Genomic DNA, 72,089 nt, shown 5'->3' with positions numbered 1-72,089 from the left:
CTTCAAGATGCCTGGAACCGTTTCTTCTCACATGGAGGCATTAATCACCTCTGGCAATCACCCAGAAAATCTCATCTATCAAGATTAATATAAAGATGATGGGCATGGGTTGGATGCACACATGTAGTCCACCAACCCTCTCTATTTATATTGCTGGTATTCTCAGCTTATCTAAATTGAAATTCAACCCAAAACTAGACTAGATGGTGCTCTGGATGTCTCCATAGGAAATGCTTCAGCTATTGCATTAAGATCCAATTTGGTATGGCCAACTTCATCCAAGTATCTCAGAAATATTTTGATGCATGTATCTGGGATTAATAACAATGTCAAGCTGTATCTTCTTCCATGGAAAATATCTGCTGGGTTACCAGTAAGAATGCAACATGCACATCAAAGATGTAAGTAAGCGCTAAGCAGCACTTAATTGCATTTTGCCCTATTCACTTGTTAAATCCTGCTCATCTGCCAGACTCTTTCATTAGCCTTAACTCTCTAGTAAGGGAATAATCAGGCTGCACATTGTGATAGATGACACTTGGGAGGAATAGTGACAACAGCCTGTTCCATAAAGCATTCTACAGTGAGACCAAGCCTTCAGAAAGAGTGACAGCTGTGTCAGCAAGTCAATATTTTCTTTCATACCAGACAGTGTAGAGGAATTACTGTCTTGAACTTAACATAGGGCACGGCATGGCAAAACTAAGGAAGGCTCTGGGTAAATAACTTATTCCGATAAAGTCTGAGGGTGGTTTTTAATGAGAAGAACTATCTCTTTCTGGCTCTGCTTGTTTCCAGGAGAAAAGAAAGCAATTATTTAAAAAGTCAGTACAGTATTCTATTTTGGAACCTAGTACTTATCTCTCCCCCCCCCCGCCAACTATTTTGTCTCAGTATGTTCTCACTACTCATGAATCTATATGGGGAGATTAGTTCCCAGCATAGGTGGAATTGGTTCCCCTGAAGGAATGGTTTCAAGGCTATGGACTCCCGAGTTTTGATTCAGAAGCCCCTCTGGGAATGTTCCTGGTACTCTAGATCAGTGGTTCTTAACCTTTTTGAAAGAAACACCCCCTTGAGCCATTGAGGAAGTTATCATCGCCCCCCTCCCTGAGGTGATACCTACCTACCTACCTACCTACCTACCTACCTACCTACCTACCTACCTACCTACCTACCTACCTACCTACCTACCTACCTACCTACCTACCTACCTACCTACCTACCTACCTACCTACCTACCTACCTACCTAGTCTCCCCACCCAGGTGTGAGGCAGCGCTTCACGGGGTGAGGATGAGGACCCAAGAGACCCTTTCCTTCCACCCAATCCACACTCAGTGCTCCCCTAAAGGAGAAAGGCGAGACGTGGCAGGTAGAAAAAGCTGGATCATCTGGCGGCAGCAGCAGCACCAGATTTACTGCCAGCACTGCGGCTGCAGTCGCCTTCACAGGTTTGGTCGCTCCAGCGCCCCCCTACCGCCCCCTTCTGTTCTTTCACCCCCACACCGCCCCTTTTCGTTCTACCGCCCCCCTGAAAAATGAAATTGCCCCCTGGGGGGCATTATTGCCCACGTTAAGAACCACTGCTCTAGATGCTCCCATTCAGTAGACTCAGGCTATGAATTCAATACCTGGCCATGATGTTGGGCTCTTGTTTCGGGAATCTTTGCTGCCGATGGCCTGGCAGATATGGACAGCCTCTCTTTGAGCAAGTCAGAGTAAAAGCACAGACTGCTGTTTTCCTCAGGGATAGTCAAGCACATGTTACAATTCTCCTGGCACTCTTCAATGTAAGAAGAAAAAAAACACACATTGAAGCTCCAGTTACTTAAGGCTTTCTAGAAAAAGGAGCAATGTTTGGTTTTGCTTTTCTCCAAGACAAATATGTTCCCTACCACAGCCAATGAAATGTTGCATTCTAGATCTCATGGCTCCAAGGCCACTGGCAATGAGGATGAAAGAGATCCAAATCTACCAGTAATATACAATGGTATTCTTCTGCCACAGTAGTCATTCTGATTTATGCTGCTGTACTATTATAAGGTGGCTAAAATATGAAGGGTGTGAAATGCTTTTGCATTATGTAATGGTAGCTCTGCAAATTCTCATCCATTATGTTACATTAAAATGATTTTGTATAACATTGCTACAGGTTGTTTCAAGAAACAACAGAAATGCTTTTTTAAAAAAACAAAATCCCATTTGAATCACCACAAAGTCAAATTTTAAAAAGCTTAGGATTCAATATGAGAAAAGAAATGTATTTATTTAAATGTGTGTATGTGTTTATTTCTATGTCTGCACCATTGCACTTTCAAATAAACTGCATTCAATTTGAATGTAAGATCTAAGATTGAAATAAATGCTACATTGAATGTATTTAATGAAAATTCCCTTAGATTTCATGCACAATGTGCAGCATTGCAAATTATGGCACTTACCATTCACAGCAGGCATATTTAAGGCAGAAAAAAATGTGATAATTGCAGTTTTAACAACTGGAATTCTGACAAATATAATACCAATTGCAACAAATATTACTGTTCAGTGATTGTTCTACATATGCTATTGTAAGGTATACAGAACTGTTATAGGGTCTCTTACCATGGAAAGCACAAACCAGTTTCCTATAAATAAGAGCAGCCTTTTTATGTTTATGTAAAACAAGTTTCTATCCCTCATGATTCTGAAGATTTGATTGTGGAATAGAAATGCTTAATAAAGTTTCAAAATCCAAAGGAACATGTAAACAAAATTTCAGCGGACTGACAGATCGTCTCCAGTACTATTTATAGCTCTTGGTCCCCTGAGTAGTGTAAACATTCAAAATACTAAACATTAGCTGATAACTTTCTCAAGAAAAAAGAAACCATTCAAAATGCTGGTTGCTGTCCTCTGAAGATGGCAGCCACAGAGACTGGCGAAACGTCAGGAAGAAGAACCTTCAGAACACGGCCAAAGAGCCCGAAAAACCCACAACAACCATTCAAAATGCTTTTGTTTTAGTCAAAGAATTCAGGGTTGTTGTTTCATAAAAACCAGATTTCCTTGGCACACTATTTTAATTTTTTTTAAAATTGAAAGTTGTACTGTGTATATATTCTTGGGTGTAGGGATCATTAAAAAAATTGTGGTATTGTTACATGCCATCAAGTCACTTCTAACTTATGATGACTCTGAATTAATGACTGTTAAGAGGTCCTGTCATTAACAGGTGTGTTCAGGTCCTATAAACTCAAGGTTGTAGCTTCCTTTATTAAGTCAGTGTAGCTTGTATTGTTTTCTTCATTTTCTGCTGCCTTCACTTTTGCCCAGGATCATAACCTTTTTCAGTGAGACTGGTCTTCTCATGATGTTCTGAAAGTACAACAGCTTCAATGTAATAATTTGTTCCTTCTTCAGAAAGACGTCAAGCTTGATTTGATCTACCATATGCTTGTGACAAACCCAGACCTACTGGGATCTGCCACACAGTTACACTAAGCTGCCACCAACCATTCCCTTTAAGAAGTCACACAGACCAGGGATGGATTTTTAAACAATAAAAGAATCAGGTTTATTTTAAATACACACAGGGAAAAATAAACAATCAGGTGAATAATATAAAGTAATGTGGCTTATTCTCACTCATACAAGCATACAGTTTGGTTCACCCAGAACCTTAACTTAAAGCACAGACCCTGAACCTATCAGTTCTGGCTACCCAACAGACACCTGAACCTATCAGGTTGGTACTCTGACACACAGTAGTACCCTGTCTGACACACTGACTCCCACAACAGCTTCTTCTTCCCAGCTGCTGCTTCGTCACCACCCAGTGTCTCTCAGCGTCTCCCTCAGTGTGTGAGTCTCAGCACACAGGCATCACATATTTATACAGTACAGCCCCTCCTCCTGATGTCCCGCCTTCCACTCCCCATAGGATGGAACTTTCCCTCCAAACCCATGACAGACAGGTAGCATCAGTGCTGTATGTAACACCTCCCCTCTTTATAAGTTGTTTTGTAGGGGGAAAGCTAAGGTGCTTTTCACCAAAAAACAACCTGTATAAAATACACAACAACAGTTATACATACCATATTATACTTACTCATACTTACACTCTAAGTTAACCATAGCAATTATGCATTTAAACATTTACCATATACATTACATCAATTTACCTTTATTCATACAAACCAAATTCAAAACCAGGTACATTTAACTTTTTGTCATCATTATATACACATAGTCCATGTTCTTTCGCCGTCTTCATTCTTCAGGTCTTCTTGATAAGGCGTCAGCAACACAGTTCACTGACCCTCTGACCACCTTCACTTCAAAGTCATAGTCCTGTAGGTTCAAAGCCCACCTCATAAGTTTGCTATTGTGGGTTTTCATTGTCTTTAACCATTGCAATGGTGAATGGTCAGTACACAGAACAAAATGTCCTCCCCAGATGTAAGGCTTGGCCTTCTGGATCGCGTAGACTATGGCCAAACACTCCTTCTCCACGGCTGCCAAATGTCTCTCACCTTTTTGAAGTTTCCTACTCAGGTAGGACACTGGATGCTGGTCACCATTCTCATCCTCCTGGCACAGAACTGCTCCTACCCCGCTGCTAGACGCATCGGTGCAGATGATGAACTCCCGGTCGAAGTCTGGAGCACGCAGGACTGGATAGTTGATTAACGCCTCCTTCAACCTCTGGAACGCCGCCTCACAGTCGCTGGTCCACGGGATGCGGTCATCTGCCTTCTTCCTCGTCAGATCGGTCAGCGGAGCCGCAATCTCGCTAAACCTCGGGATGAACTTTCTGTAGTAGCCCACCAACCCAAGAAATGATTTGACTTTTTTATTGGTGTTGGGTCTAGGCCAATCACGAACAGCTTCTATTTTGGCCTCCAGGGGTTTTATCATTCCTCCCCCTACCATGTGACCCAAGTATTTTATTTCTGGGCTACCCAGCTGACACTTGCTGGCCTTTACTGTGAGCCCTGCTGCACTTAACCTCTGCAGCACTAACTCCAGGTGTATCAGGTGATCTTCCCAGGTATTACTGAAGATCCCTATGTCGTCCATGTAGGCCACTGTAAAGTCACTGAGCCCTGCCAAGGTCTGGTCCATCAGCCTTTGGAATGTGGCTGGTGCATTTCTGAGACCAAAGCTCAGGACTCGAAACTCATAGAGACCAAAAGGGCTGCAAAAGGCAGTCTTTTCTTGATCCCTGGGATCAATTCTTAATTGCCAATATCCCTTTACCAGGTCCAATGATGAGATGAACCGACAACCCCCTATGGTTTCAATCAGGTTGTCTAGCCTGGGCATTGGGTAGGCATCAGGAGTGGTTACACGGTTTAATTTCCTGTAATCGACACAAAACCTAATGCTCCCATCAGGCTTGTCCACAAGGACTATCGGAGAGGACCAAGGACTAGAAGAGGGGACGATTATGTTCTCCCTCAGCATTTCGTCCAGCTCCTTCCGCACCTTGTCCCTATAGGGTCCCGTTACTCGGTATGGGGATACTGCCTGCGGGGGTGCATCCCCTGTATGGATCCGATGCATCACTCCCTTCACTATCCCCGGCTTGTTGGAAAACACCTGTTGATATTTACTAAGCAGCATTTTTAGTTCTTGCTGCTGGTCTTGGGTGAGTGCAGGACTGATCTTTACCTCCTCTGGGTTGTATTTTACTTCCCCTCTACCCTCCCAGAAGGGTAACTCAGCTTCCTCGCTCTCAGCTGCTTTTATCGCGAATAAAACCCTCTGTTCCCCTCTGTAGTAGGGTTTTAGGGCATTCACATGAACCACCCTCCTTGCTTGGTTCTCCTCCTGCTCTATTAGGTAGTTCAGGTCTGACATCTTGGAAATGACCCTATATGGTCCTGCCCATTTGAGCTGCAGTTTATTCTCTCTGCAGGGCCTAAGCCAAAGCACTTCCTCCCCTGGGTCAAAGTGCCTCTCTCTAGCTTTGTGGTCATACCATGTTTTCTGTCTGACCTTCTGAGCTTGCAGGTTTTCTGCTGCCAGCTCTAGATTTCTCCTTAGGTCATTCATCAAGGTGTCTATGTATGTCACAACGTCTTGTGGGTCATCCTGGGTGATCTGCTCCCAATTTTGTTTGATCAAATCAAGGGGCCCTTTCACCCTTCTCCCAAATAGAAGTTCAAATGGACTGAACCCGGTACTGGCTTGTGGCACTGATCGATAAGCAAACAAAAGGGATTGCAGCTTCTGGTCCCAATTGTTTGGATTCTCTGCCAAGTAAGCCCTAATCATGCGCATTAGAGTCCCATTGAACTTCTCAGTTAACCCATTACTTTCAGGATGATAGGCAGTGGTTTCCTTGTGCTTAATTCCACAGATTTGCCATAAGCGTTTCATGAGCTTTGATGTGAACGATGCGCCCAAATCTGTGATTATCTCTGAGGCAAATCCCATCCTGGACATATACCCCACCAAAGCATCGGCCACTGTGTTAGTTTCAATGTTAGACAAGGGTATGGCTTCAGGATACCTTGTGGCATGGTCCACAATTGTTAGGATGAACCTGTTCCCCCTCTTTGTGGCCTTGGGCAAAGGTCCCACAATATCCACCCCTATGCATTTGAACGGAGTGTCAATCACAGGCAAAGGGCACAACTTTGCTTTGGTCCTGTCGCGGTTATTCCCCTGCCTTTGACACACATCACATTGTTTACAGAACTCCCTGATCTGCTTCCCTATGTCAGGCCAGTAGAAATTCTGTGTGATTCTCTGCTGTGTTTTGTTCACTCCTAAGTGTGCAGCAAACATGTCAGAGTGCCCCCTTTGTAAGATCATGGGGCGATACTTTTCAGGTACCACCAGCTGACTTCTGATCCCATCTCCCCCTTTTGAGATATTCCTCAGGGTTTCTCTATATAAAATCCCCTTTTTCTCCAGAAATCTCACTGGGGTTTCAGGTGTTAGCTGGGCGTCAGTCACCTGTTCAAAACACTTTTGGAGAGTGGCGTCTGCCTTTTGCTCCTGTCCAAATCTGCTGTCTGTGGTTAAGGTTTCCACCACGGCTTCTGAACTCCCCTCTGCTTCCGTCTCTGGCTCATCATTACCCCCCTGAACTGTCCCCGTGGTGGCTTGTGAGCGTGTAATCACTAGCACCCGTTTCACATGTTCAGCCAGGTCATTTCCCACGAGCACGGCTGCTGGCAGAGTCGATGAAATTGCTAGCCGCCAATCTCCCCTCCAGCCTTGAAAGTGGACAGGTACCTCTGCTACTGGCAGAGAGATTACCTGCCCCTCAATCCCTGCCACCTTTATGCTCTCATTTGGGATTATAAACTCCCGAGGAATAATATCTGGATGGCACAGGGTTACCTGGGAACAAGTGTCCCGCAGCCCCCTATACTGACGGTCAAGTATTCCTACGTCCACCCCTGCTGTCTCAAACAACTGAGAATCTGTTTTTATCAGCAAGCAGCGCTTTACCTCCACAAGAGGACCATTTTCCTCAGCCTGCTCAGCATAGGTAGCTGTTCCAGACTGAGTAGCCATGGCAACAGGCTCCCTCAGTGACACTGAGCTTTGCTCTTTCTGGACACAGAACACAGCTTTTGGCTTGGTCCCACTAGACTCCTGAGGCACCATTCCTTTTAGCTGCTTTAATTTCTGACACTCTGAGATTAGATGACCCTTTCCCTGACAGAAATAACATTTTCTGGTGTATTTTGATTCTCTCTCATCTTGTTTTGGTTTTCCCTCCAAAATCTGAGGTCTTGGTTTCATGTCTGAGGGCTTCCCTTCACCATGGGCCCCTCCCCCTTGCTGGCTTTTCCCTGGTCCCTGAGAGTACTTGCTGTAGGTTTCTTTGGGTTTACCCACAGATTTCCCCTCACCCAAGGGCTTTCTTATTTGGGAAATAAAATCCGCGATCTCTGCGGCTGCTGCCACAGATTTCGGTTTCCTTTCCCTCACCTGGAATTTCAATTCCCCTTGCAGGACTGAATAGAACTGTTCCAGTGCTATCAAATCTTTAAGCTGCTCATAGGTCTCTGTTCCCTCCTGCGATAGCCATTTCTCAAGCAGCCTCACCAATTGGGCCCCCACTTGGGTAAAAGTCTGTTCTGGTTTCTTGGTGAGGGACCTGAATCTTTGTCTCAGCTGCTCTGCATTTATCCCATGTCTTGCAAACACCAGTTTCTTAAACTCTGCAAAATCTTTCATCAGTTCCTCAGGCATCTCGGCATAAACCTCAGCCAGGCTACCACTGATTAAAGATCGCATGATGGTCATCTTCTCAGTTTCCCTCACTGAGAAGTCCACAAACGCTCTTTCCACTAAGGAAAAGAACACCTCAGGACAATCTCCCTTGTGGTACACAGGGAATTTCTTCAGGTCAGCTTTAGACAGTTGGCCTCCCTCAGTATCCCTATTATTATTATTGTTGTTCTGATTCATCAGTTCCAATTTTTTTAATTCAAACGCCATTTTCTCTCTCTCCATTCTTTCTTCCCTCTCCATTCTCTCTCTCTCTAATCTTTCTTCTTTTTCCAATTTCTCTATTTCAAATTGCCTCTGCCTTTCCCTTTCCCTTTCCTCCACTTCAAATTGCCTCATCCTCAGTTCATGCTGTTGGGCTATGAGCAATTTTCTAAGTTCTGGGTTCTGCTCTCCTGTGCTGTCACCCTGCACTGAGCCAAATTCATCCTCAGAACCTTGGTCAATCTGGGGGTCTTTCACTTCACTCATGTCTGCTATCTGGCTTCGAGTCAAGGGCATAATCCCCCCCCAGAACAGGCTGCTTTAAAAAGTCAAGCCTCAAAATAAAACGACCACTTTTTTCCTTCTTGCCTCAGAACCAGCTCTCCCTAGAGATTGCTGCTGTTCTTCAGCACTAAAGTTGCAACAGTATCGAGTCAGAGCCTACCCCCCTCTGCTGGGCCTCTCAGCTGGCAAGCTAGCTCACTGTTGCTACGCAGTTTTGCCTCAGCTTTTTCCCGCCAAAACTAGGCTGCCTCAGAGCACCTTAATCTAAGTCTCCCCAGTTGGCACGTTCTTCTACTAGCGCACCTCCCCGTGAGGTACACCTAGAAGATTACCTACGCGCCTCAGACTGTCCCTGACTAGACCCCCCTTGCTCTGGGCACACCTGCCAAGGCTTTGCTGGACCACTGGACAACTGGACCAGTCGTATCCCACACGCTGGACACCAATCAATGTGACAAACCCAGACCTACTGGGATCTGCCACACAGTTACACTAAGCTGCCACCAACCATTCCCTTTAAGAAGTCACACAGACCAGGGATGGATTTTTAAACAATAAAAGAATCAGGTTTATTTTAAATACACACAGGGAAAAATAAACAATCAGGTGAATAATATAAAGTAATGTGGCTTATTCTCACTCATACAAGCATACAGTTTGGTTCACCCAGAACCTTAACTTAAAGCACAGACCCTGAACCTATCAGTTCTGGCTACCCAACAGACACCTGAACCTATCAGGTTGGTACTCTGACACACAGTAGTACCCTGTCTGACACACTGACTCCCACAACAGCTTCTTCTTCCCAGCTGCTGCTTCGTCACCACCCAGTGTCTCTCAGCGTCTCCCTCAGTGTGTGAGTCTCAGCACACAGGCATCACATATTTATACAGTACAGCCCCTCCTCCTGATGTCCCGCCTTCCACTCCCCATAGGATGGAACTTTCCCTCCAAACCCATGACAGACAGGTAGCATCAGTGCTGTATGTAACAATGCTTTCTGGTGATCCGAGGTATCTGTAAAGCTCTTCAACAACAGATGTTGAATGAAAATACATTTTCCTGTCCAGCTTTAACATCTGCAAATAGTACATGGAAATAAAATAGTATGGATTCTCTGTGACTGACATCCTCAGAGGACAGGAGTAGCACTTGTGCTCTGGTGCTACTCCTGTCCTCTGAAGATGCCGACCACAGAGACCGGTGAAACATTAGGAAGAACAACCTTCAGAACAGGGCCAAAGAGCCCAAAAAACCCACAACAACCATTAGATCCTGGCCATGAAAGCCTTCGCGAATACAAAAAAAACCCTATTCAATCCATTATAGCAGGTATAGAGGAAAGCAAAGATATAACCTGAAAACCTGTTCTGTCAATGGAAACTCCCCATACAGGGGCAAGCCCATTCCATCTGCTTGAACCCTTTGGGCATTCACAATCACATCCACTATGCAGCACCAACAAGCTATAGCCTACATCAAAACTTACAATGCCCTGGTCCTTATGTAGATTTTAGGGAGCTAGCACCTGTCACTTGACAAAAATCACAACATATTTTTTTCTTAATTGTCAAAATGTTTGATGATTAGTTCTTTAATTGGCACACTGATAAGGAGAGTCTTCACTGATTGATATCACTTGTGTCTTCAAATAATTTAGTTTATGAGTAAATTGATAACACATTGAGTTCCCAGATACAGGTGTCTAGAAACAATTAGCTGACCAGCACAGCTGTATAAGTTAATTCCTTCTCCTTATTATAACTAGATTACTTCATGAAAACCTCTGTCTTCTCAGACATTTAATTGGTAAGCATGCATATTCACCCCAGACATGTATTTGTCAGATCAGGGAGAGAACATGAAAAGGAAATTGCAAAAAAGCACTGTGAATCAGAGTTAGCTTCTGCTCATGCTAAGCAAAACCCACAAAGGCCCACACAAAGATGGGCACCTATGCATATAAACCTATCAATGCAAATATGTTTAAGCATAGAGGAAAATGGCCACATCAGAACAATACTTCACTTTTACAAGTCTTCTGCAATGTAATACTGCATAACACAATGTAACACAAAAATGCATATTCCTGCACAGAAATACAGGACGATGAGCTTCATTGTCCCATTGAGAGCATCTGGATTAATAAAATTGGGGTGAAAAGTAAAAGGAGCATGACAGTAGGAATCTACTACCTACCACCTAATCAAGGAGAAGATGCAGATGAAACATTTGAAAAACAAACTGCAAGAACTTCAAAGAGACATGATATAGTAGTAATGGGATATTTCAATTATCCTGATATCTCGTGAGAAACAAATTCTGCCAAATATGGCCCTTCCAAGAAATTCCTGATTTGTGTGGCTGACAATTTCCTCCTACAGAAGTGGAGGAAGAAACTAGAGGATCCCCTATCCTTGATTTGATTCTAAGCAATAGAGATAACTTGGTGGAAGAAGTGGCAGTAAGGGGAACTCAGGGGGAAGTGATGATGTTCAGCTTGAGTTCTTGATTTCAAAGGACACAAAAACAGAATATAGCCATATGTGTATGCTGGATTTTAGGAAAGCAATTTTAATAAACTCAGAACAATGATAAGTAAGACCCCATGGCTGGAGATCTTAACAGGAAAAATTGTCCAAGAAGGGTGGGATTTTCTTTAAAATATAATTCTAAATCTAAACCTACAAACAATTCCAAGAAAAAAAAGTAGGAAATAGTAAAAGAAGACCCATGTGGCTTCACAAAAAGCCCAGAGAGCACCTGAAAATACAAAAAAGGACACATATAGGAAATGGAAGAAAGGCCAAGCTACAAAGGAATTTTACAGACAAGTAGCAAGGAATTATAGGGATGGCATTAAGAATGAGAGTGAGCTGCAGTTAACAAGAGACACTAAAAGCAACAAAAACATTTTTGAGGGCTGTGGATAGCAAAGGTCAGAGAAAAGAAACAGTGGCTTAACTACTCAATGGAAATGGAAAAAATGATAGGAGACAACAAAGAAAAGGCAAAAATCCTCAATTCCTACTTTAGATCAGTCTTTTCCCCAAAAGACAGTTTATGACTCTCCTGACAAGTGTGTAGTAGAAATGGAGGGGACAGGGTTGCCGCTTGAGATTGCTAAACAAATAATCAAGGGATACTTATTGATAACTCTAAAGAGAAGAAGTGTCTTGAAGTACTGCACATGCACAATATACTCACAGGTATGTATGTATGTAGTGAGCTGATGGCTGGAAACATAAAGAAACCAGAATATGTCAGTCGTGATGCCTAATTTTGTCTTTTATTGCTTACATATCACTTTTCTGTAATATGTATTGCTTACATATCACTTTACTGAAAAGGGATGTGGTGGCACTGTAGGTTAAACCACAGAAGCATCTGTGTTGCCGGGTCAGAAGACCAGCAGTCGTAAGATCGAATCCACGTGACAGAGTGAACTCCTGTCGCTTGTCCCAGCTCCTGCCAACCAAGCAGTTCAAAAGCATGTAAATGCGAGTAGATAAATAGGTACCACCTCGGTGGGAAGGTAACAGCATTCTGTGTCTAGTCTCGTTGGCCACATGACCACGGAAACTGTCTTTGGACAAACGCTGACTCTACGGCTTGGAAACGGGGATGAGTACCGCGCCCTAGAGTTGGACACGACTGGACTAAATGTCAAGGGGAACCTTTACCTATCACTTTACTATTTTTTCTCTTCCCAGATGGTTTTCTTTCTACATCATCAGGTTTAAATGCAACCCTGTTAATGCAGTACTCAAACACTTGATGACAGGATGGAAGGATGGAACTTTTCTGTTTTAACAAAATGCCCAAAATATGAAAAAGTCTTTTTCCCCATTTTTATTTTCTTTCATTGTCAGAAGAGAAACTCTAAAACACAAATGTTTCAAATTAACAAAAACAGATAAACAATTTTCATGCTTTTTAAAAACAATCTCTCTTTTATGTAATCTTTATTTTAAACATTAAAGATCACATTGACTAGAAATTAAATAGACTGGCAAGGGCTGCAGTGAGGAGCTGAACAGAATATCTGAAATGGTGCAGGAATGTTGAATTTGTAAATTTGATTGGTGGAGACCTGGTGATGAGTTACTTTTCTTGATTTGTGGGATTCTCCCCATGTTTATTCAGATTATTTGTGCTGCTGCTGCCAGTCAGCTTGCTTGTGTCAGCTTGTCTCCTTGAGATTTTTTAATTTTTATTTTTCCACCAGATTTAATTGAGTATTTCCCCTGCCCATGGGTTTCGGGGGGATTTTTTGCCCTTTCATTTCTTGGGTTAATTTTACTGTCTGTGCATGACCTTCCTGATTCTGCCTGTTGGACTCAGGAAGAGAAGACATCATGTGGTAGTAGGAGAGGAATCTCTATATATTATAATAATTTAGATTGGGAGCTTTGATTGCATTTTTTTGCCTTTATTTTTTGTGTGCTTTTCTTTGTTTGGGGGAGAGTACGCTATGTGTGTGTATTTTGTTATTCCCTCCCCCCTTTGTGTTGGGGCAGTGCTTCCCTGTTTTGATTTTTTTTCTGATTTTTAAAAATACCAAAGTAGAGGAAGCAGCCCCCCAAACTAAAGAAATGTGACAATATTCACTGTAAAAATCCTTAGACAAGGAGTGCCCTGGTCTCACCCATTCATTGCCACTTTTCTGATGCAGAAAGTGAATGGTCTGTGAAGGCTTTCCATATGAGTAAGATCTGTGGCTTTTCAAGGCTCTTGCTCATATGAATAACCCCCATGTAGACAGGAACTGTAACTCTTTTCTGGCTTCTCACAGACTATGTGAAAAAAAGGGTATGTCTGCAGAGATAGTGTGCTCCTCTTATTGTGTGTTGTCTGAACTGGGTGAGTAATAACTGAATAGGTCTTATATGATTGATGGGTAACTTTGATATATGATGGTGGAGCAACATCACATATAAGGTTTGTTTAGATTCTTTCTCTCTCTCTTCCCCTCTTTGTCTTTTTTTCTTATAGAAGACCTCTGATCAGTATATGTTTATAACATTTAAGTTTATTATTTTAAAATAGCTATAATGGTATATCAGTAGTTACTGGATGGTCATGATGGCATACTTATCCAGAAATATAAGAACCAAACCTGGTACATTTTTAAATCTTGGCTAATCAAAGGGCTGTACATACAGGACTAGGATAAGCCATTTTGATGGATTAAAGCTGATCTATCAAAGCCAATCAGTTTAGACTTTTGAGACAGAAAAAGGCAGAAATGCAAAAATAAAATAATACTAACAAATTAAATAATTTACCCATTTCTTCCTTTTGTGACATCCCAAATCAACTGTCTGAGGCAGGTGTCTCATTCTGCATAATGATAGAGCTGACTGTACATATTTGTACAGCCAGCTGATACTATATTTGGCTCTTCACTGACATTAAGGGGGGTGAGATGGGGGAAAATCTGCAGCAGAATTGTCCCCTAAGGTTGCTCTACTCACAGTGCTACAGTTGTTTGTCAACAGATGTATGATTATTTTTCTCATACACACAGGATATGTTTGTAACAAAGCTTGATTTTATCCTAGGAGTGACATCGGAACTGCAAAATGCAACATTATAGCAGGAGATGGTGAACAAAAGCTATAATTCAAAGATCTAAGGGGGATGAATCTGCCAGTGGAATTCAGTGTTTTGTCAGAACATCTTTAATGCTTTATCCTCTCTTACTTCTTAATCCCATTGTTATCAAAATAAAATCACCTGCACTATTTAGCTAGAGCAGGAAAGTTGTTTTTACCATCATCCAATCCTCCCTTAATTTTGTTACACTCCCCCAAAGCTAATTTTTTGAATATAATGTCATTAAATATTTGGCTGAGCCCAGTCTTGTTTCTCTTGCTAGTAGTTCAGTATTGTCCGCATAATATATAACCTTCTATCTGTTCCACCTCCCTTTCTTCTTATGTATTTCCCTTCATTTTTATATCCAAGTAAGCTTTCCTCAACATTTTGGATGCTGATGATTGTCAGTGTATATAACTTACTCTTTTCTCATGTAAGGCATGTGACATTTGATGGAGACTAATTAGGATCAATGTCAACAGTTTTCCAAAGATTGACATGGAAAATCCACAACAGAATAATAACACACATTAGACAGCAGTCTGAAGAGAAACACATCTGCAGGCTGCCATTTTTTAATACCACAGTGTATTAGTGTGGCAGCAAGTTTCCTCTCAACACACATCAAAGCTTCCAGAAGACACTATCTGAAATTTGTTCACTTGCTACACCTGAACATCTTAAGTTGGTATTTTAAGTAGTGAAATGAATATTGAAAATGACTGGAAAACAAATATAATAGGTTGAGATGTTTACCTCAGCTATTTCTCTGCACTTTCTAAGTGTATGGTAGTGTTATCAGAGCTTATAATAAATTTTCACAGGTATCTTAAACCAATCAGCATGTGACCCTCCATTGTCTAGGCAGCATTTATTTATATGTTTATTTATTTTTATCTCACATTTTTCCTTAAATAGGACCCAAGGCAGCTTACATCATGAAAAAGACAAGCTTTACAAGCTAAAAATATTAAGTATACAAATACGTATTTAAAAAGAATAAGTATTATATTAAAAATGGTAAATAAAATCAATACGAAAACACATTTAAACCAACAGAGAACAACAATCCAGTAAAACAGAAAATTGTCCCAGGCCATCATTCACGAAGGGAAAGCCTACATGAACTTAAAGGTCTTAGTCTGCTTGTGGACAGGCAGCAAAGATGGGGCCAGCCTGGCCTCCAGTGGGAGGGAGTTCCAGAGTCTGGGGCCAGCAACAGAGAAGGTCCTCTCCCATGACCCCTGAAAGCTCACCAATGTGTTCCATTTTTTTCTTATACTAATATCATGGGGGTGGTGGCAAGTTTTTTAAAAAATAAATATTTTAAAGGACTACTTTAGCCATGCCAAAGTTCTTGGGCTAGACTAACTTGGCAAGAACTAAACAGCAGCTTTGTACAGCAGGAATTTGTGTAAATCCAGACATCATGAGTGCTATCACAGACGGGTTTCCAGAGTAGATGGAGCACCAGGAAGAAAAAACAAAAACAAAACATGCTTTTCCAACAACCATAAGCTTGAGGCTTTTTTAGGCATAAAGAACTGGTCTCAGGCTCTTTCAATTTCACCCCATCTGCTTTTATTCTTAAACTGGCTCACAAATGGACTAAATGTCCTGCAATATCAAATTCAATGCAGTTTTATTTAATTCTCTCTGACAAGCATATTTTCAGACAATCTCATCTATCTGATATTTTTATAACATTAATTTGTGTCCTTCTCTCTCTCTCTCTCTCTCTCTCTCTCTCTCTTTTCCCATTAATTTGTTCTGAAATCCATTCTCATCCAACTCTTCGATCCATGACTGTGGCTGCATTAATTTCAAGCTAAACTATTAAGGATGATTCCGTTGACTGCTTATTTGCCCCAAATTAATTCTTTTCGACCTACATAAAGTCTGCAGGTGTCCAACACAAAACACTCATGGATGATGCACATACAAACATCACTTAAATTCGTCAATAGATAATTTCAATCCCAGCCTGCTTAAGCTTTGCCTACTGAACATTGCCAGTTTAAGGTATACTAGTGCATACATTTCCCTGCTGCTTCACAATTATTTTCAATTAACTTAGAATGGACTTTTATCTCTTGGTGTATGCCTGCCTGTTTGCAGCATCTCAACCCCAATTGCCTTCCCTGTGCCAATTATTCTTTCCCATTAGCTATTAGCATTATCATAATTACTGAAAAAACCCACCTGTTCTGTGAAGGTGAATCACTGTAGCTATAAATACATTATCCCACTCTTTAGGTACTTTCTCCTCACAATTCTATTGGTTTTGGCCTTTGGGCTGCAATTTCTTTATTCTGGAAAATTTAAATGTTGTTCAGCACCATGTAGTACTCAGGTTAATGTCATGGTACAGCTGACAACACATGATGATTTTTTTTTAATACAGCGTACTTAATTTTTATAAATTAGCTTCAGGGTGGAAATGAAAGGTGGAAAAAAGTGTGATTTTCTCTTCTACATTTGATTAACAAAACAAAACAAAAAAAGATCATGCCATCCTGAACATGAGGGCCAGAATTCTTCTGGGAAATCTGTGTGTGCACCAATAATCGTCCATGTGGTCTCTCATAACCAGTGGCATCAAAGTTGTTTCATGTGAAGAACTGCTTACCTACATAAGAAACAAGTTGCATATTAACTATGCATGTGGTTTTCCCCAGCAGGATTCTGGCTGAAGAAATGTACAGATTTTGATAACATTTCCCCAAAGTCTCTGAAACAATATGATCTGCTTGCCCTGGGAGCACATAATAAACAGATATTTCTAGCATGGAGAAGATCATATTGTTCCTGCCTTTGTTTCTGAAGAAGAAGAAGAAGAAGAAGAAGAAGAAGAAGAAGAAGAAGAAGAAGAAGAAGAAGAAGAAGAAGAAGAAGAAGAAGAAGAAGAAGAAGAAGAAGAAGAAGAAGAAGAAGATCTGATTCAACATTAGGGCTATGGAAATCTCTTTGTTTCATTTGCATTACATTTTTTCAAACAGCACCTCTTTCTTCTTCCCTTTGTACTTTTGCATTAGTGGCTCCGCTGGAGCTCCGTCTCCAGAGCAGGGTTTCTTTGCCTCCACCATGAGATCAGGTGAGACTAGAATCTCACATCACATTTGGCAACAATTTTTTCTTTGGAATGATTATTAATAAAGTGTGGCCCATGATTTAATCCATGTCTATTTGTCTTGTGTCTTTATTCCGGGGTTGGGGGGGGGCAGTGCTCGTAATATAAGCCCTACTCTCAAAACAAGCACCAGTTAAGTGAAACCCCACCCTCCATTTTGTGTGTGTGTGTGTGTGTGTGTGTGTGTGTGTGTGTGTGTACATATTTATAGTGTTTCCCTGAAAATACAGTGTTTCCCCGAAAATAAGACAGAGTGTTATATTTATTTATATATTTATATATAAACAGAATACACCAGAAAGAAGCAGTACTTCATTTGCAGTAATAAAATACAAGAACATTTAGATATGAAATATAGCTATCTGCATGCAGAAAAGCCAGAAATATTAAATATAGAAAACACAGAACAATTTGCTGGCAATCAGAAATATTAACGAATGTTGAGTAAACATAATGTTATTGAACATTTATGAGTAATTTCTACCATTCCATCAATATCAGTTGAGGAAAGACCAAGGAAAAAATGCAGCTGAATTATATAAAATTGTTGCTAAGAGTAGGCACACACTAAGGTCAACCAACTGGATAAGCAAAAAAAGAAAGATTGCGAACTAGCTTAAGTTGAAAAATTGCAGCACCAAAAATTATAGTGCAAATAATTTTAACAGAAATATAACATGAAATCTGATTTTAGAGGAGATATACAGAATGGAATTAGAAAACTTCCATCAATCAGAAACAGAACGTACTTGTAAACCTCCCAGAAATGTATTTTTCTAACAAAGAAAATGACAATTATACCCAGAAGTCACTAAACAACTTCTAAGAAAGTGCATACTGGTGATAAGGACAGACATTTTGTTGTTCTGAATACCAGCTCTATCAGGTAAGAGAATGAATTGTCATGTAAGATTACATACCCTGTAGAGCAGCTTTAATATGATGTAACATTTCAGTTAAAAGGCAATGCTATGCAGGACCAATGAAACAAATACCTTAGAGATTTGTGTATATAGTTGAGTGGAACAAACAGTAGGCTTTTGTTAGGGAAAAACATGGCAGAGCAGGAAATGGTGTCCAGAGGGATAGTTGGTAGCATCACAACCTGCTGCCTTCCAAACATATGAGTCAAAGTGGTGAAATTATTATTTTGAGGAGTGAATGTGTACTTAAAATTCTACTGCTCCTGAGATTATATGAATAGGCAGGGATTTGTAGGTGGAAAGGTTTACTCTCCTTTGCAAATGTTCCCCAGGCTAATTTTCCTCCAACTAGACTAAACCTGGCTGGGGAAAAAATCAATTTAAAATAAGAAGAATTTGTGGCACAGTAAGGGGCATGAGTGTTAGGAAATCTTGTTCCAGCTTTCTATTAATTGGTACAGAATGTCAAGATACTGCACTGCCTGTGTCACACAGCTTCAGTTATTCCCAAGCCCAATGTAAAAATGAAACCCTAGTCCCTCTCTTTCCCTGGTGTGCAACAATGCTTCCCATCCCAAGAGAGCAGTAAACCAGATTTAGCTGTGACATCAATCCAGTAGCACAGAATGGGAAGCCTATATATCCTATCAGGCCACAATATTCACAGGATGTGAAACTGCAAACAGTCTATGGAAATATACTATATTATGCTAATTTTTCTGGAAATTACATTTCCCAGGGCCTGATAGTACAAGCTTAGAAGATGAAGACACATCCTTTACCTCCATTTCCCCAGTTGCCACCAGCAATAGTAGAACACCAGCTGCCATGATCATCAGGTACTATAATTTTTACCAGATCGTTATGTGCTCTCAAGTCACATATGATTTATGGCAACCCAAATAAGGTCTGTGAGCTACCCTAATAAGATATTTAAGCAGTAGTTTTACCATTGCCATTGCCCAATGACTTTATAAGCTGTGCAAAAATTTGAAGTCCTAGCTCTCATGCACTAACTGAACACTCTATCCACTACAACAGACTGACCCTCTTTAGCAGGTTACTGTGCCCTATATTTATAAAGGCTTTCAGATAGACATTATAGAATCCTTCAGAGCAATAATTAGTAATTTTAATATAATATAATACATAATTTATCTACCAAGCCATTGGTAGACCTGCTGTCTGAGATGTAAAGTCTGGTCTTCCCATAACTGAGGTAGAAAATCTGTCTTGATGCCATTTCCTTCTCCATCATCTAGGCCAGAAGCCTGGTCTACCAGCCTCAGGTAGGTCTGCCCACAGTTTTGTGTGTGTTATCCAGGTAGCCTGGCCACTCCTTTAACTGCTTCCTGCTTTACCATATCCATGCCAGAGTCATGGCCTACCAACTTTGCCTTCCAACAGGAGAGGCCTGGTCTAGCCACAATCTGCATATACCACCCTCCTCTCTGGACAACAATAACAGCAATGCTTCCTGCTGTGATGGGCAAGGCCCCAGATAGATCTTAACACCATAACTTCAGTGAAGCCTGAAATAATTACCCTCTTTCCTCAGCCCTTCCTGCAGCCTGCTGGAAATCAGATCTGCCCTAGATGAGTCATTTATTGCATCTTAGTAGAAAATAGAAAAGATGGTCCTGTCTGAAGTCTAGTTAGGGATGCTTTCACCACAGGTGGCTGGAGAAGGGTATACCCTCTAAATTTGGCATTGTAGGCAAATCATCGTTGTCCTATTCCAGTTACAGCCCTTCCAACAACACCCTAGTAGTATAGGATCTAATATTACTGATGATTGAAATGCCACCTTAACTATAAAGAAGCAGCTCAGAGAAATGTATTTCCTACAGTAAGGCCAGCGTTAAATTCAGATCCTACAGGATTCAGAATAGTAGATCTGAGAGATAAACTTGCAGTTCAGTTTCTTGTATTTGCAATAACGATGAAAACAGAACCTGATTTCTTTGCAGTTCATGGACGCGAGGTGAAGCAGCACCAAGAATTTCTACAGTGTCATTATTTCAAGCAAAATGGCTCAAAGTGACTGGAGTGATTATAGAAATATCTCTTAACTGTCAGCTACAGGCAAAGTATTGGCAGGTACTCTTCACTGGTGAATGCCAAACTTAAAAGATGCTCTGCATCTATTGACATTGGAGCTTTAATTATGACACAGAGCTATTGACATCATCTCAGCTGCTTGACACCTGAGAAAATGTCTCAGTAGAAAAATAGACACAACTTCATAGTCTTCATCAGTCTGACAGAAGCATTTACAATAATAGGCAGAAAAGAGACTGGAAGGTTTATCCAATCCAACTGCCCTGCTTTGAGACAGGTCTTCTTGTATCCAAACAAGAGATGAGCCAAAATGACTAACCCAGCTACTTATTTCTTTTCTTAAGTGTTCACAAAGCAGTTCTCATGCTGTATGCGTTCATTCTGACTCTTGTCACAAACATATGGAAACTGTTCTACTGCTAGCATTGTTTGGTACTCTATTGTTCAGCGGGCATTGTTCCAGATGAATGAGTACCTTTAGATCTATAGGTAGGGACCCCGCCCCTCATGGATAGCACAAGATATTGAGGGAGAGCAACAAGTGCCCTCACCACAACTATAAAAAGTGGGATGGCACCCAATACCAAGTTAAGATATTTTGTCATACAAGACAGAAGAACTCACAGGTGTCTCTCCCCAACACTGACACAATAGATCACTCATTAATAACACAGTCAGTGGCTAAAAAAATTGCAGCCCTTTCAGGATAGCAAAAACTGCTACCAGAACTGTTTGCATCACTTTAACTCAGAGGTTAGAGTGAAAGAGGAGAGCGCAAAAAATGGTTGGAAGCTCAACATCAAAAAAACTAAGACCCTGATGTTGGGAAAGTGTGAAGGCAAGAGGAGATGGGGACGACAGAGGACGAGATGGTTGGATAGTGTCACTGAAGCTACCAACATTAATTTGACCAAACTCTGGGAGACAGTGGAAGACAGGAGGGCCTGGTGTGCTCTGGTCCATGGGGTCACGAAGAATCAGACATGACTTAATGACTAAACAACAACAACTCAGGGGTCGGCAATCTCCAGGGACCATATCTGTCACTGGATATTGGAAGGGTTTTCTCTAAATGGTCTTTATTTATTTTTTTAAGTGAATAAGCTCCTTGGACCATCCAGTGGATCAAAAATACACATTTTCAAATTTGAGGATATAGGGCCCCAGGGAAATTGATGGTCCTCAAAACATGGCAAAATTTCTCCCCATACAACCTAGAGGACATGAGGGCTTTCTGAGCCCATTTCTCCCTTGGGGGTTGCAGATCCAAGGGGTTCTGTGGGCTGCATTTTGACATCAACGGGGAAGGGGGTCTGTCACTTGCAGCTCACAGAGTGTTTCTTGTCTGCCCCTGCTTTCCTGATTGTAAGGCCAGTATTAGAGAAAAATCCAGTTTGGCCTTGAAGTCCCCACCCCAAAATAAACCACAAGTAGTACTCCAACCCCTTTACATGCAAAGCTGCTCGCATCCCATTCCCAGCCAGCCATTCCCAGACATCGAGAAAAGCCTGCATTTTCAGAAAGGTCCCCAATTCATGTTTCCCAATTTTTCAGTTCACACTGTACATCCCAGGATTCATTGGAATGGGGCCATGACCTTTCGTCGTCCTTTAGTCGTTTAGTCATGTCCGACTCCCCATGGCCCCATGGACCAGAGCACGCCAGGCCCTCCTGTCTTCCACTGCCTCCCGGAGTTGGGTCAAATTCATATTGGTTGCTTCTCCTCTTGCCTTCACGCTTTCCCAACATCAAGGTCTTTTCCAAGGAGTCTTCTCTTCTCATGAGATGGCCAAAGTATTGGAGCCTCAGCTTCAGGATCGGTCCTTCCAGTGAGCACTCAGGTTTGATTTCCTTTAGAATTGATAGGTTTGTTCTCCTTGCAGTCCAGGGGACTCTCAAGAGCCTCCTACAGCACCACAGTTCAAAAGCTTCAATTCTTTGATGGTCAGCATTCTTTACAGTCCAGCTCTCATTTCCATACATCACTACAGGAAAAACCATAGCTTTCACTATTCGGACATTTGTTGGCAAGGTGATGTCTCTGCTTTTTAAGATGCTGTCAAGGTTTGTCATCACTTTCCTCCCAAGAAGCAGGTGTCTTTTAATTTCGTGGCTGCTGTCTCCATCTGCAGTGATCATGGAGCCCAAGAAAGTAAAATCTGTCACTGCCTCCATATCTTCCCCTTCTATTTGCCAGGAGGTGATGGGACCAGTGACCATGATCTTAGGTGTTTTTGTTTTTTTTTTTGATATTGAGTTTCAGACCTTTTTTTTTTTTTTTTTTTGCACTCTCCTCTTTCACCCTCATTACCAGGTTCTTTAATTCCTCCTCACTTTCTGCCATCAGAGTGGTATCATCTGCATATCGGAGGTTGTTGATATTTCTTCCGGCAATCTTAATTCCGGTTTGGGATTCCTCCAGTCCAGCCTTCCGCATGATGTATTCTGCATATAAGTTAAATAAGCTGGGGGACAATATACAGCCTTGTTGTACTCCTTTCCCAATTTTGAACCAATCAGTTATTCCGTATCCTGTTCTAACTGTTGCTTCCTGTCCCACATATAGGTTTCTCAGGAGATAGATAAGGTTGTCAGGAACTCCCATTTCTTTAAGGACTTGCCATAGTTTGCTGTGGTCCACACAGTCAAAGGCTTTTGCATAGTCAATGAAGCAGAAGTAGATGTTTTTTCTGGAACTCTCTGGCTTTCTCCATAATCCAGCGCATTGGTGACACCGAACCCAATCTCTGGACAACCTCTCCCATTGGTTTCATGTAGATGTTAAAAAGCATGGGTGACAAAGCAGAACCCTGAGGAATGCCACAGGCCAATGGCCAGGGTGTTGAGCAGGAGTCACCCAGCACCACCTTCTTAGTTCTCCCCTCCAGGAAGGACTGGAGCCACTATAAAATAGTGCCTCCGAGTCCCATCCCAGAGAGATGGCCCAGAAGGATACCATGTTTGATGGTATCAAAAGCTGCTGAGAGGTCCAGCAGAACCAACAGGGACACACTCCCCCTTTCCATTTCCCGGTGTAGGTTATCCACCAAGGTGACCAAAGCTGTCTCTGTCCCATAGCCAGGCCTGAAACCAGATTGAAATTTGTCTAGATAATCTGCTTCAACCAGGAATCCCTGGAGCTGAGAATCCACCCCACACACTAGTAGCTTGCCCAGGAATGGAATGTTTGAGACTGGCCAGTCATTATCCAGTACACTGGGATCCAGGGAGGGCTTCTTCAGTAGTGGTCTTATTACTGCCTCCTTTAAGCAAGCAGAGATCTTACCCTGCCACAAGGAGGCATTTACCATTTCCTGTACCCAATTAGCCATTCCTCCTCTAGCTGCTTTTATGAGTCAGGAAGGGCAAGAGTCCAGCAACATGTGGTGGCATTTACTTCTCCAAGAATCCATATATGTATTCCTCTCTGTTGATAAGGCAAAGTTAAACTAGATGAGCCTGGTAATCCTTCTCACCCTAGGATCCCATAACACCCGGCTCCTGTCAACTTGCAAACAATATGGTTGCAAAAGCATTGTAAATAATACTCCATTAATGTGATTCTCCTTCATGTTTTCCATCAAACACAGGAATTTGAGAACACAAGCCTACTTAGAACATTTTTTTATATATAGGAATTTCTTCTGTGTCATATGGTATGATGTAAAAGGGTTAATTGATCAATTTCCATAATGCCATACCATCCGATATAAAATAATAAGGGTTTAGTCTGAACTAGGTCATAAGTAGCATGAGTCTGATGGTTTTTGGTCTATTATCCACGGGACACAGAAACGAACATATTACAAAAGCACCATATAATTTAGAATAATCAGTAGTGTCTGCCCAGTAGATGTCCTAGAATTTCTGCAATTTTCTCCTGGAGGAAAGCAAATATTATCATCAGGGAGAGGGAGGAGAAGCAGTACAGTATAAGCAGCATAAACTTTGGAAAAGCTGTCGAGGGTGTTGGTATTATTTTACCCACTGGCATTCTGGGAAATTTTATATTAGGCTTTTCATGAGTGCACATAGCTTACCTACAGCTAGAGATGTTGACAGCTCAACATCTCTCTCATGATTTGCTGCTCAGGGAAATGGAGCTGAAATTAAGTTGTATTGGTTACGATGCTGTGAGGGTTGGTGGATCTGGAGCAAATTATATGAGACTGGTACACCAACCACTTTTCTCATACACAGTGAATTGCAATGCAGTGAGTGCCTTATAAGTGATTAGGTGATTTGTGACCAAGCTCTTGACATATTCAAAAATTACTAAGGTGAATTACTTTTTAAATGGGGAGATAATTATAGCAGCAGCCTACTCTTCAGAAACAATGTAGCCCTCAAACAGGCACAATTGCAATGGAGTATTGCATTTTTATATGTGCCCACAATTTAATTAGCACATTTTCATTTAGAGCTTACAGAGAAAGTCACACAATGCTTATAGCTTATAGCATTGCATAGTTAAATTAAACATCTCACAGTGAGATGGAAATTCATGCTTTCACCGGGCCTCAGCTTTTTAAAAAATTTTGTCAGACAATTAAATAATTCAAGTGAAAAGAAATGAGTTGCTTAATTTCTTTAAGAATTCTAAATCATTTAGATTTTAAAAACTACATTTCTGATTGCTTCACTAATTTCTTTCTTCTGCAACACTTTGAATCAAATCAATAATTTATTTATTGAGCCATTTCTATGGCATTTTTCATTCAAAAAAATCTTGGAGCTCCTTAGAGTACTGGACTATTATACCCTGAACCCTAAAAAGCAATTACAATCATGTGATAAAACAATAAAACAGATATAAAGCAATGAAATGATAAAATATTTTATTAAATTCACTAGTCATAATTCAGTAGGTTAGTGATCAAGAAAACATCTGGTTCAATAAACAGCTCTTGGAAGTGCATTGTAGGATTGCTATAACAACTGCCCCCTGAGATTCAGGGCTAAAGCCTAAGCCCTTGTGATATCATGGGCATTTGTGATCTTACAGAGATCCTTGTGATATCACAGAAGTGGTCAGGTAGGAGAGCAAAACTATTGATGAGATGGTCGAGGTTAACTATGGTGATGGTTAGTACAAGAAAGTGCTACAGTAAGCACCCTGTCCAAAAGAAAGAAAGACCAAACTGGTCTATAGAAGGCAGTTTCAGAGATAACCATTTGCTAAAGTGTTTAGAGCTGGCACATAACAACAATATTGACAAATAACTACACATATAGCCTAAACTAATTGGCAGTACAACAGGGTTTACTGTGTAATTTCTAAACATGAGAATATTCTAACCCATACAGACACCTTGAAATTGAATACATGACACTCTCTTTCCAACTTTCCTTCCTGAAATTATATTGTCAGGTACCATTTATAGAGGGTCTGAACGCATGCAGTCCATTGAATATTGTTGAGATCAAGTGTGCATCATGATACAGAAAAAAGTTGGCATTAACATCCTCAAGCATGATCTATATTATAGTTCAATATATTCCTTAGAGTATGAGCTTCTATCAGCTCATCTCAACCCCTTTGCTTGGCCCTCAGGTGGAAGTAGCTCTTCACACTCTCAGTTTTCACTATGTAGAAAAATGCTTAAAGTCATCACAGCTGCCTTTAAAACTTAAACAAACCTTCTGAGACATCAGCATTTCTTTATTGCACTGAAACTCACATGCAACCCCATTTTGGATCTCATGCTAAGCAAGCCTCCCATATAACAGGTATCTCCTATGCTTAGGCCTACATCTCCCACTATTTCTGGTCTTTGGTCATGATAACTGGGGCTGTTGGGATTGTTTTAAAACATCTGGATGGGCCATTTGTGGGTGTGTGTGCTAACCTCACTATCCAGCACTTTACAACCAAGCCTTATTGAGCATCAGGATTAAAGGTTCCCTTCTCCACTTCATTTTCTCTCCTCCTCTGGCATTTGCCAGTTGAAAATGGATTGCTTCTTGTTTTACTGTGAATAGTTTCAATCAAGGATACACATATTTCCTACTCTTCAAGGCCACTTTCCCCCACCTTGAATGTAAGAAGCCCACACATTCTCTCCAACCCAACTGCCATGTTAAAATGTTGCTCTCCAAATGCAAATTGCTCTTCCCAGGGCTTCTAGAGAATGCGACTTACCTTCCAAAGACCATTTTACCCCCTCACAACATGTTTCATGTTTTCAGATTCTTATTTTTAAAATCAAGAAGTGAGCAGTATTTGTGAAAAAGATACCTTTTAAGGCCTAAGACAATGCAAGGGAAGGAAATTATGTTTAATAACACATTAGAACTCCTAAAGGACTCTGTGGGATAATTTGCTTTTCACGGTGTTGAGGTTTCAGAGCACTGGAGGAGTCTTGTGGGCTGCATGGAAACAATACTCTATCGCCTGTTACTCTGGTTTGAACTGTGGTTTCCTGAAACAGACCAAGATTGTACTGTTTTCAATCCTAGCTTGTTCCACTAAAGCATTGTTTAACCTAATCCTGCATTCTGACTGAATATAATAAGCTGCCATGAATTTAAACTACAGAGTGAGTGGTTTCAACTACAGTGTTGTGTTGTATCTGATGCTGGCCACAGGGTGTTTTAAATCATCAGTGCGCTCTTCTCAGGTGGTTTGGACTTGGACTTTGTCACACTAGGTATGCAGTAAACAACCTCCTCTAGTTTTTAGTAGTGGAGCATTATAATGACAATAAGAAATGCAAATTTCCATACTTGCACTTGTTGTCTATAGATGATAATGGTAGTAATAGTAGTATTATAGGTATATACCAACTGTGGGGAAGGTATACATGAGAAATGAAATGAGACAAACAAAATCACAATGCCATTTCTACCCTTCTACCCTCCAGAAATAAGATAATTCTAGTGTTCACCAGAAGTGAATATAGGAAGGATGCTGGCCAATGGTGCTTTGATTAGATAGGTCTAAAATAATCAAAGACTGCCCTTTTGTTTCTATCAAAAAGTACAAGCCAGGCCTATGGAGACCACTGAGTAGGGGAGATGATAAAAGTAATTAGCCTCTGTGATAGATAAATCAGTCTCCTCTGATGATCAAAGACAACAGAAATTGCTAAATCATAAGCAATAGTGTAGTAATATGAATAAAATAGAGGCAATTTACAGTCCCCACAATTGCTTTACGTATGATATTTATATTAAATACACCTGAATCTTATTTCACTTGCTTTTTTGAAGTATAAAGCCTCAAGTTATCCTAGTATTAGCACTAGCTTGTTTTAAAACATACTGTTAATTAAGTAGGCTAATAATTAATTAGCTGGCTGGATAGCTCAGCAGTTTAGGTATCTGGCTGCAGAGCAAGAAGATGAAAGATTGAGAGCCAACCTGTGTAATCATGGGCAATTTGCCCATGGTTTAACTATGCACTCTCTAAATAAGTACAGTATTCCTTTTGTACTGATTCTCAAACTGCTTACTAGAGTTGCCAGGTCTTAGGATTTCCTCCTGAGACTTTGGTTTTTTGGGTCCACTCTTTGGGCTTCAAGCTCTGGATCTATAATATGAGGGGATGTGTACTGCCAATAGAACAACCTTAGATTTGTGTGTTCATTCCCTTGGATTCAAGACATCCCTTTCTGGTGTGTTCAGAAACACTCTTCTCTGTTTCATTATCTGACAAGCTCTAGAGATGTCATGGTAGTCTTCTATTTAATCACAGTTTCACTGTTAGTTTTTCTTTCACATGCACCATGTAGCAATGATTGCTTAGTTTCTGGCTTTGGACCTAAAAACTCAAGGAATGGGATACTGTTTACCTGGCAACCCTATTTTCTCCTTAGTTCTGGTATTTCAAGATGGGAGAGAAATAATTCTTTCTCTGTTTCCTCTATGCTATGCACGATTGTCTACAGAAATATTATGTCTCCCTTCCCTTACACTACAATACATTCTGCTATTCCTCAATATTAAATTCCACAGGATACTGGTATCTATGAGCTTTACTCCTCAATTAAAATAAATTAGTTTGCAGACTTACTTGCTTTTCACCAACAAACTAAAAAATCCCAGTGTTCTAAGTAATATCTTTTTTTAAAAAAAAATGGGGTCAAAACCTTATCTTTCTTGTTTGTAGGCTGAAACCACAGCACTATTTGCTACAGCTCATTTTGAATGTATATGGACCCCTCTTTCCCTTAAATACTGAGGTCTCCATGTGCAGAGCTAAAACTTAAATATCAAGTGTCACTGGAAATAAGGTAAACACCAATCTATTTGCCTGGACATTTTAAATTGGTTTGTGAAACTGTATAGTATAGCTACTATTTTATGTACTGATGGGGAGAGTATAATGTATTAAAAATTTTAATAAAATTTAATTTGCCGTATTTTGTAAACCACTGCAATATTATTAGATGAAAGGTGGTGCATATATATCTTAAACAAACAACATTTACTGTATTCTAAAGAATGTGACATATATGAGAAAGTTTTTAACATTTCAAATCTGCTGACAATATTCTTTGTCATTTGGAAACATTTCTTACAAAGAAACCATTAGGCTGAGGGAATGTGAAAGGAATCCATAGACTAACACCCATGAGCGTGAAAGATAATATAATTCCAAATTGGATTTGATTATTTTTGTTTTTTTATAAAAACTCCTCTTTGCATATTTGGGGAGGTTTTCCTGTGCCATGTTGTCTGCATTAGTATTAGATTAATATTAGATCTGATAAAAGGAAAACACATACCCACTCAGGTGTGCTCTTTTTGGTTTAGTGATTATTGTCAAAGAGATGAAATGAACAGATAGTATCTGGTGTAGATTTTTGTGGACTGCACATGATTCTTTGTTCATTTTTCTGCAAGAAACTAGAGATTAACAAGGCTTCCTCTCTGGGAATTTCTCATGTATTTATCAGGAAAAGAACTGTGACATAAATTACTAGCATTTTCAGTTCTAAGCTTTCCATTAATGATATAATCTGAAAATATGTAACTGGAGGCCAAATTCACTTCAGTTTCTGAAAAAATACAGCAATACCAGTAGATTGCTACTGTTATTGCTGCAACTTTGGGTGAAAATAAAACAGGACCCATAAGGGAATAATCTTGTTGCCAAGGAAACCTAAGTGAAAAACACCACTAATATATAAGCACTTTAAAAAAAGAAGATTGGCATAACTGACAAAGAAATAAAGTTGCTTTATTTTACCATTATGTTAAAAAGCATCTTAAACATATTAGCAATTATTAACTAGTGAATATAAATTAGAATATATAGGCCAAAATGCTAGGTGTGTTCATAAAAGGTTCACAGCTAATACCTGCTAATTGATGAGGCATTGAGGAATGTCTTGATCATGTATCTGGCACATGCTTGATTGTACACCATATTTATTTACAATATTTATTTATTTATGTACAAGGTTTTTTTAGCCGTGCCATTACCAGTGGTCTCTGAGCCTTGTGCCACAGCATCTAATAAACTAGCCACAATTAGGTGTAGCAAGTTATGAAAACTTTATGTGAATGCCAGTTGGGATCCTGCCATATCTAAATATAAACTTCACAGTGGTTTTGTACCGTTTATGAACTGATTGAATATAATGCATTCCACTTGTTACAATTTTGACGATTGAAAACAAGAGGCATAGAAATGTCCTGCAGAATGTAAGACCTTGGAGCAATATTGGCAATACTCCCTCTCACAGGCTCAGTGTTGGGTGACTGAGAGGTAAATGAGTTTTCTTATTAACATAGAGGTAAATAAGTAATATTGGATGAATCTCAGAGACAACATTTAGAATAATGTATTGAAATCCTAAATCAGAGCTGGGCGATTTTAGTCTTTCAGATGTTCCAGTAGTCTTAGCCAACATAGCCCATAGTGAGAGATCATGAGATCTTGGGAGTTGCAAGTCAAAAACATCTGGTGTGCCATTGTTATCCATCTCTATCCTCACTCTTGCTTGGTCACATCTTACAGTGCAGAGAGCAGTTGTAGTAGGCTCCCAACTATGTGGAATTGAGACTGAAACATGCCAGGAGGATCCATGAACTCACCAGGTATGGTATCTCCCTGGAGGACAGATAAGGGATGTGATGGAAGGATTGCCATCACTCATAAAATCTATAGTTACATATCCCAGAATAAAGAAATGAGACACATGACATGGGGTAACTGGGCCACAATTTTATTAAATTAATTAACTTTAATTCCCTTTCACAAGGGGGTCTACCGTAGTGCAATTCTGGTCTGTGTCTGATGTATATATGGTGCAGTGTGGAAGAGAGATCCACTGGTGGTAGCGGAAGAAAGAGATAGAGTATCTATCTATCTATCTATCTATCTATCTATCTATCTATCTATCTATCTATCTATCTATCTATCTATCTATCTATCTATCTATCTATCTATCTATCTATCTATCTATCTATCTATAATCAAGCCCTGTATCCTAGAGCCCACGGCACCTCCACTTTAAATCCTATCCTTTATGAAATGCTTCCCCCAAAACACAGTGCCTTCCTTGAAGCCCATGGGTGACTGTGTGGGTGTGTTCAGGGGATGGGGTAGTAGGGAAGGGGGGAAGGGTATTGGGGTGGATTGGGGGTAGGGCAATAGCCACATTAAATCCTGAATCTCCTCAAGCCACACACAATATAATAATGATGATGATGATGATGATAAACAGCTGACCGAGAGAAGCCTGCGAATGCTCTCTCTCAGTAAAACAAACAAACTGCCGCCAGGGCTGAGCCAATACCCAACCACCAACTCTCCACCACTTCTCTTCACACAGTCAAAACCAAAACCACCATGGTCCACACTGAGCTGCCCGCTGTCCTCTCCAACTGGCAAAACAATGAAGAGAACTACGCAAGGCTGGGAAGCTTTTTAAGGCTTCTGTTCTTGTCCTCCTCAGAAGCTTCACAATGTCTCCTCCCCTCTGGTAGGGCAGGCAAAACAGCCCCACATCAGGAGCTGCGTGCCTCATGGAGAGGCCATTCTTCTTGTCCACATGGGAACAAACGACACAGCCAGTAGGAGTTACTGAGAAATCACGTCTAACTTTGAACTCTGGGAAGGAAACTCAAGGACTTTGGGGCCCATATAGTTTTTTCATCCATCTTACCAGTGCTTGGAAGAGGAATCAAAAGAGAAAGGAAGATCCTCTGGGTGAATGACTGGCTATGAAGGTGGTGTCAATGAGAGGGATTTGGTTTTTGGGACCACAGGCTAAGCTTCCTGGAAGAAGGAATGCTAGCAAAAGATGACTTGCATCTAACAATGACTGGGAAGAATGTGTTTGCCTACAGCATGAAGAACTTAATCAGGAGGATTATAAACTGAATTGGAAGGGGGAGGGAGACGCAAGCACAGAGTTAAGGGTAGATGAAGCCTTACACACAGTAAGAGGACCAAACTGATCAAAAGTGAAACAATAATATTAACAGTAATAAACACAATAATAAACATAACAATAATCATCATAATAATAATCTTAATAATATTCATAAAATTGTACAAAGACAAACTGGCCCCAAATCACACAGCTTCCAGTGTCTGTATACGAATGCCAGGAGTATGGGAAACGAACAAGAACTCAAAATTTTAATTCAGGACAGTAAGTATGACTTAATAGGAATAACTGAAACTGGGAGGGTTGACTCCCATGATTGGAATAACGCAATTAAGGGATATAAACTGATTAAAACAAACAGAGAGAATAAAAAGGGAGGTGGAGTTGCAGTATATGTCAAAAATATGCATTCCTGTACAGAAATACAAGAGGAGGAGATTGGCTGTTCCATTGAGAGCATCTGGATCAATCTAGTTGGGGCAAAAAACAAAAGGAACTTGGTAGTTGGAGTCTACTACTGACCATCCAATCAAAGAGAGGAAGCAGACAATTTTGAAAAACAAATTGCAGGGTTTTCAGAGACACAATGTAGTAGTGATGGGAGAGCCTGTTGATTCTCTGTTGATTGTGACTTGGTGGGGGATGTAGCAGTAAAAGGAACCCTAGGCAAAAGTGACCATGTCCTTCTAAAATTCTTGATTTCAAAGGAAATGAAAGCAGAGTGTAGTCATATACTTCTGCTGGATTTTTAAAAAAACAGTTTTAATAATCTCAGAACAAGGATAAGTGAAGTCTCATGGCAGGTAATCCTAACAAGAAAAGGAGTCCAAGAAGGGTGGGAGCTTCTGGAAAAAAAAGTAATTCTAAAAGCACAACTACAAACAATTCCAAGAAGAAGAAAAAAGGGGGGGAGATGGCAAAAAAGGCCAGTGGGGCTTCACAAAAAGCTCAGGGAGGACCTAAAATCAAAAAAGACATATACAGGAAGTGGAAAGAAGGCCAAGCCACCAAGGATGAGCATAAACAAGTAGCAAGGAAATGCATTAGGAGGGCAAACACAGAGAATGAGCTGAGGTTAACTAGGAGACACTAAATTAATAATAAAAAGCATTCTTCAGGTAGGTGAATAGCAAAAGACAAGCAAAAGACATAGTGGCACAGCTCCGCAGTGGAGATGGAAAAATGATAACAGAAAACATAGAGGTGCTAAATTCCTATTTTAGTTCCATCTTTTCCCATAAGACAGACTATGAATTTCCAAACAAATCTGAAGTGCAAGTGCATGTGTCTGTGTGGGGACAGGATTACAGCTGGAGATTGATAAACAAATAGTCAAGCAATACTTTACTACCTTGAACAAGTTCAAATCTCCAGGACCAGGTGAACCACATCCGAGAGTACTGAAGGAACTGGCTGAGGAACTCTCAGAACCACTATCCATTATTTTCTTGAAATTATGGGAAATGAGGGAGGTGGCAAAGGATTGGAGGTGGGTTAATGTTGTCCCTATCTTCAAAAAGGGCAAAAAAGAGGAACGTGGGAACTACAGACCAGTCATCCTGACATTGATCCCAGGCAAAATTCTGGAACAGATCATAAAGCAGTCATTGTGCAAGCACATAGAAAACAATGCAGTAATAACTAGAGGCCAACACGGATTTGTCAAGAACAAATCCTGCCAAACTAATTTGATCTCATTTTTTGATCAAGTCACTTCCCTGGAAGACAGAGGGAATGCTGCAGATGTAGTATATCTTGACTTCAGCAAAGTTTTTAACAAAGTGCTCCGTGATATCCTGATTAGCAAGCTAACTAGGTTTGGGCTGGATAGATCAAGTTTCAGGTAGATACACAATTAGCTACAGAATTGTACTCAGAGTGTGATGATCAGTGGGTCCTTCTCTAACTGGAAGGAGGTAATAAATGGGGTACCCCAAGGCTCAGTCCTGGGCCCGATGCTCTTCAATATTTTTATTAATTACTTGTATGAGGGAGTGCAGGAATGCTTGTCAAATTTGAAGATGACACAAAATTGGGTGGAATAGCTAATACCCTAGAAGACAGAAACAAAATTCAAAATGACCTTGATAGGATGGAGCACTGGGCTGAAAGGAACAGAATGAAGTCAACAGAAATAAGTTGAATTCACCTCGGAAAAAGAAACCAATTACACAGTTACGAGATGGGAGATACCTGGCTCAGCAAAACTAGAAGTGAGAAGGAACTTGGAATTGCCGTAGATAAGCTAAATATAAGCCAACAGTGTGATGTGGCTACAAAAAGGTAAATGCTATTTTAAGCTGCATTAATAGAAGTATAGTTTCAAAATCCCATGAGGTACTAGTCTTCTACTCAGCACTGGTTAGGCCTTACCTTGAGTATTGTGTCCAGTTCTGGACACCACATTTCAAGAAGGATGCTAAGAAATTAGAACAAGTTCAGAGAATGGTGACAAGGATGATCAGTGGTCTGGAAACCAAGCCTCATGAGGAAAGGCTGAAAGAACTGGGCATGTTTAGCCTTGAGAAAATAAGACTGAGGGGTGATATGATAGCACTTTTCAAATATCTGAAAGGCTGTCATACAGAGGAAGGGCAAGATCTGTTCTCGATCATCCCAGAGTGCAGGACATGCACTAATGGGCTCAAGTTACAGGAAACCAGATTTCAGATGAATATCAGGAAAAACTTCCTAACTGTTAAAGCACTACAACAGTGGAACCCGTTACCTCGGGAGTTGGTGAGTGCTCCAACATCGGAGGCATTTAAGAAAAACTTAGATAATCACCTGACAGATATGCTTTGATTGTATTCCTGCGTTGAGCAGGGGGTTGGACTTGATGGCCTTGTAGGCCCCTTCCAATTTCACTTTTCTATGATTTCTATGATCCTATGTTCCTGTAATTACTATCTTCAAGCTCAGAATTGTTCCATATTTTATTAATGCAATCATACATGTTCCAAACTGGTTTCTGTGAGTTAGGCAGACCTACCAAGTGAATGCACTGTCTTGTGAGGATGTTCTGGAAGAACACACCCTTTCAAATGAGTGTGGCCTAATCATTTTATAGATGATTAATAATATAGAAAAGCATGTGGGTTTACACTGAATGCTAGAGACACTATCTTTGCAGAGATCATAGATGGCTTCATTATGAATTTTTCAGTGACAAACCACAGTACTTACTTGTTTCATATTTGGGCACAGCAGTTGGGCAGCAACATGCTCTTTCTAATTCTCATTTCCAAACTGAGCAGGGCTTGATTTTTTTTAAAAAACAACAACGCTATCTTTAAATATTATGTCAACAAAGTATAAAGATTGTTAGATTAATTTTCCTTTTAAAATGATTTATTTAGGGTAATCATACATGCAAAAGGTATGTGAACAGACAGACACGCTTTCAATATACTCATATTAAGAAATGTTCCCAATATGTTTTGAGTTATTATTTTAATCCTAAACTGGTAGGCTGGCATAGATGAGTTTTAGATAAGAGGGCAAAAGGAAGAAAGGAAGGAAAAGAAAAGTGACTCCTCTTTCTTTTCTGTCTGCAACCTTGTGGCTGCTGCATTGCACATCAGATTACCAGGCAGCAAGCAATGCTTTTTGAAACTGAAACAGTTGCTGACCTTCTGTATATTGTGACCACAGGTGAGGAAACCAGAGAAAACAAGCTGTACCACACACTTTGACTTGTCACGTATCTATTACACTTACCCTATCATATTAATTGCTGCAGGCACTTGTCAGTCACATGTGTGATGTTCATCTTTCACTAAAATGCAAGTCAATCTATCAACTGTCAGCACTTTAATATAACTGTAGAGGTTTGGCACGTTCCTATTGCCTTTCTTGCAGTCTTATTTCATTCAAATGCACCTAAAACATGTGTTTAAGTGGCCCTCTTCATCTTCATTAGCCACCATTAAATCAGTGCTGGAAATACGGGCCGGCAGATTCTAGGAGGTATAGTGCAAATAATAACTTCTCTAAGTTCTGTTTCAGGTTAATTTCTCCTTCTACTGAAGAAGATATAAATATACTACATTAAAAGGTTAAGAAGAAATAACTTCATATTCAGTATAACAATAACATATAGTTACATTTAGAGGACCATGGCCTTACTCTCCTTCTTGGATACGCACCTTACATGGTTTGAGTGTGTCAGTGAGCTGAGAGCAAGGCTGTCAGGAAAACAGACTCTGTTATCAGCCTGGACTCTGCCCAAGGTGGAATTGTCACAGCAGAGACACACAACTGAGATGCATCCACTCTCTTTGAGGTAGCTACTGGGCAACAGCAGTAGCTGAAAGTGACACCGGCCGAGGAAGCAATGATGGTGACACTCAAGCTAATTTTTTTTTTATTAGTACTGTGCAGAAGGTGACAACCCCCTGCTGGACTTTCCTAACCATGAAAACCCTATGATGAAACAACAGAAAATTAAATAAGAGACACTGCTGGAAGATTAGACTCCAAGATCAGAAAGCACTCAATGAGCTACTGGGGGAAGAGCAAAGGACAACTACGAATAGCTGTGTCACTAATGATGCAACTAGGTTAAATCTGAAAGGATGTCTAGTGGCTGACAAGCACAGAACTTAAAGGAAAGTCTGATGCCGAACAACACATACAATTGGAACATGAAATGTGAGAAGTAGAAATCAAGATAAACTGGAAACTGTAAAGCAAGAAATGGAATGTATACACTTTGCAGTTCTTGGTGTCAATGAACTAAAGTGGACTGGAATTGGGGGTTTTTTTAGACAACTACAAAGTGTTCTACTCTGGAAATGACAAATCCAAAAGAAATGGATGGAGTGGATCTAATACTGAGGCAAGATGTATCATAGGCAGTTAGTGGCTATAATACAAGGTTTGAATGGATGAAATTCATCAGACTCCATGAAAAACCTATCAACATAAGCATCATTCAAGTTTATGCTCCAACTACTAATGCTGAAGAACATGAAACTGAAAGCTTTTATGGACGCATCCAGGAGGAACCTGAGCACATACCAGAATAAGACGTACTTATCAGCCTAGGTGACTGGAACACAAAAGTGGGAACAAAGGAGAACCAAATAATAGAATATTTGGATTGAAAGGTGCTTATAAGGTCATCAAGTCCACCCCCCCTGTTCAGTGCAATAATCCAAATCAAAGTAGATATAACAAATGGTTGTCCAATTTTCTCTTGAATGCCTCCAGCATTGGAGTGCTCATCACTTCCCAAGGCAATTTGTTCCATTGTTGTACTTCTGTAACAGTTAGGAAGTTTTCAGCAGAAATCTGGATTCCTGTAAATTGAACTGGTGATATGAATCCTGCTCTTTGAAACAATGAACTTTGCACTTATCCCTGCTCTATGCCCAGTGCTTCAACCTATCAAAATCTTTACGAATTGTGTTTCTATCCTCCAGAGTATTAGCTATCCCAACCAGTTTTGTATCATCCACAAATTTGATAAGCATTCCATGCACCTCTCGTCCAAGTAATTAATAAAAATGTTGAAAATCACTGACTCATGACTGAAACTTGTGGTACCCATCTTGCAAACTCCTTTCAGTTTGAGAAGGAACAATTGAGAAGCACTGAGACAATATCTGGGATATCTTGGTTGCTGAATATTTGGCCAAATATTAAGATTATTTTCCTCCTCTTTCTTTCTTTCTTTTAAATACATCACTGATGCTGCATTGAAGAATCTCTTTCAATAAGATTCAGGACACAATGCTCCGCTGAACATTGCTGTGGATATTAGGTATATGAGATGCAGAAAATAATGTTTTGTGTATTAAAATGGTTATGAAAAATAGATATGTTGCAGCTTTTCGGAGTTTAATAACATGGCTATTTTATTGTGTCAGCAGATAACATTGTTTTGATAAATATACAAAGGCATTATGTCTCCTCTCTAAAGATCTTGTAAGATATTATTTCAACATCAGTGGAGAATGAATACCAAGAGTCACAGATTCAAAGCAGCTAACAATGGATGGGATAAAAAGCAGCTGCCTTTTGCTTCATGCAGCAGAACCACAAGAAGCACATCACAGTTCCAGTTTGGGGAAGATGCCAATCAGCTGGAGGATTTACAGAAGTCAGTCAGAGGTGCTGCAAAACTCATTTCTCACTAAGGGTGTCTCACAGCACCCCCTACCAATTCCGCTAGGCAAATTTTCACGCATCAGTTTGGAAAAACCATGTGATAGTGAAGCAAATGATGCCATGTCCTTCAACATAAGATACTGCCATATAGTGAGTAAAGGAGAACATACTTATTTAGATTAGAATTGTATAGCTCTATAAAATGGCCTACTCATAACTTTTTCAGGATCTCAGCTACCCAATTCCTTTGAAACACAAAAGAAAGCAGGAGATAACCCTGAGCCTTCTTGTAAGGCATGTGCTCTACCAGAAATTTTCCATTTCCAGAAAGGGAGATACAGAAGGGAGACGAAAACTTAGAAGAGACACATTATGCATCTGCCCTGATGAAAATCCATAGAAAATCCATGCCTAAACTTAAGGCATGAAAAAAAAAAGTCTGCTGTCTCTCTCCTGCCAGTCGCAAGGGCTGACACTGCATTTGTCCATTTTTATCTCTTCCTGCATGGGATCTGGAGAAACATATTCTGGGATAGCCCAGTGAACCCTGCCCCTACTACAAACCTGAGAGCCTTACATCACCTTGTGCTGCTGCTAGGTGACCACTATAACCCTAATCCACTCATGCTTCCCCATCAGCGCCATAATTCCCAATGAATGCCCACTGTTGAATATATACAATGGAGCTGTAATGCACAGTCATGCAGCTCTGAAGATGCTGCTACATTTTTTAAAACATAAAAATATGTACATTCTCCTTTTTTTCATTCTTGTGCTTTAGGAAATAGAAGCCACCCTTTTAAAAATGTCACCTGTAAGACCATGTCAAATTTTCTCCAGTGCAAAATTTGTACCAAAATCTTTATCCCAAATTCAAGAAAAGTTTTATTTGGTACAAAATTGTGACAGCTGGTGCTTGTTGCCTGGATGTGCAATCCATGTCTGTGTGCTGTGTTCATACAAGCATTTTGTATGTTGAATAAAGTTCAATGTAAGTGTATAAACTTCAATGCAAGTTTGGATTTCAGCTTGGGATTGTGGTGACTCTGGTGGTGATTTGAACACTGACCATCATGGAAGTTCCTGGTAATGCATTGGAACTGAGGGAAGCTGTGATTGCTTAAGGATGCCAAGACAACGCTGCTGATGGCTGGCCCCATTTTGAGGGTATTGTGCTTGTCCCTGATGGCTTTTCTCCTCTTGCAGCCGTCATTCCCCGGGGGTATGATTGTTGGTGATCTCTCACAGATGACCCTGGTTTCAGCTGCTGTTACTCCTGGTTCTGTTCCTTGGCTCTTCTGGCCGATATCCAAACAAATCTGGTCCATTGCCTTTTGGACAGTTGTGGTGCTGTGGTTCCAACAATGGTGGCCAGGCCCTTGGAGAGGGCAGGCCACTACATCTCTGCCATCCATCAACAACATCAAGAGAAGGAGAGACATTAAAGTCAGTAATTCTATTCAGTTATACTCTTTGTCTTGGCTGACTGGAGGAGTCAAAGTCTCTATTATTTAAGTGCAATGGGGAGGGAGGGGTGATGGGGGGACTCTTTTTCTATGCTCTTTTATTATTTTTATTTTGTTTAACTTTCTTTAAATTGCTTTCTTTTTGCACAATTCTATATGAATTATAGTGTTAATTGTTTAATTTGTTTATGTATATTGTTATTAACATCTGATTAATCTGGATTTTGTTGTGTTTATTATGTTACGGTTTGTTTTGTTTGATTATTTATTTGATTTGATTGTTAATCCTGTTACTAATTATCAGTTATTCTTTAGTTGTTAAATCTTTTGGTTTCTTTTTTCTTTCCTTGTTGGCAAGGAGTGGAAGGCTTGCCCCCCCCCCAGAGGGGGTCTTTTTAACATCAGAATGATTTCTGGCAGAGGGAGATATGATGTAAGTGCAGTTGTCATTCACTCCAGAAGAATGGTGAACAGATGTTTGAAATCTGTTCACTGTTCTGGTACTGTGACCTTCTTCCAGACTGGAGGTAGTCAACTCAGCAAGCCCTCCACTCTAAACCTGGTGTTGTTAAATGCCAGATATGTATCAAATAAATCCCAGATTATATAAAATCTGATTCTGGAGGAGGATGCAGGTCTGGCATGCGTAATTGAAACATGGATGGGCAGGGAAGGGGGCATTCCCCTGACTCTTGCCTGCCCTCCCAATCCAATATCAGGGTAGACTGGAGGGGCGGGGGGGAAGTAGCCATTGTCTACGAAAACACCCTTGAGATTGCTAGGTGCTATGCTCTGGCAACATCGGGTCTAGAGGTCCTCCACATCACTACTGGAGCCAGGGATGGTATAGGGATCTTGCTGTGTTACCACGCTCCCTGCAACCCAGCCATTTCCTTACCAGAGATGGTAGACTTCATCTCTGCAGCACTGTTAGGGTTCCCAAGGCTTCTGGTCTTGGGTGACTTCAACATACGTGTGGAGGCAGAGGTTTCCATCCAGTCTTGAGTTCCTGGAGACCATGAGCTCCTTGGATATGGCCCAACATGTCAACAGCCCCACCCATATGGATGGCTATACACTGGACCTGGTGTTCTCCACTAAGCAGAGTGAGTGTACTCCAATGGTGACTGTCCTAGTGTCTGTCCCCTTGTCATGGTCAGATCACCACCTAATTAAATGCAACCTTACAGTAGCTCTCCCTCCCCGTGGGAAGCAAGGACCTGTTTTAATGGTTCCCTCTTGAACATTATTTGATCCTATAGGATTCCAGGATACCATAAGAAGGATTCCGGCCAATTTGACTGCCATTCCTGGCTCCGGTTGATATTTGGCTTGCTGCCACCACCAGGGCTGTTGACACAATCACACCTAAACACCCTCTCTGACACAGAGATTGTGCTTCACCCTGGTTTAACCCAGAGCTGTGATCAATGAAATGAAATAGGAGAATGCTAGAGTGCATATGGAGGTAGAGCACAACAGAAAATAACCAACTAGCTGTCAGGATCACGACTGACCTTTACCAATCTAAGGTGAAGGCTGTTAGTCGAACTTACTTCACTGTACAGATAAGCGAAGCCTCCAACCAGCTGGCAGAACTTTTCCATATAGTCTGCAATCTATCTGGAGTTGGTCATAGTGACTGGCCTCCCACTAGCATATCACCTGACCAATTTGCAGCTTTTTAAAAAACAAAAGTGGAGTCCAATGGTTGTTGTGGGTTTTTCGAGCTCTTTGGCCATGTTCTGAAGGTTGTTCTTCCTAACGTTTCGCCAGTGGAGTCCATCCACCAGGATCTTACCCTGTATTTGAAAAAAGTGGATTGAACAGAGATGTCTAGCACTCCATCTTGCCTGATGAAACTTACCATATTTTTCCATGTATAAAACAACACTTTTTCCTTAAATAATTTGAGAAAAAATTCAGGGTCGTTTTATACATGGAAGGCAGCTCTTTACCCTGAATTTTGCGAAGGCATGGGGCTTAGCAAAAAGGAAGGGGAGGTGTTGCTCCTTTCCTTTTTGCTAAGCTCCGTGCCTTCTCAAAAGGCAAGCGATGTGCTGGGCTTAGCAAAAAGGAAGGGGAGGCGGTGCTCCCTTCCTTTTTGCTAAGCTCCTGTCATGAGTTCAGCCGAAGATCCGGAACCTGAGGGATTAACTGTAGCTGAGGAGAATGCCGAGCGATTAGAAACACAAACAGCTGAATCGCCCCCTGATTCTCCTCCCGCAGTAGACAGGGTGAGGGCCAGGCTTCGGGGAAGACTTATAATGAAAAGGTAAGAGAATTGCCTGAAGGCTGCCTGCAAGAACATCCGAACAACTAGCCCTGAGTTCTGACAGGATGAAAAGGCTTCCAGCAGTTCAATGACTGTTTTCACTATATAAGCAGCTCCCAGATGGCTGGAAGTCTGTGGAAGTAACAAGTCAGACCTCTGGCTTGCCTCCATGCTCCTGACTACCCCGAACCTTGTTCTTTGGACCCTTGGCTTTGGACTCTGACCCTGGACTACGTTGTGTGATTTGGTTTTGGACCCTGACCTCGGATTATGGTTTGTGATTTGGCTTTGGTATTTGGATTTTGACTCTGCATTCTCTGAACTTCTGACATAGGACTGGCTTATCGGACTTTGCTCTTGAAACCCCTGGGAACATGACAACTCCATGCCTTCTCAAAAGTCAAGGGATGTGCTAGGCTTAGCAAAAAGGAAGGGGAGGTGTTGCTCCCTTCTTTTTTTTGCTAAGCTCCATGCCTTCTCAAAAGGCAAGGAAAAGCGGCAGTCACTTTGACAGCTGCTTTCCTTGCCTTTTTCCAAGTCATGGAGCTTAGCAAAAAGGGAGCCCTTTGATCCCTTCTTTTTCTAATTTGGGGTTAGAAAAGGGGGGCTTGTATTGTACTTTGGGTCGTCTTATAAACGGAAAAATAAGGTAACTACTTTCAGCCTGTGATGTCAGATATGGTGTACAGAGTGCTTGACCAGTGTCATGCCACCACCTCCTCTCTTGACCCTTGCCTGGCCTGGCTAATCAAAGCAGCCAGACCTATAACATCTGAATGGGCTATGGCAATAATTAATGGGTCTCTCCAGGAAACACTCATTGGGCCCATTAGGAAGAAACTGAGCTTGGCGACAGATGATATTGGTAATTATAGGCCCGTCGCCAATGTTTCTTTCCTTAGCAAGGTATTTGAGAGGGTGGTGGCTGATTGGTTGCAGGGTCTTCTGGATGAAACCAATGCCCTGGATCCATTCTAGTCGGGCTTCAGGCTGTGCCATGGCAATGAAATGGCATTGGTCACTCTGTTTAATCATCTTTTGGGGGAGGCTGACAGGGCCTCTCCTGGTGATCCTCAGTATCTCAGCCATCTTTAATACCATTGACCATAGTATCCTCCTGGGGAGGCTCTCTGAGTTGGGAATTGTTTTTTTGCCTGGCTCCATTCCTTCTTGGAGGACCATCCCCAGGGAGTGCAAATTGGAGAGAGTTTCTTGGCCCCGTGGAGCCTCAATTGTGTGGTTCCCACAGGGCTCAATTATTTTTCCAATGCTATTTAACATCTATATGAGGCCTCTGGGAGGGGGTCATCTGGGGATGTGGGGGTTTGTGTCATCAGTACACTGATGATACTCAGCTCTACAACTCCTTTTTTCCCAACAACAATGGATGCTGTTTCATCCCTTGAGCGCTGCCTGGGGACTGTTCAGCAATGGATGCAGAAGAATGGACTGAGGCTGAATCCAGGCAAGATGGAGGTCCTGAGGGTGGGTGGCCCTGCCATCAGTGGTTTGGGAAACTCCCTCTCTTTTGAGGGGGTGACTCTTACCACTAAGAGTGACGTTCACAGTTTGGGTGTACATCTGGACCCGGCACACACAATGGAGACCCAGGTGTTGTCAGTGGTCCTTTCCCCACATTTCCACCATTGATGGATTGCCCAGCTGTGTCCCTCTCTTGATGTGGGGGCATTCACCACTTTGGTGCATGCCCTTGTAGTCTCGAGATTAGACTACTGTAATGCACTCTATGTGGGCTGCCTTTGAGACTGATGCCGAAATTTCAGATGGTGCAGAATGTGGCAGCCAGTCTTCTTACTGAGCTGAAAAGGTACCATCATATTTCCCCAACTCTGTCTGCCTTGCATTGGCTGCCCATTCATATCTGTGTTGATTTCAAAGTTCTTACAATTACATATAAAGCCCTAAATGGTTTAGGACCTCAATATCTGGCAGAGCGCCTTCTCCTACCCTGTTCTGCCAGTTACTCATTCCAGCCAGGCCGGGTGGCTGAGGGGCCTAACGCTGAGGGAGGTCCAGAAGGAAGGAACAAGAAACTGGACCTTCTCAGCAGTGGCCCCTTGCCTTTGGAACAACTTGCCAGTGGAGATCTGCCTGGCCCCCTCTCTGGGTGTTTTCTGGAACAAACTTAAGACCTGGCATTTGGACAGGTTTCCCTCCTGCCATATCTTAATTGCTTACACTTTTGCTGTCTTGGATTTATAATATATGCCTGTTGGTTTTATTGTTTTTAAATTTGTAAACCACCCAGAGTAGACCTTTGGTCTAGATGGGTGGGATTGAAATCTAATAAATAAATGGAATAAAGTCACTTCTCATCTTGTTTTCACACTGGAAGTGAGAAATCTCACATGGACCACTCTCCTCCTCCAAGAATGAATAAGTTTGTGAAAATTTCATAGAATCATTTTATTTATTTATTTATTTATTTATTTATTTATTTATTTATTTATTTATTTATTTATTTATTTATTTATTTATTTATTTATTTATACCCCACCCATCTTGTCATAGAATCATTGTAGGGTTGGAAAGGACCCCAGAGGTCTTCTAGTCCAACCCCCTGCCCAAGGCAGGAGACCTTATACCATCCTGGACCTCATACTATCCTAGACAGATGGCTGTCCAATCTTTTCTTGAAAACCTCCAGCAAGGTTTTCTTGTGTTTTCCTGTAAGAATTTTAAAAGAAATTTTATGGGATCTCAGAACATAGGAAAATTATGGTGGAGTGCTGGATACATTTCAGCAGTGTAATCCAAATGTGTATTTTTCCCTTTAGAAGGAGAGACATGATGCTTTTGTATATTTGTCAAAACAGTGTTATCTCCTGACACAACAAAATGACCATGTTATCAAACGTCAAAAAGTTGCAACATATTACATAAGGAGCTGCCTCAGATGATTGGTCAAGCTATCCCAGTATTGTTTTTGCACCAGCTCAGCAGCAAAGAATCTCCTTCAGCACTATGGGATCATTGAAGTGGAAATGACAGGGATATTGGCGGGGGAAAGTTTCTTAGGCAGATGATCTACAACCAAGCTACAGAGCTTTTTCCCCCCCTAGAGTAAAAATGCTTTATCAAGAAACTATATAAAAGCTTTTGGTTGGATAAGTAGATTGGATTAATAAAAGTATTAAGGATGCACTGTTTTTCCCTTTAATACCATCTTATGGCTACCGTGTTTTTATCTGGGGTAATGTTGCAAGGTAAAAAAGGTAATTTCATGACTAATTGGCTATTTAGGATTTTATAAGGCAAAACCAATAGTTTAAACCAATATATGAGAGAAACAGAAAATTAGGTTTGAAGTTATGCCTTCGGAAGCTGAATCATATATAAAGCTTTTGGTGTCCCTTTGGATTTGGGCCTGGGATCAAAAGAGACAGCATAGAGAATAATTTTTTGCTGATGTGCAATGCTGGGTAAATCAGAGCTAAAATACTACATTTGAAAGGAACTCATTTTATTATTTATTACTTCTCAAAAGCCAGATTACCAATAGCATTATCATTGCTTTGTTACCCCCAAAAGTAATTCATTGTATTGGCCATTACTAATGTCTCATATGATTTTTTTTTTTTTGGTAATAACTACTTATATAACTCATTATCCCAAAGTAATTATTTACATGTAGTTGTTTGTTACCTGTAAACCTTTTTTTTTCTTTTTTTTCCTTTCTTTTTTGTTTTCAAGCTGTCTATAATTTGTGTGAAATGTTTCTAGTGTCGTTTCCTTTTAGAAACAAAATAAAGTATGCATGCATGCACATGTACATAGGAAGCCTAGAAAGAGTGGAAGATTGCTCACTATATCTCTAATCTTTCAGATTCTTCAGCAAAGCCATAGTTCTCTTATTTGGGGAAATTTGAACATTTTGTATGATTGGAAATAATACACAAAAACTGGACAATTCTTCACAAACAAAAAGCACACCAGACAATGTGCAAAAATATACAATTCTGTGTAAAACATCATTTGCACAGATTTGAGAAGTCTGCTGAAAGTCCCAGAAATTCCTTAGCATCTTCCACTAGGAAGATGAACATTTCAATTCCTTATCCTTGCCCAGGGCCTTATTAAAACCTTTAGAGGCCTTAAGCACTGAAAAGATTATTGTTGTTGTTTAGTCATTTAGTCATGTCCGACTCTTTGTGACCCCATGGACCAGAACACGCCAGGCCCTCCTGTTTTCTATAAAAGGTTATAGTGCCCCCTATACATATAACATGGGGCAAGTCCTACCGCTTGAAATTTTTTCAAAAATCATTTGCACATTATATTCACGGAAATACAATGATTTAATTGTATATCATGTGGTAAAAAATGAACCATGTATTGTATGCAAAATCATACATACAATCAAATTACTGGCTTCCAGCTAAATCTTGCACTTTAACACTTTGATTCATGTAGACAGGTTGTGTAAGAATCTGTAAAGTGAAAACATGAGCTTAAAACCTTTTTGGGGTATTTCTAGCAATATCTGCTATTTCTTTGGCTTGCCATAGGACGAAAAGACCAACATCTATTTTTATTCTTTTCCCACCCAACCTCCCAAAATACAGAAGTAAATTGAAAAACAACAACAACCAAAACAAAACACCAAGGAATAATGACTGTGATTGATAATTTCAGTCAAAACATGGGCTTTCTCAGTAGGTGAGTCTTTATACTTTTTAGTTCTTACTGGTTCATACTCAGTTGCTTTAGTTAGGGGAGTGACTTTCTTGGGAGTCTTGACGGAGACCCGAGGAATTTGGATGGATGGATGTGATTTGTTACGGAAGGTGCCCCACTTGGACCATGGTAAATCCAGCACTGAAAAAAAACCTATGTGGTGCCCCCTTCCCTTGTTGATGCCCTAAGCACTTGCTGATTTTGTTTAATGGTTAATCTGGTGCTGTCCTTGCCCAGAAGGGCAAGAAAACAAGTGAGGATTTACGTCTCTACTAAAAAACAAAGCCCAGTCCCTATCACAGCAAAACAGTTTCATTAGCAAGGCAGTTCCTGAGTCATAAATCCTCACATACATTGAATACAAATCTGGGTCCTTATCCAGAAATGGTTGAAAGTGTTATATTTTTCCCTTTATTTCTTAGCTCTGTATTAAAAAACAGAAACTGTTACAAGGGCAATGAATATTTTTCTATCCTCTCTAATTTGTGTTTAACCAGAAGTTGTGTTTTCTTTGTATTTACATTACTTTTTCACCAGAGCAATCTTCTGGCTGAAATAATAGATGTCAAAAATTAGCAGGCAGTGTATTTTTTTTTCCATAAGAAAATGGAACACAATGTTATTGGCTTAGTTTTGCACTTTGCCACTAAAGAGTGATGTGAAAGAAATCTAGATCGATGAACAGAAGGTATGTGGCAATGGACCAAGAGTGCACTCCCTAGATAGTCTTGGATTTCACCTTTAATGTGTTAGCTGTTGTCTATACCTGGAAGCTGTAAAGATTTTAATCTACTTGAGGTTTTAGAAAACATTTTACAGCAACAGCTCCCCCAAAACATGTCTGTTCTAGGTTTGAAAATGTTTGTTTTATCCAAATATTTTTAAATAGTTCAGTGTGATACTGGGCCTAACCTTTTCGCCTGCATCTCAGGCACAGGCTTGTCATTTTGCATAAGTTAACATTGTTTGTGCAGGTAGACATTTATTATTTTTGATGCACATATGCCAGATTCATCTAGCATTATAACGCTTTCTGTCATCTTCATCCAAACAACATCTGGCAGCTGTTGCCAGAGTGACCTTTCAGATACATTAGAAGGATGCAGGAGGGGGGGAGTGGTGTCTACTGTTACAGGAGGGAAATCACCACACTTTCCTGAACTGTGAAATTATCTCTGTGAATTCTTTTAATGTTCTAATGCAATTGTCTTCTCAGGGACAGTTGCATGCTGTGTTTCAGACCAAGTTATGACAAAATTGGATGTGAATCTTCTCAGGGACAGTTGCATGCTGTGTTTCAGACCAAGTTATGACAAAATTGGATGTGAATCATTTGGCAAAAAGATTACTATTACAGATGTCCACTCTTTTTAGATAAATATGCAAAATGGATTAACGGAAGGGTATTTGTGTGTTTATGGGGTGAATCTAGATCAAAGCAAAAAAAAATCTGTGGGTTACCATTGATCTCAGCAAATTCCACATGGATCCTTCATGTTCTCTTTGGCATTTATGGTGCTAAACCAAAGAAGCTCAATATTTTGAACTGAAGAAATGGAAATTCAAAAGAGAGGAGGTGAGCAACAGCCAAACCCCTCAATAAAGCCCAACATCTTCCCTTGAAATTCAAATCACAGAGACACTAAGGTGAGCTTAGACTGGCATCACTATGTACTGCTTATCCCCTTGCAGCTAGTCTGTCAGCCATTTCATATTAAGTGTAGAACAAAATAAACTATTTGCCTTATTGTTGCTAGCTAGGATTAACGTTCTATAATTTTCTTTTTTCTTATCTAGCTTAGTTCCATCAATAGGTTACTACTAGGATTGGATGTGTAAGTGACTGTGGATGAATGCCTGCATTCCTCTTGTGTAAGCTTTGATTGGCTAGGTTAGAATCAGTGTACTAGAGTCTGTCTTCCCCTCCACCTCTGTTTTTTCTTTTTCTTTGCAGTAGTGTAGATCCCACTGCCAGCTGGTCTTTGCACCATTTTTAGAAGAAACCTCATGGTGCAGAAGTCAAATGCTGTTGTCTACCACACTGCATCTCAAAACTGAAAATCTAGACTGCTCATAGAATGATGCAGAAAAATACTGTCTGCTTTTCTTAGCCATACAGTACATGCATATATAGGCAAGGGGGAATAGGTGTGTGCATGCGCATATGTCAATCATCAACAGGTCTTTCTTTGCTGTTGATACTCTACCTTCCACTTGGCAAAATAGCTGTTAGATACCTTGCATTGAAAGGATTTGCGAAAGAAAGAAAGAAAGAAAGAAAGAAAGAAAGAAAGAAAGAAAGAAAGAAAGAAAGAAAGAAAGAAAGAAAGAAAGAAAGAAAGAAAGAAATATATTTTAAAAAACCTGAATCTTTCTGTACAATAATAAAATAGTTGGGAAAATGACATTTCGGTGATTAGATGATCTGCCATGCTTATGCATTCTTTCCGGTGGAGACATTTCAAATGTTGATGCAGCTTGCTTATCCCATGATTCATCCTTTTTTTGCTCTTTCTCCTGAGAAACATTTTCAAGGCTTTATATTTCTGACCTTAATAATAACTGCCTATTTCACTCACTCTTAAAAGAGAGACAAAATTGTTTCCTTTGGGGGAAAAAATACAAGAAAAGCAAACTTTTAAAATAATTTTACTGCTAAATAGCTTTTAAAAACCCACACAATTGTGTGACAAAGCAAACCACTTTTCAAATCACAGCTGTTGTTTTTAACTAGTAGATCAGCAAGCGGAGATACACTGAAGCTTGAATTTGAAATTTCATTTGCCCCAAGACCTCTCATTATAACAGAGGTGAGAAATGTGCTGTTGAACTGTAGTGCCCATCAACCCCAGTTGGCATAATTAATGGTCAAGAATAATGGGACTGCAATCCAGCAACCCCTGGGGAGTGACATATTTCCCTTCCCTGCTTCATAATGATGGCAACACTGAATTGAAATCAACGGGGAAAAAAAGTTTGATGTTTGTATCTGTGTCACAAACCAGTTTCACCACATGCTATGGATGTGCTGTTCATGATGGAGCTTACCAACTGTTAGGCTATTCTATTGTCCAAACAGAAAACAAGAGTAACATCAGGACTCAATGAGTAATCAAAACTGGATCCTGTTTGTATAGATCATTATGATATTCATGTTCTGCCCTATATCTAAAGCTCTCAGGATGAGTTCTGGGCAAGAAAGTGGTACTGTACACATATCTATACCAGGGGCAGCTTAGGGAACTAAGAAGTGGGGTGAGTGACTTGCCCCAGCAATTCAAGTATGGGACAGTCATGTGTTGCCTATGATTTCTGCATTGGAATCCAGAAAAACTATTTTTGGTTACAAAAATGTAGCACAGTTTCTGTGTCATTCAGCTGACTTGAATAAATATTTCTAGGAGGGAACTCCACCAAATCTTTACCCATGGGCCATAACAAGTCAGCCATAATTAGGCCATGTCACAAAAACACATTTTGAATTTCTTTTCTCTTCAGAATTCATTACTTCTGTCACTTTTTCTCTTGAAACACTAGACTTGCTTCTCTATTTCCCCTCTGTGCTTCATAAAACTGAGAGCATCAGCACAGGGTGGGTGTTGTATTATTCACCTTACATTGGAAAGTCTCAGGCTTCTTAAACCTGAAGAAATGCCATTTTATCCAATTGAATTTTGAGTTCCCTTTTTTACACGTGTGTGAGAGGCAGAAAAGCAATTTGAAATCAACTTTTGACAGTTTTTTTTAAATGGATGAATGAGAACATAAGAATTTATATTCATAGCCAACCTTTCAACTTCTTGTGTCCCCTGTGAATGGATGCACTCTACCTGAAATAATTTAAGCCGTACATATGCCAATTATCCAAAATAAAAATTAATTTTTAAATTTAGTTTAGCCATTACAGCAGAGCCTAGAGATTCATACTGAAATAAGAATCATAATATAAACGTTCTCCGGGAATTATTTTAGGTGGTGATAGCAGAAGTATGAATTTAAAGATACAAAACCCAGTTAAAGGCTTTGTAAAAGTCGCAACAATAGAATAAAATAATCAAGGCTTCAGACCATATTACAATGGGCAAAATCCTGTTCCTCAACTCTTCAGGTGCAACAGAAAACTCATGACCTGAAATGGCAAATATTTGCTAATTAAAGAGTTACTGCTTCAATTTTGGGTTCCGTATGACTTCACCATGTTTAGACAAATTGTATATAAATAAAAATGAAAACAGTGGCAATTTTTTTAAAGTTTTTAAAACTTATCTGTCACTGCCAGTGAAGTAATTCCTGCTATATGATGGAGTTATGCAACAGGATACCAGCCATTATGTAGCAATTAAAATAAATTCATTATATGTAGTAATATAGCTTGAGTTATCTGTTGTTTTATTGTTTTGACCAAGATCCTGTTGCTTAGCATAGCAAATTGCATTAAAGTAGGCCCAGTGAGTCAATGGGGATTTAGTGAGTTAACTCCTCTGTAAATTCAATTCATTCAGATGTCCTTATTCTACCTGTATAGTTAGAGCAGGCCCATTTGAATCAATACAGCTTAGAGAGGAGTTGACTCACCAAACCACCATTGATTCAATAAGCCTACTCCAGTGAGATTTATTATGCCAAGCAACAGGATTTTAATTATATCTATGGAACATGAATCCAATGATCAACATGGACAGATTCAATATATATTATACTGACATATATTATACTGAAGTTGTTATGATTATTATGATATAATATGACTATTATATCATAATAAATAACTATTATGATACTACAGTGTCAGCTAATTCTTTTCCATCCTTGGTGCATCTTAATGTGCCATATCTTAGATGGTTATTCTATGAATGTGTTAATGATAATAAATTTCAAAGATACTTCTCCACAGCCATTCCTGTTCCAAGCACTCTGAAAATCTCCAACGCAAGTTGGAGGACTCCATTTTGGGAAGATTTCTAAGTACAAAGAGAGAAAGTTTAATTACATAAGCTGAATTCTACTCATATGAGGAAAATATTTATACTGACCACTCTGTGGGACATAAATCCAAAATGTACCCAAGTGGAAATATTCTGAAACTACGCTTTTAGAACTATAAATGGCCAGATGTCATCTAACATATACCTCCACTGCACTTCAACAAAATCTTCAAATACACAATTACTCTAGGCAATTATTTGCACTTTATCAAGGTAATTACTGCAAGTGATGGACAGCAAAGAAAGAAACAGGGATAGTGGATATAGAAAGCAATTTTTACCAGACACAGTGGTGAGACTACTTTTGTTATGGCACCTGAGAAAAAGGTTTGAAATTGGACAATGGGAATTCTTTAAAAGGAGCCACTTTAAAGTTCATAGAGAGGATACAGTGACCATCTGGCAACTGTCCAGTAGCAACAACTAAGGATCTAGTGGCCACCTTCATAAATATTATACTCCTGAATTTATTCCCCCACTCCAAGTACATCATTTCAAAAGCATGTTCAGGCCACTTAAGCAGATTGCTTTGTCAGCTGGAGCTGTTGCTTCATTTGCATCTATTTTGAAAAGGCTGCAGCATTTAATCAAGAAAGCAATGTCACCTTTTCTTATTTTCTTCTACAAGAATTACATTCTTCCTGATATCTCAGGTCAAGTAAACACAAATAAGGTCACCAGCAGTGAATGGGAGCTTTAACAAGTGCCAAGACTTCTGACCTTTTGAGGCATGGATACCGGTGCTGTGAGTTGGAATAGCCAATCAGCTGATATCACAATTTACCACCACCTCAACAAACAAGTAAAACATCCTTCTTCATTAAATTCTTATTAACCCACCTTCTGGCACTGGGTCACATTATTTGGTTAGAGGGGCTGCTGTACTGCCCTCATTGGTGTCCATCTGAAAATAATGACTATAAATTAGTGTGGCTTGAACTCTTATTTTTTAAAGTGTCAACTTAAACTGAAAGTTACATGAAGACCTATGAATTCAGAAACATCTATGCATCTTAGAAAGATCAAATAGTATGACTAAGGAGACTGAAATCCAACCGATAATCCCTTCTAGAGTAGATCTGCTGAACCAGTGGGATTTTCTTTCGTGACCACTTGGTAAGTCCCATTGAGTAAAGGGTGTATAATACTTATATTAAGAATACTTATCCAGTGTACAGTAATAGGTGAACATATAGCCAAAAATTGGAGCAGATGTATTATTGCCTAACAAATTGATTCAATTCTTCAAGAAAATTCTGGTTTATGAATATGGGATATTGTGCTTCTGTATCTAAGATTCAAAATGCCAAAAAATGGCCCAGTATTGCTGCATAATATTGTGCCTGTATTGCCAGCAGGAAAAATGATGCTAAGCTTTGCATAGCAAAGTGCAGCCTGAATATTGACAACACCAATGGCAGTAGTGAAGATGGTCTACAGTATACCCTCTTCTACTTATTACCATTCACAAAGAGACACCATGCAGTGGAAAACCCAGAAGCTGAATCTCTTTTTCATCAGCTAACCGTTTCTCACCCAAACACAAAGCAATTGTCAGGGCTGTTTTTCAACAAGTGGACATGCCAGAATGGCCTAACCTGAGCTGCCCAAGGAAGTGCTGCAAGCTTTGATAGCACAGGCTGCTATCAGTCAGAGAAGTCATGAGCAGCCACCTACAGACTCTGCCCCCAAACTCCCATCCCTACCCATGTATGATGTTGGAGAAGTCACAGTCAATTCAACCACCCCAGGCAGTTGAAAGCTGAGGTGAGGACTATCCAACCTTCTCCACCTGTGACACTGTTGGATTCGCTGTTGAGCTTACCTTCAGCAGCGTGGCTCCCCTTTGCCTCCTTCCCAGAATAACGTGACACATGGAGTCTCCCAAGAGCCTCCCTGGAGGGGAAGGGGAACGAGTGAGCTACTTAATTGGTGTTCCTCCCTCACTCCATTCTCTTCTATTTGAAAGCCAGTAAGATGCAATGATTCAAGGGGAATGTATTTCCAATTAAATATGCCCAGGATTAGAATTTTACTGCAAAACAAATTGCCTTCTGGGAGAAAGCTTTCCTAGCCATACTGGTCCCCCAGCAAGATATTTTAAGGAATGGGGAGAAGCTCTACAGAGAAGCTTCCCCCCCTTTTTTTGTCATAAAGCCAGTCATCCATGTTTCTCTCTGCTGTACAGTATTACTGAAATCCTAAGGGAGTAGCAGTGCATACTGAAAGCAAACAGTATCATAGTGAGACTTTTGCTATTATTTGGACATAAAGCTGTAAATGATAGACAGATGGATAGGCAGGCAGACAGAAAGATAGCTATGTATCCCATCTTTTCAATTTAAAAGGTATTCTTTTTATTTTTAACCTCTTTTTATATTTTCAGACATTAAAATGTTCTTTTGGATAGGATAAAAGACATTGGCAGGAGGAACTCAATTCTAAATAGTGAAATAATTAAATTCAGACACCTGTATCTAATATTCAATTGTTGGACAAAACACTATGATATCATACCAGGATCTTGAAAGGAATAGAAAATCATCTAAATGGATTTTTGTATGAGATACCTCTTCAGGCATCCAGAGTCTATGAGAGCACCATCTGGAGAGAGATGTACAGCATTTATGTAGATGCATAGAAAGCCATCTAATGAGCCTTTTCCAGTAAGTTGTGAAATAAATAATTTGTGCATTAATTTTCCTTCTTATTTGACTAGATCTGTAGGTGGTCAAACATTATTCAGCAAATAAATTATTCAAGATATTTTCTTCTGTCATTTTAATGCATTATTCATGCATTTCTTCTCTTATTATTCTACTACCCCTCACTGTTTTTCTGGTCCAGATTTTCCGGAGAGTGAAATGAAGACCTTTGTGCAAACATCTGAGGTCACTGTAACTGTTCAGATTCTAACCATCTAGCCACTCGTGTGCTGTTGAACCTGCAGATTAAAGACAATATGCTCTGCTTGCACCAGTCTGAAACAGGAGATACAGACTAAATAAGGTTTCAAAAGGCATGAGCAACATGAAGCTTAAATTAAGTTTGCTACCTTGAAAAATTGGTCAGGACCCTATCTATATAAGATGCTTTCCAATCTCATGGTGGTAATATATGGGGAATAAGAAAAGACTCTCATATAGTTCTAAGGTGTTAGTCACCACACTGAATTCCATGCTGAGAAAAACATCCTAGCTCAGACGATACAGCATGTAATTAGGGATTTTAAATACATGATGGCTTTGTTCTTTGGTAGTTCTGCTTCTTCCACAGGATATATATTTACATAAAATATAATTTGACTTTCCACAGAATACTCTCTCTGCAGTGCAAAGAATATGCCACTTGGAAATGATGCATTGCTGCTTGCTGCATTCAGGTGCCTTCCATACCTTGTGGCCTACAAGCATATTAACGCCAACTAAGGTGGCCAATTTTCTTTGATGACATAGTCTGAATGAATGGAAGGCATCAGGTGAGGGAAGGCCTAGTGTACAAGAACTTTTCATAGTTGTATTTGGTGTGATGTAGCAGACAGTCAAACTAGGGCTCCAGAGACCTGAGTTAAAATCCCCCAAACAGCCATGGAAATTAACTGGGATGACGATGGTAAAACACACTTTGAACAGCTTACATACCATAAAAATCCTATTTGATCACCATAAGTTGTGATGTGATGGTACATAATAGTGATGAAAAGTTGTATGGAAAGAGGATGTCAATTTTTGAATAAAAAAAAATAAAATAGGGATTGCATTTCATGTAAAGCTAGCATTTTTAATGTCTAGGTGTGCATCAAAGCTGTGTGTACTACCTGTGTTGTGGCTGGTATTAGTTCACAGCATTTGACATAGTACTACCACAGTACGGGACAACTATATTGGTGATTTCAAGATCGTGTCCTCTTGAAATGTTTACATTCTGTGATCCTAGAATAACAGAATTGAAGAACTGGAAGTGATCCTGGCAGTTATCTAGCCCAACTGCTATCAATCCAGGAATGCACATCTAAATCACCCTTGACAGAAAGCCATACAAACTCTGTTTTATAACTTCTAATAAAGGAGAATTCACTATGTTCTTTCATAATATATTCTACTGTCAAACAGCTCTTAGGATATTGATCTGCAAAAAGCTCACAATGGCTAAAATCCAGTAGCAAGTTGCAACTAGAATAGTCCCACTGAATCAGTGGGATTTAGGGAGAAGCTGACTCACTAAATCCCCACTGAATCAATAGCTCTACTCTAATTGTGAGTTATTACTGGATTTTAGCCAATGAAATAAATCCATTGTTCTCCCTCTCTCTGCTCCCATGAGGAGACAGACTAACACAGATACTTCTTTGGAAATTACCATCAAGAAGTTCCTCTAACATTTAGTTGGAATAAACATTCCTATACTTTAAAGCTATTGCTTAGGATGTACTCTCTGGAGCAGAAGAGAACAAGCTGATGAAGGTGTTTATCTGACAGCGGCACAATCATAGGAGAAAGTAGAGGCTTTTAGGAGCTTATTTCCTTAAAATTCAAAATGTGGATTTAGATATTGTACAATGAGTACTGAAAAGATTCAGAGCGATATATTCATAACAAATCAAAAAGGCACCAGTAATGTATTCATAGCAGCCTGAAAAAGAATGGTACTATCCTTGGCTACAAAAGTGACAAGTTGATGCTCACATCACCACTTCCTGTGATAAAAAGTTCTGCAGCATTCAGACGGGTCCTGGTACAACAACCTTTAATTACCCTCCTTTCTTACAAATGGTGATATTCAGTTAATTTCCAAACATAATAGATAATTGTTTAGTTTTCCAGGTATCTTTAGAAAGCCACTAAACAAAGGGTGTAATCAGACACACATTTGTCCTGTGGCTTATACCATATTACTCACTGATCAATCTGATATTTCCTGTGACAACCAGGTAAGGTTACTCTTAACATTGTGTAGATCTAATCTATTTGTGCAAGCAGCTTTTGTCCAGCCCACAGTGGTCCTTTGGTTGTTGTGGTTTCTTTCATACTATCTATCTACCTGTCTGCCTGTCTGTCTATTTATCTGTCTATCGACTGATAGATCGATCTGTCTATTGGTGGCTTGTATTATGCGAGCAATTTTACGTTGATCAAGCAGAGTGAGTGCTGGAGGATTCTGCTAGAAAAGGCGCAGAGAGCCTGAGTCAGCGAGTGCTTGTAAGTGAACAAGCTGGAAGAAGAATACAGACTGTAAGAGTTTTACTAAAGACTTCAAATATCACTGAATTTTTCCCCTGTCATTATGATATTTACAAAAGGAACATCCCTATGCCCTCATTATCCTACAAAGTAATGTATTAATATAGCATTTCTAATAAAGAAACATTTCTTATAAAACTACTCATAATAATTTTCCAAACCAGGTGTGAATCAAGAAAAGCTAGCGCTCGTGGCATAGAACAGAACATTTATTTTATTTTATTTTATTTTATTTATATCCCGCCTATCTGGTCATCCCTCAAACATTACATTCATTATATAGCAATGAAACTAACCATACTGTATCCAGTCCTACTAAAGAGATCTTATTCAAATGTAGGAGGTATGGAATAGAAGGTAAACAAACACAGGAAATTCCATATTGTAGCTAAACAAAACTTAGAACATTAGTGTATAATATGCAAAAATATCAAAAAAGAGCATCAACAACATATATCAGACCTTAAAGCAATATATGATAACAATGTTCTGTCTGATACTAAGCAAGTAAATATTATAATAAGGATCCAAGACTTTGACCACATTTGAATAGACTTTTTACTCAACACTTCCAGACTTTAGACTTTGATCTTTTATGAGTAGGAACACTGGATTGCACACATTTATATTGGAAAACTTTATCATATTATTTGCTTGCTTAATATCACACACTCCTTCATAGATTGCTGCCTTGTCATGGTGAAGGGGCTTGAGTAATTCAGAGAAGCTATGAGCTATGCCATGCAAGGACATCCAAGATGGACAGGACATAGTGGAGAGTTTTAACTAAACGCGATCCACCTGGAGCACGAACTGGCAAGCCACTCCAGTTTCTTTGCCAAGAAAACTCCATGAACAGAAACAAAAGGCTAAAAGATATGATGCTGGAAGATGAGCTCCTCAGGTCGGAAGGTGTTCAACATGCTACTGAGGAAGAGTGGAGGACTAGGACAAGCAGCTCCAGAGCTAATGAAGTGGTTGGGCCAAAGCTGAAAGGATGCTCGGCTGTGGATGTGCCTGGAAGTGAAAGGAAAGTCAGATGCTACAAAGAAAAATACTGCATAGGAACCTGGAATGTAAGGTCTATGAACCTTGGTAAGCTGATTGTGGTCAAACCGGAGTTGGCAAGAATGAACATTGACATCCTGGGTGTCAGTGAACTAAAATGGATGAGAATGGGCTAATTCAATTCAGACAATTATTATATCTACTATTGTGGGCAAGAATCCTGTAGAAGAAATGGAGTAGCCCTCATAGTCAACAAAAGAGTGGGAAAAACTGTACTGGGATAAAATCTCAAAATGATAGAATGATTTCAAGACAAATCCAAGGCAGACCTTTCAACATCACAGTAATCCAAGTGCATGCACCAGCCAATTTCATAGGCTGAAACTGACCAATTCTATGAAGATTTACAACACAGTCTAGAACTGAGACCAAAGAAAGATGTTCTTGACATTATAGGGAACTGGAATGCTAAAGTAGGAAGTTAAGAGATAAAAGGAACAACAGGTAAGTTTGGCCTTGGAGTTCAAAATGAAGCAGGGCAAAGGCTAATAGAGTTTTGTCAAGAGAACAAAGTGGTCATCACAAACACTATTTTCCAACAACACAAGAGGCGACTCGACACATGGACATCACCAGATGGGCAATACCGAAATCAGATTGATATGTTCTCTTCAGCCAAAGATGGAGATACAGTCAGCAAAAACAAAACCTGGAGCTGATTGTGGCTCTGATCATCAACTTCTCATAGCAAAACTCAAGCTTAAACTGAAGAAAGTAGGAAAAACCACTCAGTTGTCAGTTATAATCTAAACCAAATCCCTTATGAGTACACAGTGGAAGTGAAGAACAGATTTAAGGAACTAGATTTGGTGTACAGATTACTTGAAGAATATGGATGGAGGCTTGTAACGCTGTACAGGAGGCAGCAACAAACAAAAAAACATCCCAAAGAAAAGAGAATGAAAGAAAGCAAGAAGAAGTAGTAGTAGTAATAGGAAGAAGAAGAAGAAGAAGAAGAAGAAGAAGAAGAAGAAGAAGAAGAAGAAGAAGAAGAAGAAGAAGAAGAAGAAGAAGAAGAAGAAGAAGAAGAAGAAGAAGAAGAAGAAGAAGAAGAAGAAGAAAGCAAAGTGGCTGTCCAACGAAGCCTTACAAATAGCAGAAAAGAGAAGGGAAACAAAATGCAAGGGAGATAGGGAAAGTTACAGAAAACTGAATGCAGACTTTGGAAGAATAGCAAGGAGAGAAAAGAGGGCCTTCTTAAATGAAGAGTGCAAAGAAAGAGAGAAAAATAATAGAAACGGGAAAAACAGAGATCTGTTCAAGAAAATTGGAGATATTAAAGGAATGATTTGTGCAGAGATGGACATGATAAAGGACAAAAATGGTAGGCACCTAACAGAAGCAGAAAGCATCAAGAAGAGGTGGCAAGAATAGACAGGAATTATACCAGAAAGATCTGGATGTCCCAGACAAACCAGATAGTGTGGTTGCTGATCTGGAGCCAGTGCCAAAGAATGTTCCAACTACAGTACAATTGCATTCATTTCACATGCTAGCAAGGTTATGCTCAAAATCCTACAAGGTAGGCTTCAGCAGTATGTGGACCAAGAACTCCCAGAAGTACAAGCTGAATTTTGAAGGGGCAGGGGAACTAGAGACCAAATTGCTAACATGCGCTAGATTATGGAGAAAGCCAGAGAGTTCCAGAAAAAAACATCTGCTTCATTGACTACGCAAAAGCATTTGTCTGTGTGGACCACAGCAAACTATGGCAAGTCCTTAAAGAAATGGGAGTTCCTGCCCACCTTATCTCCTGAGAAATCTATATGTGGTACAGGAAGAAACAGTTAGAACTGGATATGGAACAACTGATTGGTTCAAAATTGGGAAAGGAGAATGACAAGGCTGTATATTGTCTCCCTGCTTATTTAAGTTATATGCAGAATACATCATGTGAAAGGCAGGACTGGTTGAATCCCAAGCCAGAATTAAGATTTTTCAGAAGAAATATCAACAACCTCCAATATGCAGATGATACCACTCTGATGGCAGAAAGTGAGGAGGAATTAAAGAACCTCTTAATGAGGGTGAAAGAGGAGAGCGCAAAAAATGGTCTGAAGCTCAACATAAAAAAAAAAAGATCATGGCCACTGGTCCCATCACCTCCTGGCAAATAAAAGAGGAAGATATGGAGGCAGTGACAGATTTTACTTTCTTGGGCTCCATGATCTCTGCAGATGGTGACAGCAGCCACAAAATTAAAAGATGCCTGCTTCCTGGGATAAAAGCAATGACAAACCTAGACAGCATCTTAAAAAGCAGAGACATCACCTTGCCGACAAAGGTTTGCATAGTCAAAGCTATGGTTTTTCCAGTAGCAATGTATGGAAGTGAGAGCTGGACCATAAAGAAGGCTGATGCTTTTGAATTGTGGTGCTGGAGGAGACTCTTGAGAGTTCCCTGGACTGCAAGAAGAACAAATCTATCAATTCTGAAGGAAATCAACCCTGAGTGCTCACTGGAAGGACAGATCCTGAAGCTGAGGCTCCAATACTTGGCCATCTCATGAGAAGAGAAGACTCCCTGGAAAAGACCCTGATGTTGGGAAAGTGTGAAGGCAAGAGGAGAAAGGGATGACAGAGGACAAGATGGTTGGACAATGTCACTGAAGCTACCAACATGAATTTGACCAAACTCCGAGAAGCTATGGAGGACAGGAGGTCCTGTCGTGCTCTGGTCAATAGGGTCAGGGAGAGTTCGATATGATTTAACGACTTAACAACAACAATATCAGACAGAACATTGTTAACATATATTGTTTCATGGTTCAATATAAGTTGTTGCTACACTTTCATTGATATTTTTGCATATTATAAACTAATGTACCAGGTGCTTAGCTTTGTTTATCTACCAAATGATTTGACATGAATGTTTTAAATATTGCTTTAGAGTAGAAAACATCATCTTTCTTCTGTAAAAATTTGTTGTTTTTTAGTCATTAAGTCATGTCCGACTCTTTGTGATCCCATGGACCAGAGCACGCCAGGCCCTTATGTCTTCCACTGCCTCCCAGAGTTTGGTCAAATTCATGTTGGCAGCTTCGATTACACTGTCCAACCATCTCGTTCTCTGCTGTAAAAATAGCCCCTGGCATAAAATATATTTGTTGTGGTGGGGGAGCACCTATACTTTACAATTTAGCTCCTAAAACAATTAGGTGGCTGCTTCACAGAGAACTGTTAGGAAAATAGAGTGCTGGCTGCTGAAATTCTCTCACCTGTATCCCTTCACACAACTCTCACCTTTATCCCCTTATGCAACTCTTTATGACCATCCATCACATTCCCAATTGCTGTGCAAAACAAATTTCAAAAATAAATAAAGCCCTAACTGTTTTTATTTTATGAACTTGCCATTTAGGATGAACCATTTAAGATTAAAGTCACATGAAATATTCTGTACAGTGAAGCACTACAAGAATAAGTCAAGTCTTTATAGACCTGCTGTTTTTGGATGCTGTCAAGTCACCTGCAACTTGTGGTGACCTTGTGAAAGAACAATCTCTAAAATGTCCTGTCCTTAACAACCCTGCTTAGCTCTTGTAAACTCTTGCAGTTCCTTCAGGGACTCAATCCATCTCATCTTGGGTCTTCCTGTTTTCTTGCTGCCTTCAAACTTTCCCAGCATGATTGTATTTTCCAACAAATCTTGTCTTCTCGTGATGTGTCCAAAGTATGACAGTCTCAGTTTTATTTTGTTCAGTTCATTTCATTTTATAGACCTAAGTCCAATGTTTTAATGGCATAATCCCCTCCACTCTGCCCTTCAGCTTTGAAAAATCCAGCTGTGAAAAAATTTCAGTGCTCTGGAGTGGGTTGTTGAGGTACCTGGGGGAAAGACCTTTTTCTCTCCTGCTGACAGATGTTCTTTCAGCTGATGTTCCCCATTTAATTTAGACCATAGACTTTACATGACAGTCAGTTTATATTAGTATTTTGGGCATGGTATCTTGGAAATTTGCCTGATGTCCCACTTTTTTATGATGCACCAACCAAATTGCAGAGGATAATGTGATGGAGCCACTTCCATCTCTTTCTACACATACACACACATGGAGAGAGAGGGGGAGGAAAAGAGAGAGAGAGAGCATACACATATACAGGGGCACACAGAGATGCTTTTCATTGGCTCTGAAAGAATCTGATGTATTTCTAGGGGGTAGGACTTTCAGAATTAACTGACTCCCACCCCCATAATTCAGCCGAATTCCCCAGGCCAAATTTTGGGAATGAAAGCCCTCAAACCAAAGGGAGGTACAGCAGCCCTCTCTACCTCCATTCCGTTCCCACACCATATTCTTCTTCAGTTGGTCAGTAAAGCACACGGCTGCACTCAGGGAATCTTTCTACTCCCTCAGTGCTCCAGGGCACTTTACTGACTGAGCAAAGTCAGTGAATGATGAAAGTTGTAGCCCAACAATATCAAGGAAAGCCCCAACCCTGGTGAGTCTGTATATCATTGTAACTATAGCATATTTACATTTCACTATCACAGTCTTTGACAGAGTTTATGGCTTTAAGGACCCTGGTCCTCAGAATAGATAGAATAGGCTAGATATTCAGATAAACGTTCAAACTAGCAAATCCTGTGAAATGTCAAAATCATCACTTAGAAGGTCCTTATGGGTAGCTTTTCTAGAAAAACCTGCAAAATTCCAGTAATCACCTAAATACGATTCAGGATACATTGCTCCTAATATGTTAATTCTGCTTGTAATTGCCTTCTGAAAACATTGGCTCAGGTTACCAGATCCTGATGAGCTGTATTTGATGCAGCACTACCAAGCAGGGAGTTGGCAGGAGGCCACTTCAGCTACATTTGTATTGCAGCAGTCCAGGGTTCATGGAATACTCCAGCCTTCATTTACTCCCAAATGGCATTTAAGAGCCATTCCAGCATTCTGAGAATTGTAAAGTTTGGGAAGACACACCTGCCAGATCACATCCCCGGTTGTGCTTTTTCATTCTCCACACAATGCCTTTGGACCCAAGGCAAGCCAAGTGGATGTCACTTATGATTTTCTTCAGGTTACACCAGAAAACAGAGCATTTGGATGGATACCATAGATATGTAGCATCCCCCTCTAACTGCTTGTTGCACACAGAGGCTGGCTCAAAATACCGGAAGAAATGCTTTTAGCAACTCAAGGCATAAGGCAGAGGTGGTCATCTTAGAGCCCTTCAGATGCTGTTGGCCTCCAGTTCCTATCATGCCTCACTGTTGGCTATGCTAGGTTTGAAACAAGATGGGAAAATGTCTAGTGCTGTGCCCTCCCATTCTCCCAGGATATCAGATGACTGCACCCACACTGTCTGGAATATGGCCACGTCTAGTGTAAAGGGAGCTCCAGTCCATCAAGATCAACTTTTTTTTGCCATACTCCTTTTAAATCAAAGCAAAGTGTGCTGCTCATATACCACCCCATAGTGCTTCAAGCACTCTCTGGGCAGTTTACAAGTTAATTATGCAGGCTACAAATTGCCCCCCCCCCAGCAAGCTGGGTACTGATTTTACCAGCCTCGGAAGGGTAGAAGGCTGAATCAATCTTGAGCCGGCTACCTGGGATTGAGCCCCAGGTTGTGAGCACAGTTTTGGCTGCAGTACAGCGGTTTAACCACTGCGCAACGAGGCCCTTTTAGGAGCTCTTATGTTCCAAAGTCCCTTGTCAAGCAAGGATACAACCTGAACAGATGAACAAAAAAATAGAACATTTTTTCCAGTTGTGACCCTTTTCAAATGCGTCAGCTCCCTGAGAGCCCTCCCCCTTGAAAATGGCTGATCTAGATCAGTGGATCTTAACCTTTTTGAAAGAAACGCCCCCTTGAGCCATTGAGGATGTTATCATCGCCCCCCTCCCTGAGGTGATATCTTACCTACCTACCTACCTACCTACCTACCTACCTACCTACCTACCTACCTACCTACCTAGTCTCCCTCCCCACCCGGGTGCGAGGCAGCGCTTCACGGGGCGAGGATGAGGACCCAAGAGAACCTTTCCTTCCACCTGATCCACACTCAGTGCTGCCCTAAAGGAGAAAGGCAAGACATGGCAGGCAGAAAGAGCTGGATCATCTGGCGGCAGCAGCAGCACCGGATCTACTGCCAGCACTGCGGCTGCAGTCGCCTTCACAGGTTTGGCTCACTCCAGCGCCCCCCTACCGCCCCCCTTCTGTTCTTTCACCCCCACACTGCCCCTTTTCGTTCTACTGCCCCCCTGAAAAATGAAATCGCCCCCTGGGGGGCATTATTGCCCACATTAAGAACCACTGATCTAGATGACCACTTATTTCATAGACCGATATATTAGATTTGACTTCATTATGGAAATGGTACTTTAGATTTACCTTCATGAAATGTGGGGTTTTTTAGTTGCATCTATTGTTGGTGACCCATCTTCATGCTGGAGAATGGAGAGATGCTAAGAATTTCAGATACTGAAGGACACTGAGTGAATGCTAATATGCTGCATAAAGTTAGCTCTCCTGACATCTCATTGTTTCCAGTTCTCTGAGATCTCAGGAGAAACTGACTTTACTGAGCAATCCATTCTGCTACCTCTGATTAAGGAAACATGTCTAATTACATAGATATATTATTAACGTTCATCTGTAGTTTGAAATTAAAATTGCAATACCTTCCAATCACTCTCTAAGCAGTGCCGTAATCAAGCATTAATTTAGCAAGTTCATTTTTCCATTATATTGTTTTCATTACAAAGTTACCACATTAATACTTTCAGTACATCCATTTTTTAGTTTTAGCAGATCTGGTATTAAGAGACAAAAGGCACATACTACCAAGTACAAATGGAGGTCATTTTGAAGACTCTGCCATCTGTAATTGGGACTATTCTTTTTAATCATTTTTAAGCAGAAGCTAAAGGATTGGAATGAGAAGTCTCCAAACATTAACATTTATTGAAATGTTGAGTAAAAACAGAATATTTTAAAAAGAGTTCTAGATAACTTAAAACTTTTTCTATTTCATTCTCTTTACCCCCTATTGACAGTTTCCCACTAGGGCAAAAATTCTGCTGCTAGACTCTTGCATTTGAACACAGCATGAAAGTGTTCAGCACCCTAAATCAATTTCAGCTTTTAAGCATGGGATGTATAAAAGAAGCAACTGTAACATTGTTTTTAATGTAACTTACCTACTTTCATAAACAGTGGCAGTATACAAATGATAGGAAGAATTGTCTCTTAAAAAAACAAATAAGAAATTCTTGAACACTGAGGGAAGCATCAACATGATGATGATGATGTTTCTTTTTTTATCCCTGTTCTTAATCAATAGTGTGTTTCACTGTGTGAAGCAGAAGGATTTAAACCGAAAGCGTTTCTTTCCAATGATCGTTTTTGAATCATAAAATCTGTTTTCATGGCTGCAGGAGTTTATGATGTCCATGGGAAACACTTGCCCATGATAAACCAAACAAAAAATTATCATACACTTTTATTCTTAATAATCATCAATAATGACAATAATAATGGTGATGATGGTCCTGTACAAGTTTAGCATGAGTTCAAGTTTAACAAAAAAAAAGAGAAGAAGCCTGCTTTTGTCTATGTATAGATAATGTATAAAATGAAGGACATAACTACATAGCGACTTCGTTCTGTGGGCATTCACACTCCTTAATTGTTGATGATATTTTATGTACACTGTAGTTTTACATTTTCAGATCTAGATATATATCATCTGTGATATTCAAGATATAGATGACTATTTCTTCATAGTGCATATCCACAGAAATAGCCTGTGATCATATATCCTTTTCAAGTGAGCTTATGCTGGAGTCCACAACTGGCTGGGCTATTCTGTCAGTGTACTCCAGACTAGGTTATCTATAAGCCAATCGGCAAGGAGAGCTACTTGCATAAACTGTCATGCTCCTGCATATAAATAATATAGTTGGCTTGATAGCTCAGTGAGTTAGGTATCTGGCTGCAGAGCTAAAGGTTGGGAGTGAGAATCCCTACTGTGTCTCCAGATGTTTAGGCAGTCTGTGAAAGCCTTGGGCAAGCTTCACAGCACCAGGACACCTCCAGAAGAAAGGAATAGTAAACCACTTCTGAATACTGTCTACCTTGAAAGCCCAGGGGTGGTGGTGTGTGGACTGGCCTCATGCCGCAAGTCCCAGGTAGCAGCCATGAGCTGTACATGAGGTTCAATATTCCAGAAAAGGCAGTACAGCAGTTATGGATCAACTGGTCCTCCACTGGCAGAAGGGGAAGAGGCTGGATATAAACAGACTGTGAAAGAATCCCTTCAACAGTAACACAGAACAGATGCAATCCCCTTTCCAGAATGTAAAACCTATTGCAAGAAATGGTTATTGGAGAAACTATAGGTAGCTGAGGAAGTCCCACACTGTAGTCTGATTACATCCCATGAGAGCCATTAGGAGAAAGTGGATATTGACCTCTCCAAACTGGCTCTGCTCCATTTCAGGGAGGCTTTGCCGCCTGCACAGATAGAAGCATCGCAGTGTGACGAAGCCTTCAATGAGAGGAGGGACAGAGCCTTCAAATAGGCTAGATCTCTTTAAGGAAGCCTCTTTTGCTGCCTTTTCAACAAGGAGTCTGGGTGCTATTGGAGACGGCAAGCAGTTTCGCTTTCGTCCGTATGGCTTTCATCTCCTGCAGCCCATCGGCAGCACTTCACAGCTGATTCCTAAGTTTAATTTTTCATTTCTATATATTGTTTCCTTCTTTCCGATTGTTTGCTGGGTGTTGTTGTTTGGGGAACGGGAGGGTTTTTTCCCCCATTGTCGACAACTCCCCATCCACCTCCTTTACTTCCTGGCTTTGAGTTATTCTGTTTTGAGGCTTATTGTTACCTTATATTCAATAGTTTGTGGGGTGTAGGAGAGAGGGTGCTTTAGATTATATTTTGAATTTTAGGATTTAATTATTTGCACTCTTTAGTTAATTAAATAATTTATCAAGAGAAATTTAATTAGCGTAAAAGGTTAAAGTACCGTTTCTGTTTCACCTCCCTCCCTCCCCCCTCCTTGCCCTCCCCCCTCCTCCTCCTTTTGTTCCTTGGTTTTTTGGTGGCTCATTTTTATATTTAAAAAAGGAGGGAAAGATTTAAAAAAGACTTATATTAATTGATAGGATCCAGTTCCCTGCTGGCTGGTTTGTTGGATTATACATATATTAAAAAAAAGACAAGCAGCAGCCCAGTTGCCTCTTGCAGCACCCCCTGCTGGGTTGCAAGGCAACTGCAAGTTACCTAATTATATCCAGGGAGACAATTAGAAAGAAAAAAGAAAAAATCAAAACAAACAAACAAACAAAATATTAAATAAATAAATAAATAAATAAATAAATAAATAAATAAATAAATAAATAAATAAATAAATAAATAAATAAATAAATAAATAAATAAAAGATTAAGGAAGGCTTTCACGGCTGCGATCTAATGGTTGTTGTGGGTTTTTCGGGCTCTTTGACCATGTTCTGAAGGTTGTTCTTCCTGACGTTTCGCCAGTCTCTGTGGATGGCATCTTCAGAGGATAGCACTCTGTGCTCTGGTGCAGTTTGTTTGGGAGTTGAGTATTTATGGCTGTGAGATCAGCTTTTGTCCTTTTCAGGAGATGGGTGATTATAGTGATCAGTGTGTTTTTGTTGTGGGTGTATGGTTGTGATAAGGAGGAGAGGTTATCTGTCACTGTGATTGATGGGTGTTGTTAGCTCGTCTTTTGTGCATAGTGATCCCCAGTCCTTGTGGATGGGTAGAGTTTGTTGACCTTTTGCATGCTGTATTTTTCAATGCTGGGTGCCAAGTTTTGTTGTGTTTCAAACTTTCCTCTTTTTTGTTGAAGTTCCACTGGTGTTTGTGGATTTCAATGGCTTCCCTGTGTAGTCTAACGTAATGGTTGCTGGTGTTGTCCAGTATTTCAGTATTTTGAAATAAAATTTCATGTCCAACTTGTTTTAGGGCATGTTCAGCTACTGCAGATTTTTCCGGTTGTTTTAGTCTGCAGTGTCTCTCATGTTCTTTGATTCTGGTGTGGATGCTTCGTTTTGTGCTTCCAATATATACCTGGCCACAACTGCAAGGTATCCAGTATACTCCTGCAGTGGTGAGGGGGTCCCTTCTGTCCTTTGCTGACCATAACATTTGTTGTATTTTTGTGGTGGGCTTGAATACTGTTTGTAGGTTGTGTTTTTTCAAAAGTTTTCCCATGCGGTCCATGACTCCTTTGATGTATGGCAGAAATACTTTATTTGTGGGTGGCTGTTTTTCTTCTTCAGTTTGGTGTTGTTTTCTTGGTTTGATGGCTCTTGTGATTTCAGTTTTGGAGTAGCCATTTGCCTGTAGGGCCCAATTCAGATGGTTGAGTTCGGTGCTGAGAAACTGAGCTTCACAGTTCCGATTTGCATGGTCTACCAGTGTTTTGATTATGCCTCTTTTTTGCTGTGGTTGGTGGTTGGAATTTTGTGTAGGTACCGGTCTGTGTGGATGGGTTTTCTGTAGACCGTGTGTCCCAATCAGAGGTCAGTTTTGCATACAACCATGACATCTAAGAACAGGAGTTGACCCTCTATTTCTTTTTCCATGGGGAATTGTATATTTGGGTGGATGCTGTTGAGATGGTTCAGAAATTCTGAGGGGGCTTTTGACCACTCACTTTTCTTCTCTCCCAAACTCTTTCTTAACATAGTATTTAAGATTATTGTGGTGCAAATATTCTAGTAACCATCTAGATATATATTGTAATGATCTGTTTTTCTAGAACCTATTTTAATATATTGCTGTTCTTGTATAGCTTATTTTCCTGTCACTTATCAATGTTGTTCTTTAAAAAATTTTCCTGCAAGCAGGTGCTAAATCTGCAGAAATAATAAGTGGAGACATGCCAAATTGCATAACTAATGATACTGTAGACTGCAAATAATAAGTACGAGAATCTAAAGTTATGGTGCTGGCCTTAGCAAAAGTATACTTTCTAACCTAATAGAATCTAACAGCTCTCTGCGCATTCATGATATTTTTGTGTCCATAAATAAAAGACCAAATTGTCCAGAACATAAAATATAATGAATTGTAGAAATAGGAGTTTTTATTTGCACCAATTCAACTAAAGAGCTATCCTAACCATGATGGCACCATCTGCCTTTTCTCTCTCATCTTTCATAATTGGTTTAAATCCTTAATGATTTAAGAGGATGATTCAGGAGAGTTCAGGCCAACTAAATCTACAAATGTGTGTATTGGCCTCCCCAGCCAGGTAATTGATGATCCACTGTTTTTCGCCCATGACTGACCAGCATAGCAGAAAAAGGTAATATATTTTACTCATGATTTATAGACACAGAGATCCATTAGTATTGGGCTATTTGGGTTGCAATGAGAATTCTGCGAATACCATTCCAGGGTGCTATCATCATTCCTCTTTCACATTGATCCCAAATACTGGCCTGATGTTCTTTTGCTGCACATGTTCAGGTGAAAAACAGAGGCACAGGAAAATGGTAGAATAGAACCAATCTTAACACTTTTTACACAGGCTGAAACCAAGGCATTCTGCATGAGCAGAATTGTGCTATAGTACCTACTGGAGGCTTGTACACAAAGTATTATTATTATTATTATTATTATTATTATTATTATTATTATTATTATTATTATTATTATTATTATTATTATTATTATTATTATTATTATTATTATTATTATTATTATTATTATTATTAGTAGTAGTAGTAGTAGTAGTAGTAGTAGTAGTAGTAGTAGTAGTAGTAGTATCATTATCATTATCATTATTATTATTATTATTATTATTATTATTATTAGTAGTAGTAGTAGTAGTAGTAGTAGTAGTAGTAGTAGTAGTAGTAGTAGTAGTTTCATTTATATGCCAACAAGGGATCCAAGGCAGCTCACAGTACTAACAGAAGTGGAAAAATACTGTGTATGTTTATTCTGGCATTCCAATGTGTTGGAACTTTTGCAACCTCACATGCTGACTCTAGCATGTGTGGCTGAGAGGGACCTTTCTGAGTTTGGGTGATTGTTAGTTTGTCCAGCACACTAGGTTCCTTCTCTGCATCTGAATTCAAAGAGAGCTCTCTCTCTCTCTTTTTGAATTTTTCACCTCTCCATTGTCTGTTGGAAGCAGATAGTCTGTTGAGACCTGGTGCATGATATGTTTGTTACTTTTGCTGTAGATCTGTTCAACTATAAATATGGAAGCATATTTTATTCCTTCTGCTACTAATGTCTCAGAGTGAGTTACTGAGACTGTGTCAGTTGATAAGAAAAAAAAGAGGTAGACTAATCTGGGGAACTTGAAGCTATTCTGGTCTGTGAAGCTTTGCACTTCTGCTGCAAAGCTAGAGGAATGTAATGAAAAATTCAAAACTGTGCAACACAATGCTGTCACCACTGGCATATGTGAGAGACTTTGTAACAGACATAAAACCACACAGGACAGCCTTGAAGTCCCCCCCCCCCCCAAGATGCATGAACCTTCCATTCAGCAGCTTCAACATGTGGCATAGTATTACTTGCACGAGGACTGCTAGGTAAGTTTCCATTGCCTGAAATTTTAGGGCCAAAACCCAACAGCAGGTGCCATACATTTGTGAAAATGCAGGAGATGGAGGCATTGTGGTGACATGGGGACCACTGGGCAACAATACCAAAATAATCCATGGGGGAGGCAGAGAGAGAGAGAGAGAGAATGACAATACCTGCAGCTGCTCCTAAAGGAAAATGATGTCTGCATCACATGTAGAACACTGCTGCTGTGAGCTGGGGAACCCGGCACCAGTTGGAGTGGAGAGGAAATGGGTATTCAAGCTTTAAAGCTCCTACACACAGAACAAAATCAATCTTTCTTCACCACCTGTGCCACCTGTCCTGAGATTTGTCTCATGGCCTGAGACCCAAACCAGCATAGTAATTCCTTGTAGTTGATTTCCTGAGACCTGGCAACCCTAACTAGTACCGCTGAGACTAAAGGCCTACAGACACAGGATGTGTGTACTGTGTTATGCAGCACCTTTCTCCCATAGAAGGGTACTACATAATCCAAGGTGAGGTAGAGGGAGGAAATCTCTGTAGCAAAATCAATCTTCCCCATGCTCCAGCCAACATTATAATGCCATTGTACAAAACCGCTGGTAAGGCTGCACGTGGATACGGTTCTGGTTGCCGCACTTGAAAAAAGGCATAGTGGAACTGGAAAAGGTGCAGAGGAGAGTGACTAAAATGATGACTGAGCTGGGACACCTTTCTTATGAGGAAAGACTACGGTGTTTGGGTCTCTTTGGTCTAGAGAAAAGGTCCATGAGAGGGGACATGATTGAGATGTATAAAATTATGCAGGGGATGGCTAAAGTGGATAGAGGGAAGCTCTTTTCCTTCTCATGGAATACTAGAACCAGATGATATCAACTCCATTATCCCCCTACTCCAAAATAAAGTCATGAGACAACTGTTATGGAATAAACATGGGCCATACTTTATTGAATATTTATAATTATCCTCTATGAAAAAGGGGGGTCCTGCTACAGTGCGGAATCAGGTTCTGCAGAGGGGTCTCAACGGACCCCTACCAAATTATGGGTGAATCCCAAGCCCCAAGCTCTCACAGTCATGAAGACAACAAGAACCTGTCCAGCCTCCGAGACTCCATAGGCAGGCCCCCCTGGATATCCTTAATATATAACTCTGGTCGAGCCATGCCCATTTCCTGGTGATGATTCACCAATCCAAGACAATTGTACAGTGCCCAATGCACTTCACTGTTAACACTCCTCCGCTCAGTGTTAACCCACTAACCATGCTAGCACAGCTCAGGCATCTGGTGGGGCCACTGTGAGATACTGGAAGCTCGACTAGATGGGATCTTGGCCTGACCCAGCAGGGCTCTTCTTCTCCAATGCCTGGGATACACTGAGGAAGAGTCAACATTCCAGTTAGATTTCCTGGGCATAGTACAGTCCTGAGACGCACCTTCCCCTGATGTATTTCTGGAATGACTACAAAATGCACTGCCATCCAGCAAGTCCACAGACCAGACCAGTCAGGAAATGGTTCCATAACAGCAGAAGTTGTAGTTCTGTCTTGAATCTTGGCACTACTCTGTCCCATCCATACCTTAACAGTATGGCTATGCTGGGGTTGCAAGGAGCACTGCAATTCCCATGTTTTTTAAAAGGAAAAAACTACTGTACCTGGACTCTGATATGTTCAAGGAGCAAATCCCATACATTTTAAAGAAATGAACCATTTTCTCCATTACTAGCATAACTCAAGAAAAAAAAGAAAAAAAGAGGGAGAGACAGTGGTTTTTCCCTAGCTATATACCATCTCATGAAACTCATGAAATGTAGCTGCTGTCACTTAAGATGCCAGCCAAAATATCTTACCATAACCTTCATTTCAATATAATTCAATTTTATTATATTAGTAGTTAGCCTTAAGACAAAAAAC

At 40.2% G+C, this 72,089-nt stretch overlaps 1 long non-coding RNA gene across 1 annotated transcript; it reads right to left on the bottom strand.

Moving 5' to 3' along the window:
- Positions 1-32,386: 32,386 nt before the first annotated feature.
- LOC144588210 (uncharacterized) lies at positions 32,387-63,903 on the bottom strand. The gene is made up of 2 exons (XR_013543629.1): positions 63,561-63,903; positions 32,387-63,528 (listed from the first exon to the last, which is right to left on the bottom strand). It is a non-coding gene; the product is annotated as an uncharacterized LOC144588210 (long non-coding RNA).
- Positions 63,904-72,089: the final 8,186 nt, after the last annotated feature.

Source organism: Pogona vitticeps, chromosome 3 (genome assembly GCF_051106095.1).
Source record: "Pogona vitticeps strain Pit_001003342236 chromosome 3, PviZW2.1, whole genome shotgun sequence".
Classification (NCBI taxonomy): domain Eukaryota; kingdom Metazoa; phylum Chordata; class Lepidosauria; order Squamata; family Agamidae; genus Pogona; species Pogona vitticeps.
This window is presented reverse-complemented; position numbering and strand designations above follow the sequence as displayed.